This window comes from Trichechus manatus, unplaced genomic scaffold (genome assembly GCF_000243295.1).
Source record: "Trichechus manatus latirostris isolate Lorelei unplaced genomic scaffold, TriManLat1.0 scaffold00154, whole genome shotgun sequence".
In the NCBI taxonomy this organism is placed as follows: Eukaryota; Metazoa; Chordata; class Mammalia; order Sirenia; family Trichechidae; genus Trichechus; species Trichechus manatus.
In genome coordinates this window covers 5128514-5197973 of record NW_004444090.1, presented here as the reverse complement: position 1 = coordinate 5197973, position 69460 = coordinate 5128514, and the positions used below count along the sequence as shown (strand labels likewise).

The 69460-nt window shown below is 37.2% G+C and overlaps 1 protein-coding gene across 1 annotated transcript; it reads left to right on the top strand.

Annotated features, from left to right (window-relative positions):
* The first annotated feature begins 15909 nt into the window (after positions 1-15909).
* TTK (TTK protein kinase) lies at positions 15910-57601 on the top strand. The gene is made up of 22 exons (XM_004386060.3): positions 15910-15954; positions 17119-17259; positions 20519-20741; positions 21128-21234; positions 25030-25173; positions 25649-25763; positions 25933-26005; positions 26101-26195; positions 27916-28003; positions 28954-29074; positions 32230-32378; positions 34594-34730; positions 36076-36202; positions 46711-46803; positions 47881-48038; positions 48176-48327; positions 49620-49744; positions 51207-51287; positions 54538-54714; positions 55268-55352; positions 55690-55787; positions 57182-57601. Exons 1-22 carry the CDS (start codon positions 15912-15914, stop codon positions 57266-57268), a joined length of 2619 nt encoding a protein of 872 aa, XP_004386117.2. The 5' UTR covers positions 15910-15911; the 3' UTR covers positions 57269-57601.
* The last annotated feature ends 11859 nt before the right edge of the window (positions 57602-69460 follow it).

Sequence of the window (69460 nt, the reverse complement as noted above, 5' to 3'; positions counted from 1 at the left end):
ACTCAAAAGGTTTGATGGGAAGCCTAGGGGGCAGTGAGTTGAAGAAAATGGTGATGGAATAATTTGGAAAAGGGTAGTGCGAATAGCAGCACAACTGGAAGAATGTAATTGATGTCACTGAATTGTACATGTAAAAACTTTTGAAATGGTGTAACTTTGGCTATGTATATTTTCACCAAAAAAAAAAGGGTCCTCCAAGGTCGAGAAGGGAGAGTGTTGATGTGTGGTGGCGTTGTTAACCAATGTCTTAAAACAATATGTGTACTGACTTTTTAATGAGAAACTATTTATTCTGTAAACCATCATCTAAAGTACAATAAAAAATATATATATAAAAAAACCTTACACAATACCCTTCCATTTCTCCCCTCCCGGCCTTAATGCCATTGTTATCTTTATGTTTTACTTCTGCTTACGTTATAAACCTAACAATACATTGTTACTATTTTTTGCTTTATTTCTCTTTTAAAGAGATTTTATAATTTAAAAAAATATATTTTATGTGTACCTACATATTTACTATTTCAAGTGTTTTTACTGCAGTGTATAGATTCAGAGTTTTTCTACCTGAAGTATTTTCTTTAATATTGCTTGTAGTACAGGTCTGCTGGTGATGGATTCTTTAAGGTTTTGAACGTCTAACAATGTCTTTATTTTCCTTCATAGTGAAAAATACTTTTGCTGTTATAGAATTCTAGGTTGAGAGTCTTTTTTTTTTCTTTTAGTATTTTAAAAATATTGCTTCACTGTTTCCTGGTGTATACTCTTTCTGACAAGAAGTCTTCTGTCATCCTTATTTTTGTTTCTCTGTACTTAATGTGCCTTTTTTCTCTGGCTGCTTTTAAGATCTCTTTATTATTGGTTTTGAGAAATTTAATTATGATGTGCCTGGGTGTAGTTTTCTTAAGATTTCTTGTACTTGAGGTTTGTTGAATTTTTGTCATTTTCTTTTTTTTTTAATAGATTTCATCATATTTGGAAAATTTTTGGCCATCTTTTCTTCAAATATATTTTTAGTTCCCCTTTATCTTTGAGAACTCCAGTTTCACATACATGAGGCCGCTTTAAGTTTCCTCACAGCTCACTGATTCTGTATTCATTATATGTTGTCCTTTGTTTGTTTCTGTGTTTTATTTTCTATAGTTTTTATTGTTGTGTTTTCAAGTTCATTGATTTTTTTTTCTAAAGTACTGTGTCTAAACTGCTGTGAATCCGATCCAAGTAACTTTTATGAAAGACATTGTATTTTGCATCTCTAGAACTTTGACTTTGGCTTCTTATGTATTCCACATTTCTTAATATGTTCACACTTCCCATTACCTTCTATAGCTATAATTGCTATTTTAATGTCCTTGTCAACTAATTCTGTCATCTGAGTTTCAGTGGACTGATTTTTCTCCTCATTTTGAGTCACATTTTCCTGCTTCATTGAATGCCTGGAAATTTGTTTTACAGGATGCCAGACGTGTCTGTCAGTTTGTCGTACTGTGGCGGTTTGTATGTTGCTGTGATGCTAGAAGCTATGCCACTGGTATTCAGATACCAGCAGGGTCACCCATGGTGGACAGGTTTCAGCTGACCTTACAGACTAAAATAGACTAGGAAGAAGGACCCAGCAGTCTACTTCTGAAAAGAATTAGACAGTGAAAACCTTATGAATAGCAGTGGAACGTTGTCTGATATAGTGCCAGGAGATGAGCTTCTCAGGTCAGAAGGCACTCAAAAGACAACTGGGAAAGAGCTGCCTCCTCAAAGTAGAGTCGACCTTAATGACGTGGATGGAGTGAAACTTTCAGAATCTTCATTTGCTGATGTGGTATGACTCAAAATGAGAAGGAACAGCTGCAAACATCCATTAATAATCGAAACGTGTAATGTACAAAGTATGAATCTGGGAAAATTGGAAATCATCAAAAATGAAATGGAACACATAAACATCGATATCCTAGGCATTAGTGAGCTGAAGGGGACTGCTGTTGGCCGTTTTGAATCGGACAATAATATGGTCTACTATGCCGGGAATGACAACTAGAAAAGGAATGGCGTTGCATTGATCATCAAAAAGAACATTTCAAGATGTATCCTGAAGTACAATGCTGTCAGTGATAGGATATCTATATGCCTACAAGGAGGGCCAGTTAATACGACTATTATTCAAATTTACGCATCAACTGCTAAGGCCAAATATGAAGAAATTAAACATTTTTACCAGCTTCTGCAGACTGAAATTGATCGAACATGCAATCAGGATGCATTGATAATTACTGGTGATTGGAATGCAAAAGTTGGAAACAAGAAGGATCGGTAGTTGGAAAATATGGCCTTGGTGATAGAAACGATGCTGGAGATAGAATTCTGCAAGACCAACAACTTCTTCATTGCAAATACCTTTTCTCACCAACATAAATGGCAACTATACACGTGGACCTTGCCAGATGGAATACACAGAAATTAAATCAACTACATCTGTGGTAAGAGACAATGGAAAAGCTCAGTATCATCAGTCAGAACAAGGCCAGGGGCTGACTGTAGAAAATACCATTGTTCATCTGCAGATTCAAGCTGAAACTAAAGAAAATTAGAACAAGTCCACGAGAGCTATAGTACGACCTTGAGTATATCCCACCCGAATTCAAGGCCATCTCTAGAATAGATCTGACGCCCTGAAACACTAATGACCGAAGACCAGATGAGTTGTCGAATGATGTCAAGGACATCATATATGAAGAAAACAAGAGGTCATTAAAAAGACAGGAAAGAAAGAAAAGACCAAAATGGATGTCAGAGGAGACTCTGAAACTTGCTCTTGAATGTCGAGTAGCTAAAGTAAAAGGAAGAAATGATGAGGTAAAATAACTGAACAGAAGATTTCAAAGGACATCTTGAGAAGACAAAGTATTATAATGACATGTACAAAGACCTGGGGATAGAAAACCAACAGGAAGCCCACACTTGACATTTCTCTAGCTGAAAGAACTGAAGAAAAGTTTCAATCCTCGAATCACAAGGGTGAAGGATTCTATGGGAGAAATATTAAATGACGCAGGAAGCATCAAAAGAAGATGGAAGGAATACACAGAGTCATTATACCAAAAATAATTGGTCAATGTTCAGCCATTTCAAGAGGTAGCATATAATCAGGAACTGATGAGACTGAAGAAAGAAGTCCAAGCTGCCCTGAAGGCATTGTTGAAAAACAAGTCTCCAGGAATTGACAGAATATTAATTGAGATGTTTCAACAAACGGATGCAGTGCTGGAAATGCTCACTCATCTCTGCCAAGAAATTTGGAAGACAGCTGCCTGGCCAACCGACTGGAAAAAATCCATATTTATGCCTATTCCCAAGAAAGCTGATCCATCTGAATGCAGAAATTATCAAACAATATCATTAATATCACATGCAAGTAAAATTTTGCTGAAGAGCATTCAAAAGTGCCTGCAGCAGTATATTGACAGGGAACTTCAAGAAATTCAGGCTGGATTCAGAAGAGAATGTGGAACCAGGGATATCATTGCTGATGTCAGATGGATCATGGCTGAAAGCAGAGAATACCAGAAAAATGTTTACCTGTATTTTATTGACTATGCAAAGGCATTCCACTGTATGAATCATAACAAATTATGGATAACATTGTGAAGAATGAAATTCCAGAACACTTAATTGTGCTAATGAGGAACCTGTACATAGATCAAGAGGCAGTCGTTCGAACACAACAAGGGGATACTGTGTGGTTTAAAGTCAGGAAAGGTGTGCCTCAGGGTTGTATCCTTTCACTGTACCTATTCAATCTGTATGCCGAGCAAATAATCCGAGAAGCTGGACTCTATGAAGAAGAACAGGGGATCAGGATTGGAGGAAGACTCATTAACAACCTGGGTTATGCTGTGCTTGCTGAAAGTGAAGAGGACTTGAAGCACTTACTGATGAAGATCAAAGACCACAGCCTTCAGTATGCATTACACCTCAACCTAAAGAAAACAAAAATCCTCACAACTGGACCAGTAAGCAACATCATGATAAACGGAGAAAAGATTGAAGTTGTCAAGGATTTCATTTCATTTGAATCCACATTCAACACCCTCGGAAGCAGCAGTCAGGAAATCAAAAGACGCATTGCGTTGGCCAAATCTGCTGCAAAAGACCTCTTTAAAGTATTGAAAAGCAAAGATGTCACCTTAAAGACCAAGGTGTGCCTGAACCAACCCATGGTATTTTCAGTTGCATCATATGACGTGAAAGCTGGACAATGAATAAGGAAGACCAAAGAAGAATCGACGCCTTTGAATTGTGGTGTTGGCGAAGAATATTGAACATACCATGGACTGCCAAAAGAACGAACAAATCTGCCTTGGAAGAAGTACAACCGGAATGCTCCTTAGAAGCAAGGATGGTGGGACTACGTCTTACATACTTTGGCCACGTTATCAGGGATCAGTCCCTGGAGAAGGACATCATGCTTGGTAAAGTACAGGATCAGCGAAAAAGAGGAAGACCCTCAACGAGATGGATTGACACAGTGGCTATAGCAATGGACTCATGCATGACAACGATTGTGAGGATGGTGCAGGACCAGGCAGTGTTTCGTTCTGTAGTATATAGGGTAGTTATGAGTCGGAACCAACTCGATGACACCTAACAACAACAACAACAGACATTATGAATTTTTCCTGGTTGAATATTCTTTGTATTCTTATAAAAATTCTTTAACTTTATTCTGGGTTAGAGTTAAATTATGTGGAAACAGTTTGATCCATCTGCTTGTCTTCTATCTTTGTTAATATGATCTGTTGTCCAAATAACTAAATAATACCTGATCCTCCAAGCAGTGGTCTCAACCTGTCATTGCTGTTTTTCTTGGTCAGAACTTAGTCTATAAATTACATTGTTAGTTGTCCTCTACATATGTACAAGGTAAGTCCAAGTATGCGGACCAGCTTCAAAACCAAAGTTTGGGACTTAGTGAGCTGGTGTAACAGTCACTTCAATAATTAATTAAAAAGAAACATTGTGGTGATGGAAAATATTCAAAGAGTAGCATAAAAATGACAAGATATAACAAAATTACATGGCCTTTTATTTATGTGACAAAAACGTGAAATTTTCCATCTTAAAGTAGAGCCATAGTCTTTGGGTGATTTATATTGTTTTGTGAAAGACTTGATAGAAAATAAACAGATTTATTAACTGACAGATGAAGCTGGTTTTAAGCCAAATGAATAATTATGGTGCAATATTGTCTTGATTGGTTCAACTTCACTTCCTTATTCATCTTTGCAGGTGGCTCCTCATTGTTCTGTAATTGTTATGGCCTGGATGAACAGCAGTTGAAGATAAAAATATGTTTGGATAGACAAGTCATAGAAATTGTCCCAGTTTAAATAGGGGAGCCGTGGCCACTGCCTACTCCACCCCTATATGTAAATGCCTAAATACTGCTGTGGCAGTATGCTTCACAATATAGTACATGTATACAATCTCCCATGTATACAATCAAAATAGCATTGAGCAAAGAATGGTACCTACTTTTATGTCCTATCAACATATAATGATAAACTGTCTTGATACTGTCAATAAATAACTGCTTAGAATTGTGTAGGACATAGTACATAGGTTCTTTAAGTATTTGGAAAAAGGATTAGTGGTTCCCCCCTCGTGTGTGTCTGTCATACTGTGGGGGCATACGTGTTGCTGTGATGTTGGAAGCTATGTCGCCAGTATTCAAATACCAGCAGGGTCACCCAAGGTGAACAAGTTTCAGCTGAGCTTCCAGACTAAGAAAGATTAGGAAGAAGGACCTGGCAATCTACTTGTGAAAGCAATTAGCCAGTGAAAACCTTATGGATAGCAGTGGAACATTGTCTGATCTAGTGCTGAAAGATGAGCTCCTCAGGTCGGAAGACACTCAAAAGACAACTGGAGAAGAGCTGCCTCTTCAAAGTAGAGTCAACCTTAATGACATGGATGGAGTCAAGCTTTTGGGGCCTTCATTTGCTGATGTGGCATGACTCAAAATGAGAAGAAACAGCTGCAAACATCCGTTAATAATCGGAACCTGGAATGTGCAAAGTATGAATCTAGGAAAACTGGAAATCACCAAAAATGAAATGGAATGCATAAACATTGATATCCTAGGCATTAGTGAACTGAAGTAGACTGGTATTGGCCATTTTGAATCAGACAATCATATAGTCTACTATGCTAGGAATGACATCTTAAAGAGGAATGGCTTTGCATTTGTTGTCAAAAAGAACATTCCAAGATCTATTCTGAAGTACAACACTTTTTGTAATAGGATCATATCCATATGCCTACAAGGAAGACCAGTTAATATGACTATTATTCAAATTTGCGAACTAGCCACTAAGGCCAAAGATGAAGAAATTGAAGATTTTTACTAGCTTCTGCAGTCTGAAATAGATTAAACATGCAATCAGGATGCATTGATAATTACTGGTGATTGGAATGTGAAAGTTGGAAACAAAGAGGAAGGATTGGTAGTTAGAAAATATGGCCTTGTTGATAGAAATGATACCGGAGATAGCATGATACAATTCTGCGAGACCAACAACTTGTTCATTGCAAATACCTTTTTCCAACAACATAAACGGCTACTGTACACATGGACCTCGCTGGATAGAATATACAGGAATCAAATTGACTACCTCTGTGGAAAGAGACAGTGGAAAAGCTCAATATCATCAGTCAGAACAAGGCCAGGGGCTGACCGTGGAACAGACCATCAATTTTTCATATGCAAATTCAAGTTGAAGCTGAAGAAAATTAGAATGAGTCAACAAGAGCCAAAGTACCACCTTGAATCTATCCCACCTGAATTTAGAGACCATCTCACAAATAGATTTGACGCATTGAACACTAATGACTGAAGACCAGATAAGTTGTGGAATGACATCAAGGACATCATACATGAAGAAAGCAAAATGACATGAAAAAGACAAGAAAAGACTAAAATAGATGTCAGAAGTGACTCTGAAAACCTACTCTTGAACCTCAAGTAGCTAGAGTAAAAGGAAGAAATGGTGAAGTAAAAGAGCTGAACAGAAAATTTCAAAGGATGGCTGGAGAAGATAGAGTATTTAATAACATGTGCAAAGACCTGGAGTTAGAAAACCAAAAGGGAAGAACATGCTCGGCATTTCTCAAGCTGAAAGAACTGAAGAAAAAATTCCAGCCTCGAGTTCCAATATTGAAAGATTCTGCAGGGAAAATATTAAATGACACAGGAAGCATCAAAAGAAGATGGAAAGAATAGAGTCACTGTACCAAAAAGAATTGGTTGACATTCAGCCATTTCATGAGGTAGCTGTCTTAGGCTGGGTTCTCTAGAGAAGCAAAACTAGTGAAGTGTAGAGAGAGAGAGAAAGACATGTATCAAGAAAATGGCTCACGTGACTTTTAGAGGCTGTAATATCCCAAGTCCCTGGGGCAAGAGAGAGGATTCTCCTGACTCATGTAGCCACAGGGGCTGGCGAACCCAAGATTGGCAGGCCAGAGAGCAGGGCTGTTGCAGGCTATGAAGACTAACAAATCTCAAGATCAGTAGGCAAGACAGCATGGTAAACTGCTAGCTCAAGTCCCGAGAACTGGAGGTCAGATGAACAGGAGCCAGCTGTAGGATCCAGAACAAGCCAAAAGCCCCAGCGAGGAGAGCAAGAAGGACTAGGCAGCAGAGGGCAGAGAGATGAAGGATGAGGGGGCGGTGAGCCACCACAGGCCTTGCCCCCACCAGTACCGTTCACAGCAGATCCCTTCATGGGGATGATCACTTATCAAATCTCAACAGGGAAGTGATCACAACATGATACGACTGCCAAAACACTGAGAATCATGGCCCAGCCAAGTTGACACACAATCCTAATCATCACGGTAGCATATGATCAGGAACCGATGGTACTGAAGGAAGAGGTCCAGGCTGCACTGAAGACATTGGCAAAAAACAAAGCTCCAGGAATTGACAAAATATCAGTTGAGATGTTTCAACAAATGGATGCGGCACTAGAAGTGCTCACTTGTCTATTCCAAGAAATTTGGAAGACAGCTCCCTGGCCAACCAACTGGAAGAGATCCATATTTATGCCTATTCCCAAGTAAGGTGATCCAACCGAATGTGAAAATTATCAAACAATATCATTAGTGTCACACACAAGTAATATTTTGCTGAAAGTCATTCAAAAGCGACTGCAGCAGTATATCGACAGGGAACTGCCATAAATTCAGGCCAGATTTAGAAGAGGACGTGGAACCAGGGATGTTATTGTTGATGTCAGATGGATCCTGGCTGAAAGCAGAGAATAGCAGAAAGATGTTTCCTGTGTTTTATTGACTATGCAAAGGCATTAGAATGTATGAATCATAACAAATTATGGATAACATTGCAAAGAATGGGAATTCCAGAACACTTAATTGTGCTCATGAGGAACCTGTACACAGATCAAGAGGCAGTTGTTCGAACAGAACAAGGGGATACTCTATGGTTTAAAGTCAGGAAAGGTGTGCCTCAGGGTTATGTCCTTTCACCATACTTATTCAATCTGTATGCTGAGCAAATAATCTAAGAAGCTGGACTATATGAAGAACAGGGCATCAGGATTGGAGGAAGACTCATGAACAATCTGCAATATGCAGATGACACAACCTTGCTTGCTTAAAGTGAAGAGGACTTGAAGCACTTACTGATGAAGATCAAAGACCACAGCCTTCAGTAGGGATTACACCTCAACATAAAGAAAACAAAAATCCTCACAACTGGACCAATAAGCAACATCATGATAAATGGAGAAAAGATTAAAGTTGTCAAGGATTTCGTTTTACTTGGATCCACAATCAGCGCCCATGGAAGCAGCCGTCAGGAAATCAAATGACATATTGCATTGGGCAAGTCTGCTGCAAAAGACCTCTTTAAAGTGTTAAGAAGCAATGATGTCATCTTGAAGACTAAGGTGTTCCTGACCCAAACCATGGTATTTTCAGTCGTCTCATATGCATGCGAAAGCTGAGCAATGAATAAGGAAGACTGAAGAAGAATCGACACCTTTGAATTATGGTATTGGTGGAGAATATTGAATATACTATGGACTGCCAAAAGAATGAACAAATCTGTCTTGGAAGAAGTACAGCCAGAATGCTTCTTAGAAGCAAGGATGACAAGACTTTGTCTCACATACTTGGACATGTTATCAGGAGGGATCAGTCCCTGGAGAAGGACGTAATGCTTGGTAAAGTAAAGGGTCAGCAAGAATGGATTGACACAGTGGCTGCAACAATGGGCTCAAGCATAACAACGATTGTGAGAATGGTGCAGGACCAGGCAGTGTTTTGTTCTCTTGTACATAGGGTCACTATGAGTTGAAACTGACTTGATGGCACCTGACAACAACAACAACATAAGTGGTTACAGTTTCCTGTCCTCAAAAAGTATACAAATGCATTAGAAAAATAGGCTCCTCAATTCTCTAATAGTTGTAAATATGTTAGTAGTTATATATTTAGTAAAAGCACTAACATTTGAGTGCTTACCATCTGTAAAGAGTCAAGCTGTTTTACATACGTAACCTAGTATTCTCAGCAACCCAATGAAGTTGTTAACAGTATTCTCTTTAAATAAGGAAACTGAGGTAAAGAGGGAATAGTTATTTTGCTGAAAGTCATATAGCCAGAAGGAATCTGGATATGAAACCAGATAGATCAATCCCTGAGCCTGTGCTTCTCTCTATAAAAAATAAAATTCATTGAGAACTTTATGCTAGATACTGTGCCAAGTGTTTTACCTACATCATTTCACTTAATCCTTATAAAAGCAAATGTGTGAAGTAGGTTTACTCTGTTACTTCATTCAGATCACTCTCTGATATCATCCTGAGAGAAGTTCCCCTAACCACCTATTATGGATTGAAGTATGTCCTCCAAAAATATATGTTGTAAATACTAACCCCTATTCCTGTGATTATAATCCCATTTGGGAATGGATTTTCTTTGTTAAATTAATGAGGCAGGATTAGCGTAGGGTGTATCTTGAGTCAGTCTCCTTTGAGATATAAGATATTAAACAAGCCAGCACAAGAGATGGGGTAAGATAGATCCCAAGACACAGAGATCTCCAAGGAACCAGGAAGCAGAACCTGAAGAGACAAGGACCTTACTCCAAAGCTGAAAGAGAAAGCCTTCCCCTAGAGCCAGCACCCTGAATTTGGACTTCTAGCTTCTTAAACTGTGAGAAAATAAATTTCTGTTTGTTAAATCCATCTACTTGTGATATTTCTGTTATAGTAGCATTAGATAACTAAGACAGAATTTGTTACTAGAACTGGGATGCTGCTCTAACAGATACCTAAAATGTGGAAGTGGCTTTGGAATTTGGTGATGGGTATAGGCTGGAAGAGTTTTAAGGTGCCTAAGAGTAAAAGCCTAGATTGCCTTGAAGAGACGGTTGGTAGAATTATGGATGTCAAAGGCAATTCTGGTGCATGTTCAGAAAGAAGTGAGGAGTGCTATAGAGAAAGTCTCTATCATCTTAGAGAATACATATGGCACAAGCAACAGAATGTTGCTAGAAATATGGATGTTAAATGTGCTTCTAGTGAGGCTTTAAAAAAAATGATGGACATGTGATTGAACAATGGAGGAAAGGCGATGCTTTTTATGCAGTGGCAAAGATCATGTCTGAATTATGTTCAAATGTTTGGTGGAAGGTAGAACTTGTAAGTGATGAACTTGGATGGTTGATGAGATTTCTAAGCAAGATCTTAAAAGGGCCATGTGATTTCTCCCTGCCACTTATAACAAAATGTGATAGGAAAGAGATGGACTTAAAAATGAACTGGCAAAATGAAGACAGAACTTAAAGATTTGGAAAATTCACTTGTACAGACTAAGGACACTTGTCCTAGAATGTTCACCAAGGATGTAGCTACACAGTCTTGTGTTGAAGAAATTAAGCTTGTGACTGATGGGTCTAACTACCACAGCAAAAATCCCATCTGCTTAGACTGAAGGTGTCAGAGAAAGAACAAAGGAAAGAAGGCTGTCTACCTCTTGGAATTCTACAGGCAGGAGATAGACCAAAGGGGTTACATCTATTGTCCTTCAAGAAAAGAAAAGGACCATCCCTGGAGCAACTCGAATATCAGCAGAACTGTTGGAAGGAGCATGGGAAGCAAGGCCTTTTCATTTTCAAAGGTTGGGGCCACAACCTTCCAGGTTTCAAAAAATCGAATCTTTGCCTATTTGGTTCTGGAGTGTGGGGCTGCCGTTAAAGTGTGCCAGGTGGATGGGGCCACTGCCAGAAGCTGAGGGGGCAGGGCCACGATGCCCGAGGGGCAGAAGAACAGGGCTGCTGGGGTCAGGGGGTGGGGTTGCCACTCAGATGGACTAGAAGAATGGGGCTATCCAAAGCTGAGAGAGCTGAGTTACCATCTCAGTGGGCCTGGAAGGTAGAGCTGAAGCTCAGGGCTGAGGGGCCTCCACCCAGAATCCCATGGGCATGGCCAACACCCAGAGTCTGGAGGGCGGGGCCACTGCCCAGACGGTCTCACAGAACAGAGGATTATTTTAAAGTCTTGCAAGCTAATGAAAATTGTTCTGCTGGGTTTTGGACTTGCTTGGTGCCCGCTATCTCTTCTTTCCTTCCAGTTTCTCCCATTTGTAGTGGAAGTGTCTACCTTGTGCCTGTTCCACCATCATACTTTAGAAACAGATAACTTGTAATCTAGCTTTCACAGGTTCACAGAAGAAAAGGAATTTTGCCCCAGGATGGAATTCATCTAAAGTCTCACCCATATTTGATTTAGATGATTCAGAAGATGAGATTTTGGACTTGGAGTTGATTTAAGGCTTTTGGGATGATGTGATGAAGTGAATGTGTTTTGTATATGGCAAGGACATGAATTTGGGTGGCCAAAGGATGGAATGTTACGGATTATATCCCCCCAATAATGTGTTGTAAATTCTAACCCCTATGCCTGTGTTTATAATCCTATTTGGGGATGATTTTTCTTTGTGAAGTTAATGAGGCAGGGTTAGTGTAGTGTGGATCTTGGGTCAATCTCTTTTGAGTTATAAAAGAGATTAAACAAACCAGCAGAAGAGAGATGGGGTAAGATAGATGCCCAGACATGGAGGTCTTCAGGGAACCAGGAAGCAGAAGCTGAAGAGACAAGGACCTTCTTCCAGAACTGAAAGAGAGAGAAGGCCCTCCCCTAGAGCCAGAGCTCTGAATTTGGACTTTTATCCTCCTAAGCTGTGAGAAAATAAATTTCTGTTTGTTCAATTCACCCACTTGTGGTATTTCTGTTATACCAGCACTAGATAACTAAGATACCACCCTGCCTAAAATAGTACTTCCTAATATGTATTTCTAATAGAACTTTTCACTAAACAACATATACATGTTTATTACTTGTCTCCCCTCACTAGAATGGAAGTGCCACGAGGGCAATATGCAGAAAAGTACCTATCATATAGTAAACCCATTGCTGTCGAGTCAATTCCGATTCATAGCAACCCCATAGGACAGAGTAAAACTGCCCCATAGGGTTTCCAAGGAGTGGCTGACGGATTCAAACTGCCGACGTTTTCGTTAGCAGCCGTAGCTCTTAACCACTGTGTCACTAGGGCTGTATCATATAGTAGGCACTCAATAAATTCAAAGAAATGAACAAATGAATTGAAAAAATAGGGCATATACTGATTGCATGGATGCTGAGTTTATTCTTCAATCAATAATTATTTATCGAGTGCCTAGAATGTGCCAGGCACTTTTCTAATCTCTGAGGTTACAATAATGAACAAAGAAAAATTCCTGCACTTACAGAGCTTGCATTCTAATAGGATAGGGAGTCAGAAAATAAACATGACAAATAAATGGGTCAGACAGGTAAGACTATAGGACCTTATAGACCACAGCTGTCCAATGGAAATATAATGTGAGCCACATATGTAATTTTTAATTTTCTAAGTAGCCGCATTAAAAAAAGGTAGAAACAGGTTAAATTAATTTTTAATAAACTTTTTATTTTGGAATAGTTTTAGATTTACAGAAAGATTGCAAAGATAGTACAGATCTTTTCCATTTACCCCTCACTCAATTTCCCCTATTGTTAAGATCTTATGTTACCATGGTATATTTGTCAAAATGAAGAAACCAGCATTGGTGCATTACTATTAACTAAACTCCAGACTTTGTTTAGATTTCATCAGTTTTTCGATTAATGTCCTCTATTCTGTTCAAGGATCCAATCCAGGATACTACGTTGTATTTAATTGTCACGTCTTCTCTGGTCTGTTATAAGGTGAAATGAATTTTAATACTATATTTTAGTTAAACCAGTATATCCAAAATATCATTTCAACCTGTAATCAATATTTTTTAAATTATTGATAATGTATTTTACATTATTATTTTCATAGTTAAGTCTTAAAAATCCAGTATGTATTTTACACTTATATCAAATTTGGATGCTTTCGTGGAAAGTACTCTAAATCTACATTTAATTTCATAAAATTTACAATTCAGATAGTAGATTCACATACTCAGGTTGTTCCAAATATACTTAAGAGTTTTCTAATAACTGCACTGAGTATCCATTTTAAAATTTAAACTAATTCTTAATTAAGTTAAAAATTCAGTTCCTTAGACACATTTCAACTACTCATAGCCACATGGGTCTAATGGACCCATTAGCTCGACCATTCTAAGGACTTTGGGCTTTTATTCGGAGCGAAATGGGGAGAGCATTGAAGGGTTTTGAGCAAAGGAGTGACATGATCTAAGATTACTCTGCTGTGCTGAGAATAAATTGAGGTGAGGCAAGGGCAGAAGCTGGGAGACAAGTCAGGCAGAAACAGTAATCTAGGTAATGGTGCTTTGGACTAAAGTGGTAGCAGTGGAACTGGGCAGAAGAGGTAGGATTCCAGATATATCATGTTTTAGAGCTGATTCGATCCAGTGATGGATTGATACGTGGTCAGGGAGGGCACTAAGATTTTTTGGCCTGAAAAAATGATCCATAAAGTTGTATTTTACAGAGAAGGAGATTTTTTAAGAAGCGGGTTTGAGGGAAAAGCTCAGGGGCTCAGTTTTGGACATTTTGAGTTTAAGATGCTTAGTTTCCTAGTGCTGCTGTAACACATTTTCACCAGTGGGTGGCTTTGAAGAACAGAGTTTTATTTTCTCACAGTTCTAGAGGCAAAAAGTCCTAATCGGGGACTTGGCCATGTCGATTCTTTCCTTGTCAGTAGCCTTGGACATTCCTTGGTTCCTTGGCAATCCTCACATAGCACCTGTCTTCCCATGTTCGATTGTGTGTTCGCCCATACGTATATGCGTGTCTACTCTGCCTTTTTCATTACTCATAAGTGATTTAGAATTCATCGTACTGAGGTATCATCTAATTAACATAGCAAAGAAACCCCGAATTCCAAGACAGGATTACATCCACAGGATAGGATTGGAACACATATTTTGGGGGGACACAATTCAATCCATAACAAATGCTTATTAGACATTGAAGTGGAGATGTTACGTAGACAGTGGAGATATGAGTCTGGAGTTCAGGCGAGAGAGCTCAGCTGGAGTTAAAATTTTGGGAGACATCAACATAGAGATGGTATTTAAAGATGTAAGACTGGAGATCACCAAAACAGAGTACAGAAAGGAGTATTAAGGTAAGATTATTCAGCAGTAATATTTTCAGGAAAATGCGAATTTTTTAATCAAGCCCCAAAGAGATCAACAAGAATTGGTGGAATAATGAATTCCTTCCAAGTAAAAGCAGTGTTAGATGCAAAGGTACAGAGATGGGGATTAGCCAACCATGGAACAGCAAATCGTTTTGCTCCGGTGAAGCAAATACATAGCCTGCAGATATGGAAAGATGCGTGAAGTGATGGGTTCCCATGGGTTCCCACGCTGACCAGCTGAGAATGGTAAGATTGTAAGGACAGCTTGTGAATTAACAAGTGACAGCTGCAGTTTCCTACACATATACAAAACCAACCAACCTGTCCTATCATAGCGCATGTGTCATAATGCTGACACAAGAGAGGCGCCTCCTCTGTTCCGCAGATGAAGAGACCGGATCCAGAAACGAACATTGCTTAGCAGCAGTCCTGTACCAGTTTAGATTATTAGGAAGTGCTCTTTCCCTAAAGAAATCTGAGCCCTTATGTGGGGCACACTTAGAGGGGTTTGATAAGAGGAGTTCAGGCAAGGCAACCGTGATGGTTATGTGAATTTTGCAAATTTTTGACAAAGGATAGGGGCTTGGCTTGAAGACGAAGCAAGGAGTCATTTAAAGACAGGGAAAGAATTAACTTGAGAGCTTAAGAACAAAAAGCCTTAAGATTTTTGAGCGGGCAGCAGGGCTGAATGTAGCGCTGTCTGTGAAAGATCCTTTTCTGCCACATCCTCCTTAAGGCCCGGCAGTGAGGAGCCTAAGGACAAAGATGTAAGGTGTCAGTGGGGATGAAGGGTCGAGTCACGGTGCATCTTTTAGTTCTTCGTGCTAGAAGACCACCATCATCATTAGGAGCAGCCGTCCCCGCCCCATTTCCTCTCGCCAGATAGCTCTCCCCGGGAGTGGCTCTCTCCTTAGCAAAATCAGGCCTGGTTAAACTGGAACGTGCGGGAAAACAGGCCGACTGGCGCTTTGGGAACGCCCAAAAACACTGCGCCACGCCAGGCCCCACCCGGGCAGTTCACTGCCCTGAGCGGGGATCTCCAACCGCAGAGGAAGGGGTGGGCTGACGTACACGCGCCAATCGAGACTGACGCTTTCACGTGTCTTGCTCCAGCCAATAGGAGGCCGTAGCGACAACAGCAGGGAAATTCAAACGTGTTTGTGGGTGAGGGCTTGGGTTCCATCTTTTATTCTCCTTAACTCTGCTTGCTGGCCATGAGTTCTGCCTCGCGGACGCACGGAGGAACGGCGGCGGCCGGTGTGTGGGCGCTTTATCGGCGCGGGTCGGTGAGGGATGGGTGCGAGGCAGGGGCGGTTCGGAGCCGGGTAGGCCGCGCCAAGACCAGCTGGAGGGGCAAGGGAGGTCTGGCTGCCTCCTCCCTTCCGTTGGTCGGTGCAAGAGATTTTGTTGAGGACCCAGGAAGCAAGAGGTGGGTGTGAACCCCGCTGGGGAGAGGGCCTCGGCGGGGCACCTGGAGAGAAGCTAGGGACACGGGATCCTCTCCCAAAAGACACTATATCTCATGTTCGGTAGAGTTAGAACGGGGAAAGGAAGTGGTGGGCGTGTTCTGACAGTTACCTTTCGAACCCGACTTCTGAGGTGGGATGATACTTTGTTGCCCAGCTTTATCGCCGTTTTCTCATTGGGCGATCGAGGAAATCAGTGACTGGATTCATGTTTGAGAATCGCAATGATGAGATTGAGAGGAAGGAAGACTAGAGACGTTTGGGTGACCAAACATCACGATATGCAGATGAGCAAGTGCACAGTACTATACGAGTACAGTAGATTCTTAGTATTAGAATGATTAGAATAATAAATCATGATTCTCCCAGATATGCACACGAACAAACCTGCTGAAACACTATTTATCAACAAGGTGCTTTGATGGTGTGTTATGCTCTACTTTGAAAGCGCTTACAATGTGAAGATTTACTCACATAAAGCAGATGAATAAAAGAATGGTTATTCTAACTACCAAAAGGATTCTTTATTTCTCTGTGATACTGCTGAATCCAAGCAAACACTCTATCACGTTTTTAAAAATATGAATGAATTTGCAGATAGATGAGCCGAGAAAATAATTACAGAAAAAGAATAAAGAGAAAGCATTCAGTGAGTAGAAGAAAATTTAAAGGGGGCCAGCAGTTTCTGTGTTGTACAATGGCCGAAATTTAATTGAGAAGAAAAACATATACATGGTCTATCTGGAACCTTGCTGTATCAGTTACAAAGACGTATACTTTTTTGTGTACATAGCTCCACAAATACTACCCAGATAATATATGAGTTTACATGTGTTCACAAAAATAATACTTTAGAGCCATCTGCATTCTAAAAGGCTAGTTTTGACATTTCTCTCCTCCTTTTGGTGCTAGTGTAAATGAGAATGATGACTAAGTTTGATGTTTTTTTCCTTAGAAATGGAGGCTGAAGATTTAAGTAGCAGAGAATTGACAATTGATTCTATAATGAACAAAGTGAGAGATATTAAAAATAAATTTAAAAATGAAGACCTTACTGATGAACTAAGCTTGAGTAAAATCTCTACTGATACGACAGGTGAGATTTTCTTTTAAAGTAATAACATTATTGAGTGCCCTCTAAGGTAAAGGAATGGCATATTAACCACTGTCACATAATGTAATTTTCTCAATAATTGATAGTTATCTATTACAGTACCAGCTTTATATTTTAACCATTTATGTGGAAACAGTCCACAATTTTCTGCTATCTTACAAAAGGAAATTTTAACATCATTTATTGCAGTGTGCTCAGATGGCGTTTTCTTAACTCTTCCATTATTGTCAGCTGTCATTTCTGGTAGTGTGCCTGCCATCAATAGATATACCTTTTTCCCTCCGTTTTTTGCTGTAAACTGAGAAAACCTCACAAATCTTAATAAAACTGTGTATAAATGTCACATGCTCAATTTTTTATTTGGAGAATCTTCCTTTTACTCCCGTGGTCTTTTTTCCTATTGTCCCTTTCTCACTCTGCTGCAGCCACAGTGACTTTCCTGATGTCTTCTTATATTCCAAACCAGCTCCTACCCCAAGGCCTTTGCCCTTGCCCTTTGCTGGAACACTGTTCCCCAGATTATCTGCCCACTCTCTCAACCCCTGCAGGTCTTTGTTCAAATGTCATCTCAGTTAGGCCTTCTCTCACCTACCTATTTAAAATAGCAGCCTGCAGGAATAGGGATGGGTTCCCTATCTTCCCTCTCTGTATTTTTCTCCATAGCACTAATCACCTTATATATAGTTTACTCATGTGTTTTCATGTTTTCTGTCGCCTCTGCTAGAATGTGAGCGCCGTGAGGGCAGGGTTGTTAACCTGTTTTGTTCACTGTTATAGCCACAGAGCTTAGAATGGTGCCTGGCACTGAAGTATTTATTGACTGATGAGTGAATAGAAGTGCCCAAAGTTTAAAACCCTTGCTTTGTAGAAGATATTAGCTCAGAAGCCTAATTCTTTACTATATTTCAAATTGTTGCGGTCATTTGAAAAGTGACCTTTGGATAAATAAATACTAACCATCGAATGGACAAGGGATTAAAAATAAATGGAAGAACCTGTAATCCAGTCAGATTTGCAGACCACTTTCCCTTGAAACAACCTAGAAACTGATACTTTGGTGTTAAGCAAAGTCTTCATACTCTAATGTGTGTATTCAAATAGCTCTAACAAAGCATGTACACCAAGGTAGATGAGTCCTTATTTATATCCCATTTATCCTTAACCAGCTGCTGTCAAGTTGATTCTGACTCATGGCAGCCCAACGTGTGTCAGAGTGGAACTGTGCTTCATAGGGTTTTTAATGTTTGATTTTTTGGAGATAGATCACCAGGCCTTTCTTCTGAGGGGTCTCTGGGTGGACGCAAAGCACCAACCTTTCATTTAGCAGCCAAGGGTGTTAACCATTTGCACTACCCAGGGCCTCCTATTGATCCTTGTTATTGTTGGGTGCCATTGAGTCAGTTTTGACTCACAGCAACCCCAAAACTGTATACACTTACAATATATTGATAATTGCAATTTAAGACATTGTATTAAGTATTGAGGAAGATTCAAAGATGGTTTTCTTTCTAAATAAGGAGAATTTATGTATGTTGTATGCTACATTGCTGGGCATCATGTGAATACTAACCCAATAAAGACAAATGCTGTACATGTTGAATAGAGGAAGAATAGAATTTGAGGCGTAAGGAATATATCTGCAAAGACACAGATGGGAAAATGTGTTTTGTAGACATTTTACAGGCTAATTTGTTAGGAAAGCAGTAGGAGCAAAACTGGAAAATGAAGCTAATATCAGACCAGATTAAATTTAAAATGAAAGAGCAAAGTTGTGAATGTACTATGTTTTGGTAGAAAGCAGAGATGGTAATTTTGTTTGCTAAAGGTTTAGCCTTTGTTAAAAGTAACTGAAACTGATACAATGATAGTTTCTCTGAGAAATCTTGAGTTTAGTAATGTTTCCTGAACCGACTCAATGGCACCTAACAACAGCAATGATGTTTACTAATAACTAAAATATCCTGAATAGGAGACTAACAATTTGTATTATCTTTTTAAAACCACTACAGGAAATAAGAAGTACATTACAATGTGAAAATTATGTCTGGAGATGATTGTTATTTCTGTCGGTGGGGGTTCCACAGAGAGAAAATAGACAGGGACATAGGTCCTATAAAATTCTGCATGGCAGACCACAGTGGTAAAGATGTGGGTTGGATTAGAAGTGAATGCAAGTCAAATAGTTTGGTGATGGATGAATGTGGGTAGTAGGAGGGGCATAAAGAAATGGCTGTGAGTTTGTGGGACCGTGCATTTGGCAGAGCCTCTAAGAGAAATGAAAGAGCCCTGGTAGCACAGTGGTTAAGCACTTGACTGCTAACTAAAAGGTTGGTGGTTCGAACTCACATGCCACTCTGCAGGAGGAAGATGTGGCAGTCTGCTTCCGTGAAGATTACAGCCTTGGAAACCCTTTGGGATAGTTCCACTCTGTCCTATAGGGTCACTATGAGTTAGAATCAACTTGATGGCAGTGGGGTTTGATCTAAGAGAAATATAACTTGGAGAGAGAAGAAAATGATCATATGAGCTGCTTATATTTGTAAAACTTTTTTTTTTATTGTTCTTAAAACAAGTTTGAGGTATATGGAGATACTGTTCCATGGATGAGGTTGTACAGAAGGTTATGTTGGGTCTGGAGTAACAAGTTTCTAAAATTTTAATTAATAAGTCATAAATCAAGAATTTTCCAGGAAAATTGGTACAGGTGATGAGAAAGTCTCAGATTTTCTTTGGATAGTTAGGGTGAAAAAATACTATAATTATGCTGTCACAGCATGAAATTTTCTTAAATTTTTATGTATAAAATTTAAGTATAATCTCTTTATCCAGGCTTTTAAGATCCTCTATCTCACCTTCATTCTACTTTTTAAAAATTTGAGGTATTACTGTCTATCAACACCACTGCACATTTTTTACATCTTTAGAACACATAAATATTGAAAATCTCAAATTGCATATGGCTTTTTTTAAAACTACTTGTAAAAAAATCTCTTTCCAAATTTTTTCTTTCCTTCAAAAAACATAGCTCTTTGGAGTAAAATATGCCCTCATAAAAATATATTTGCAGTAAATAAGTTGTTTATATTTATATGAATTGTTAAGGTTTTAAAAAAAGTATTTCCAGGAGTTTACATTGATACTGAGAGTACAAATACTTAACTTTAATTTGAGGGAAAAGTGTGATTTGGCATTTTGTTTTACATCTTGCTTCTGTTGTGATATATTTTTTCTCATTATTCAGATAACTCGGGAACTGAACACCAAATTATGATGATGGCAAATAACCCAGAGGACTGGTTGAATTTGTTGCTCAAACTAGAAAAAAACAGTGTCCCCCTAAATGATGCGCTTTTAAATAAATTGATTGGTCGTTACAGTCAAGCAATTGAATCACTTCCTCCAGATAAATACGGCCAAAATGAGAGTTTTGCTCGAATCCAAGTGAGATTTGCTGAATTGAAAGCGTGAGTATTGGTATTTTAACTACATTTAACCAATTATATTGCATAATGCATAACTATAAAGAGGTAGATTGAAAACATGTTGTCAAGATTGCTTGTAAGAAAACATATACGTGTTTATTTATCTATATAACCAAATCCTTTGCTTATAATTAACAAGAGATTAATGTAAACTCTCTTTACTATGTACATGGTTCCACAAAAGTTACATATTCTGGACTCTGCCTAGGAAGAGTTTAAAAAATAACTTTTTGACATTTAATTTTACACACAAAGAAAAGCAACATCCTATGTCTTTTGGAAAATAGAACAAGGAGTTATCAAACTTAGATAGCTCTGTCCTTTTTCTTAAAATTTGACTTTGAAATTTTTGTTACAATATTTTACAGTATTCAAGAGCCAGATGATGCACGTGACTACTTTCAGATGGCCAGAGCAAACTGCAAGAAATTTGCCTTTGTGCATATATCTTTTGCACAGTTTGAACTATCACAAGGTAATCTGAAAATGTCAAGTCTAAATTTTAAATAAAAGATAGTTTCCTATGTAACTAAATTCTAATATTAAATATATGAAGTGGAAATTTGAGGCAAAGGCATTAAAGTTGATCAGATAAGAATATGGCGGAAGAACGCCATCTAAGGATAAATGTAGAGGATATTCATTACACTAGCTCTTCCACTTGTTAGGTGTGATAAAGGGAAATAAAGCATGCTCATCGTGTTTGTGCTGTTAGTTAGATTCAGGAAGTGGCTAAAGGAAAGTAGCTTCTTCCCTGAGTATTTGTGGGATGAAGGACATAAGTCATCTAAGCTAGAACTTAGATAAGCTTATTGTATGTTTTGGTTTCATAGCACCAAAATATACATTAAAATATACTTGTAGCATTCATTAATTGGTAGTCGTCCTTTAAAGAAAAGTAAACCACTGTAGAAGCTTATATTTCTTATCACTTCGTTCTTAGTAATGTGAAGCTTTTGGGTAAGACCAGAGCAATCTGTTCCTCAGACGTTTTTAGCCAGTTTGGCCATTCCTTACTCTCTTCTCTTTTTTTCGTTTTATTTACTAAGGCATCTGGCTTCACCCTCAGTCTGCCTTCTGACTGTGTGTTTCTGTTTTCCCTCTGCCTTGTTCTGCCCCAACCCTGATCCCATTTACCACCAGCAGTATATACATTGTCAGTATCGCTCTGGCTCAGCCAGAACCCCCATGATAGTGGCCAAAGCAAGCCTCAGTTACTGGAGAGTAGTCCCCAGGATTAAAGTTAGAGAAAAGCACTGGGCACGCTTTGAGAACCCTGAACTTCTACCTATTCAGATAACGTCCTGTCTTAGTCATCTGGTGCTGCTATAACAGAAATACCATAAGTGGATGGCTTTAACAAAGAGAAGTTTATTCTTTCATATTCTAGTAGGCTAGAAGTCCAAATTCAGGGCATTAGCTCCAGGGGGAGGCTTTCTCTGTCTGTCAGCTCTAGAGGAAGGTCCTTGTCATCAGTCTTCCCTTGGACTAGGAGCTTCTCCACACAGGAACCCTGGGTCCAAAGGACATGCTCTACTTCCGGTTCTGCTTTCTTGTTGGTATGAGATTCCCCTGTCTCTCTGCTTGCTTCTTTTATACCTCGAAAGAGATTGGCTCAAGACACAGTCCAATCTTGTAAATTGAGTCCTGACTCATTAACATAACTGCCTCTAAGCTTGCTTCATTAACATCATACAGATAGAATTTACAACACATAGGAAAATCACATCAGATGACAAAATGGTGGACAGTCACACAGTACTGGGAATCATGGCCTAGCCAAATTGAGACACATATTTTTGGGAGACACAATTCAATCTATGACATATCCTAATTCTAGTAAGCTAAATTATCTTCTCCGATCTATCCTGTGTACCATCAGTTAACTAAGTTTTAAAAATCATCCCTTTCCTACCTAGAAAAAAAAATTCCTCCTTCTTGCTTCTTATGTTGTTGTTAGTTGCTGTCGAGTCAATTCCAACTCATGGTGACCCCATGTGTACAGAATAGAACTGCTCCATAGGGGTTTCAAGGCTGTGATCTTTCAGAACCAGATCGCCAAGCCTGTCTTCCGAGGTGCCTTTGAGTGGGTTCAAACTGCCAACCTTATTTGGCTGGTAGTTGAGTGATTATCAGAAATTGTTTGCACCACCCGGGGACTCCTTCTAAGTATAATCTCTCTGTCCAGGCCTTTTAAGACCCTCTACTCACCTTCATTCTACTTTTAAAAAATTTGATGTATTACTGTCTACTGTATATCTTGTAGAATACATAAATATTGAAAATTTCAAATTGCATTATCCTTTTTTTTTTTTTTTTTAACCTATATACCAAAAGGTAGTGGTGGCCTCAAGGTTAAAATTGTGATTTTGAGCAGGATTAATAGATAGGCTTCCATGAAATTTATAACATCCCTGAAGTCCTAGGCACAGTTTTGTGCATATGTGTATTTTTTAGGGGTGTGTAAAAATGGTGTGGCGTCAGACCTCCTTGTCTAATTTCAGGAGCAGGGAGAAGAATCAAGATCAGCAGTCGCAGCCCAAAGCTGACTCCTATGAGGTGGTGGTCAGACATAGCTCCACCCTCCAACCCTTTTTACCAATTCTGACACCAGTCAACCCTCCTGTGGCACTCTCTACTTCTCTGCTGGGTTCGATAATTCATCACAATGGCCACACAGAACTCACAAACCAGTAATACTCAACAATTATGGGGTTTATTAGGGAAGTAGCAGGTTACAATTCAGGATCAGGATCGACTTGGAAGTAACAGGAACAACTGAGGATACAGTTCTTCGATCAGGACAGCTTCTCAGCTGTGCCAGCAGGCTGGCCTCTCAGTCCTTGCCCCTCGGTCCTCAGCCTGGCGTCTGCCCTCCTTGGGCAACTGTTACAAAGCCTTAGTTCGGCCAATAAGTGCCTGGAGGTACCCTACTCCTCCAGGAAGCCTCCTGCCCAAAGGCAGTCAGCTCTTTTGCTCCTTGGGTTGGCAAGCCAGCCTTCTGATCCTGTGCCACTATTGTCTCACTACGATCTTAAGTGTTACGGCTCTCTGTCTGTCTGCTGGGTCTAGGAGGTTCTTGGCACAGGGACATCAGGTCTAAAGAATGTACTCTGTTCCCAGCTCTTCTTCATGGTAGTAAGGTCCCCTACAAGGGTTACATGACCTTATTTGCATGGTCCCATTCCCACAAGGGTTCCATCCACCTTGTTTGCATAATTCAACCCAATCATTTTGTGGGAGTTAGAAGACCATGACTAGAAGGGCATGTAGTAATTTATTGCACTGGAGGACATTTCATAATTCTTATTAGATTCTCAAAGCTGTCTATGACCTTAACTGATAAGCCCCCAATTGCTAGTTCTTATCTTAAGACTTTCTCCCTTCCTTTGTTGTCCTAAAATACTCAGTATATGCAGTTTTACCAATATTCAATGAATGTGAACTTAATCACTATCAAATGTATACATATATAGTCTCAAAATGTCTAAACTGTCAGAAGCCAGAGGCCATATCATAATCATCTGTCTACCTCCAGTGTATAGCATAGTCAGTGGTTCCAGTAAAGGTTGATATGTATTCCCATCAGATATATGATGTATACATTTAATACTTGTAAATCAAATATTAGATAAATATACTGGATAAGTTTGCTGCTGAAAGAAAATTTCTTTGGTAGTCTATCTGTAGTCAGAAAGGTAATTTTGTTATTTTGGGAGTGGTGTGACTAAGTCGTAGCTAAAGATTAATCTTTATCATTACTGTTTTGTTTACACGAATGCTTTTGATGGAGAATTCCTGTTAGCAAAAGGTTTCTGACTTTGGTTGATGATCTAAAGTCATTATGAATGACGATATTATTCTGTGTTGTGACAGATTGATGCTCTTAGGACTATTGTAACATCTAGGGCTTAGACCTCCCTTTCACTAAATTCCTCAGGTTTCTACTGTTCTAGTTGGCCTTTGCTGTGTCTTCTGTAACTAAGTGTAGCAAAAGTTACACTTCTGTCACTTCTGAAATGGGCAGTAGTAACAAACTAATGCAGAATTACATATTGCACAAGGAAATCATTTGATGTGAACTGTTATCAGAAGAGTTGATTTACGGAAGTGAGAAATTTCTTATTTGCTTATGGAATAAAGTGCTTGAACTTTGGGATAAATTTTGTTGCCTAAACCTTTTTAATTTTTCTCCCAGGTTCTGATGAATAAGTGACTGGGTGGGTAAAGATTGCTGCATTAGAATGACATTTTCTTTTCACTTTGTTAGGTAATTTTAAAAAAAGTAAACAACTTCTTCATAAAGCGATAGGATGTGGAGCAATACCAACAGAAATGTTGGAAATTGCCATAAAGAATTTAAACCTCCAAAAAAAGGAGCTGCTTTCAGAGGAAGAAAAGAAGAATTTATCAGGTAAACATATTAATGTGCATTGATATTTTTCTGTGATAGATAGTGCTGCAAATAAGGATTCAGGGTAATATTTTACAGGAAAATATCATTTATGTAAAATGCTCAATACTTTAGCTTAAATTCTAGTTGTAACAGAAAAAAGTCTTTTAGAAGTAACTTACTACTCTATTGAAATTTAACATTTTTTTCTTGCTAATCAAACTCCTGTTGATAGCACATTAAAAACAACTCAAGTGAGAGAGTGACATTTTGCTTTTAGAAATAGAGAATTGCCAATTACTGTAGGGAAACTTTTCCGTAATTAAAGAGAATTTGAAGTGATAGTGAATTATCTTAACATCTTTATGTCTGCATATTTTATTTGGGAACAAATATTTACTTTGAATTGACTTTTTAAATATTCCTATTTGTGAGATTTTTTAAAAATATATTCCTTATATCCTTACACATTTGACTGATTTAAAAATTTTTACAGTATCCACAGTTTTAACTGCCCAAGAATCATTCTCCACTTCACATGGACATTTACAGAATAGGAACATCAATTGTGATTCTAGAGGACTGGCTACTAAGCCCAGGTTTTTATATGGGTAAGGAAATGGAATCAGTTTTTTAAATGCACATTATACATTTATATTTATATGTATGCATAGATATATGTTTTCATGTAACAGTGATAATAATGTTTCGCAATAGAGTGGAAATACATATGTTAATATTATTCTTTGAAAAATTGGGGATTTTTTTTTTTCTGTTTAGAGAGAACATGCCCCCTCAAGATGCAGAAATAGCTCATTTCAATCCTTTGAAACAAATAAACAAAGCCAAACAGGCAAGTTATTTTCAATCTACTCTGATTAAGCTGGTGGTGGTGAGGTCTTTGTTTATTTTCTAGTTGGTTACCTAATTTTTTCAAAACATTTTTAGTCATGCCCGTTTGGAAGAGTCCCAGTTAACCTTCTAAATAGCCCAGATTGTCATGTGAAGGTGAATGGTTCAGTTGTACCAAGTTTTACAAAAAGGTATGTATGAGTTTTGATTTTTTAATTGTTTTCACTACTTGAAGATTGATGGCAGAATGGTCTTAAAATCTTTTACTGGGTAATAGTAATTATTAAATTTTCATTCAGTAGGAAAAGCTACAGAGTCTAAATGCTGTCAGGAACAAAGGAATGAGTGATGAGTGAAGAAAATGATTTTATTTTGCTTTTTTACTTATTTAAAATACTCACTAAAGGAACTATCTTAAAAATTAGGAAACATGGAGGAAAAATAACTAAGTCAATATGAAGCTTAGAAAACTATGCAGACATCCCTGGGGTAAAAACGCCTGATGTTGGAGTATTTCTTACTTATGGGTAGCCTCACTGGTAGAGTTTCTCCCTGCTCTGTATGTGAGTCTCCATAGCAGAGGTCAAGGGAGCGCTGGTAACAATTTCTTTTTTTCAGCTAGTTCAAGGAGAAAAGCAGCTATCAGTGGGAAAGATAATTCATTCATTCATTTGCTTCGGGAGCCTAGAGCTTCAAGAAGTAAGGCAGGGTGGGTATAGATGAATTATTGTTCATCACACATAATGTGATCACCTTCCCCCAATTTGGGTGTTTTTTACCTTAAAAGAAATGGGAATGTAGTATTTTAGTTCAGCTTAGGGAGAGAGCTTTTCTGGTCTAGTCTTAACCCTGATCACTATAACATGATTTTTATTGGAAAAGGCTCCTTTGATTCCAGAGAATCATTTTGCAAGTAAACTTTAGAAACACAACTGAATTTTTTTTTTTAAGTTGGTATCTTCTATAATTAAATTCCTGTTTTACTTAGGGTTTGACTAAATATCACTCTTACAAGAGCATTTTGGTTGTCAAAGTTAAGCCCAAAAACCTTATGAGGTAACTATTATCTCATCTTGTTTATCTCTATTTTAAGAACTTAGCTGAAGAATAACAGTGTCTCCCACTGCAAACAAAAAACAAAAACCGGTCATTTTCCTGGTGCCTGTTGTGATAGACATTATGATAGGCACTGTGAGGCCCACAAAAGACTTCATACCCTAGATATCATTCAGCTACTTATAGTCTGAAATGTAGTTTCACCTACATATTGCTTTTCCTTTCCCACATCATACCTTAACTCTAGGTGTTACTTACGTAATGAAGAAGTAGGCTGTCGCAGTGGCGACGGTTGTCGGGGCGGCGGAGACAATAACCAATGCCACAACTCTTACAGAGAAGTGGGGCCAGGAGGGTCGCTCTGAGGAGTCGAACCCCAGCTTCAGTCCCAGGAGTTTATTTATAGTCAATACAGCAAGCAGTGAAGCAAATAACAGAACGATGGGCTTTGGGTGAATAACAATAAGTTTCGGGCAAGGGAGAATGGACTTCAGGTAAACAAGCCAATCAGTAACGGATTTGGAAAAAGAAGTCGTGACAAGTCTCAACATGTTGAGGACAAGTCTCGACATGCTGTGCAGCATAGACGCCTTTATACATCCATATTTTAATGGCACATGTCCCCACCGTAGGCAATCACTAATCCCTTTATTTCATCACTTTTCTCATCATCCATTATCTAATTTTTTAGCATAGTCGCATTTGTACTAAAATCATGCCATTTTTTAAAATGTAGCCTTAAGAAGTTTTTTCAGTTAAAGTGTGTATTGTTAAAATTCCAATTTTCAAAATGAAAAAAATTAATTCATTGGAAGGGTTAATTTTAAATTAGGTACTTTGTTTTGTGGGTAATAGACAGATCTCTGGATCAGAATGCCGAGATTTGAGTGTACCTGGATCTAAATCAAGTGGAAATGATTCCTGTGAATTGAGAAATTTAAAGGTATTTCAATTTTTAAACCATTATATGCAGCAAAGGTTTCTGATGCAGGCTCCATGAAGCTTTTCTGGGTAAAGGGTCAACAGTTTATATGATATCTACAACAGTGTTCCTGATGCCGCAAGAGGTACAGGACCACCAATGGGAAATGGTGTAAAAGTGCTAAATGATTTCTCTAAGACTAAGGTGGTAGAGAAGTTATTATGTATATTTGTAAACAAGTTAGTTGACCTAGGTTTGGTGATAATTGGGGGAGCCCTTCCCCTAGGTTTTGTTTGCTTGTCTGTTAAACCATCTAATTATGGGCAAGGCATCTTAGACAAAAGTATGAGAGTAAACTGGTGAAGGGCAGAGGTCAGGGCTTAGATAATCAACCCTGACCTCCTGATAATGGCAGAGCAACTTTGTATGAACTCCAAGACGAGAAACAATTATAGTCCCTGGAGCACTTTGATTTTGTATTGTACTTGAGTTCATCCCTTGGCATCATGATGTGAATCTTTTCGTTTTTATATTCTTTGTAATGTCTATCTCTTTGATGGTTTATGCTTTAAAATACTACTACAAATACTCATTTTGACTAATACTTTTTTTGATGGATAAAATTACAATCATAGTAAAAAATATACTTAAATTATTCTCGTGTCATAAGGCACATGCTATGTTTGAGTCAAACTTTCTCTCTTTTTAAGTGAATATAATTTAGTACTTGATTAATAGTCCATTGAAAGCACACTGGCCAAATTTATGGTTATGGCCCTTCTTATTGTGGTAATCAGTAATTCAGGAAGTTAATCTTTGCTGTGGGTTTGTGAATCTACATATGATTATACTATATAATTTTCCTAGCAATCTTTTCACACTGATGAGGCTTCAGTATATTGAATAGTAAGACAAATTAGTACTGCTACTGTTTATGGGACTTTATTTGTTATCTTGTTCTTTTCATGGAGTCTCTTCAGAGTATCCATTCCAAGGAGCATCTGCTGTCAGATGAGAAAAGTTCTGAGCTTACTGCAAATTCAGTAACCCTGAAGAATAAAACTGAATCAAGTCTTCTAACTAAATTAGAAGGTAAGAGCGATAAAATAAGTGGGCTTCTTTAATTAAGAAAACCACTTTTTTTGCTTGAGAAAGCAGATAAGCCACCTAAGAATTGCATTGTAAGAATGTGTCTGTGTACCTTTATCTTTGTATTCCAGTTGAATTATACAGAATGTATGAAAAGTATTATATCCTGTAGCAAAGAAAGTTTATTTGCCTAAAACTTGCATAAAGTTGCATAGAGAAGGGAGAGTGCAATGGAGCTGAATTATTTTTCTTAGTTAGCTTGACAAATATTCTTTCTGGAAAGGACACCGAAGCTCTATTTATATAACAACCCTCCGTTTCCTCTTTTACCAAACATTTGATTTTCCAGTGTGTGAGTACTATGATAAATGCTCTTAAAAAAAACTGAACCCATTGCCGTCAAGTCGATTATGACTTATAGCGACCCTATAGGACATAGCAGAACTGCCCCATAGAGTTTCCAAGGCTGTACTTTTTATGGAAGCCGACTGCCATTTCCTTTTCCCGCGGAATTGCTGGTGAGTTTAAACTGCCAACCTTTCAGTCAGCAGCCGAGTGCTTAACCACTGTGCCACCAGGGCTTCTTTATAAATCCTCTTTTGTTGTTAGGTGCTGTCGAGTCAGTTTCGACTCATAGTGACCCATAGGGTTTCCAAGGAGCAACTGGTGGATTTGCACTGCTGACCTTTTGGTTAGCAGCTGACCTCTTAACCACTATGCCACCAGGGCTTCAATATAAACTATATATATATATATATAATAAATACATATGCTCTAGGGATATGTAAATGAATGGGACAGGATCCCAAGGAGGTGCGAGTGTGGGAGATAGGCTAATAAATATAATGCTGGATAGAGCGTAGAGAGTATAATGAAAAGCACATAAATAAAATGCTATGAGAATTCAAAGGAAGGAGAAATTTAAGGATCTAGTTTGGTTTAGGGAAAATAAGGAAATATTTTGTGGAAGAAACGAGATTCGAAGAAGTGTTAGGACTTAAATAGGGAGAAATAGCAGTAATAAGAATATTTCCAGTGGAGAGACTGGCATAAACAAAAGAATAAAATGTTTTAGGAATGAGATGGTCCAGTAACACTGAAACCTGTATAGAAGTGAGAAATAATACTAGGTTGACTTTGAATGTGAAACTTGAATTTTTATTTTTTAGATGACAGAATACCATTAAAGATATTTAAACACAATCATGAATAGGATGATCATTGTTCAGACAGGTTGCCAGATGGGATGTAATTTTTTTTTTTTTTTCCGTTAGGACTGAAGACGAATTTAGGGACAAGGTTAGGTTTGCCCCGAATTTGTTATGATGTGCCCGGTACTTTCCCAGTTTTTGCCCTGAAAGTTGTGAATCCCAGGGAAGTCTTCAGTCCTGAGCAAATTGGGACAATTGGTCACCCTAGAATAGTCTTTTTGCTTTTATTTTGATTGGAAACAAATTCCTATTCCTAGTATTAGGAGAAACTATTTATATTTTAATGGTGTCTTATTATAAACTGATATGATTGAGAAATCATTATCAAATGTGCTGGTTAATAGTACTCATCCAACACCTAATTTGTTTTTAATTGAATGCTTGTTGAGTACCTAAAGTATGCCAATAATACTTTTTTATATAGTAAACATACAGTCAGAAAAGTGCCCAAATCATAAAAATATAGCCCGATGAAATATCACAAGTGAATACATACTTGTAACCAATACCCAGATTAAAAAAATAGAACATTACCAGCACTCTAAAACCTCCTCAAACCCTCCCAATAAATACCCTCTCTCTCTTCTCAAACATAATCACTATTCTGACTTCTAACACCATACATTAATTTTGCCTGTTTTTTAAACTTCATAGAAATGAAATAACAGTACGTGCTCTTTTGTGTGCTTTTTTTGCTCACTCATACACACACACACACACACACACACGCATATATATTCTACCTAAATTTAACATTCGTATATGTTTAAGATCAAGGATCAAGATTCTTTTTTTTTCCCCCATGTGGATATCCAGTTGACCCAGCAGCATTTATTGAAAAAAATTTTCTTTTCCCCCCACTATTGGAAATTAGGTGATTCTATATGTGGTGTCTGGTTTTGGATTCTTCATTCCATAGTTCTTTTTGTCTTTGTGCTAATACTGTCTTAATTACTGCAGCTTCATAAGTGTCAATATCTAGTAGTGTAAATCTTTCAACTTGTTTGCCTTCAAGCCTATTTTGGCTACTCTAGGCCTTTTGAATATCTATAGAAGTATTAGAATCCATTTGTCAAGTTTTCACTAAAAAAATGGAATCTTGATTCAGATCTAGTTGAATCTATAAAGCAATAGGTGGCATTATTGTCTCCTTATTTTAAGGGGAAAGCTTGTAATATTTTACCCTTGCTATGATGATTGCTATAGATTTTTGTAGCTAGTCTTTATCAAGTGAGTTCTATTTTATACCTAGATTACTAATTGTTTGTTTTTGGTGACTGGATGTTAAGTTTATCAAATGCTTTTTCTGCATTTATTGAGTTGATCATATACCTTTCTTTATTCTGTTATTATGATTAAAAACATTGATTTTCAAATGTTAAGCCAATTTGTATTTAGGAATAAATCCAAATTAATTGTAATTTATTTTTTCCTTTTTTATATTACTAGCTAATATTTTCTTTAGGATGTTTGCATCCATGATCAAAATAGATAAGCAGAATAGAATTTTAATGTTCATTGAATAGTAAATATATTATTGAGACTCTTTTGTTCATAGATACTTAGGAGTAAATTACAGGCTGGTATAGGGTAAAATTTTTTATGTTGAAACACTAGTCTATGAAAATGGTACATTAGCTTCTCTTTATTATTAAGATTTATAACATATAAAATATATTATAAAATTTTTACTTTTGTGCTTGTTTACTAGTAAAGACTAGAGGGATTTAAATCCAGACTGGTCTCTGACAAAATTCTAGGTCAGAACTCAGGAAGGTGGCTATGTTGCAAATTTATAAAACACGTGTTAAGGGCGGATTGTCAGCATGTGGCCTAAGGCTTTTAGTTTTTATTTTTTAGAGCAGTTTGTAACATGTTCTGTTGTTAGGTTTCACTTTGTTATCAAATATTATTCTTCCCTTTTAATAACAACAAATACAATTTCAGAAACTGAAAGACCTCAAGAACCAAAGGTTTCAGAAAGTAACCAGAAACAATGGCAATCTAAGAGAAAGTCAGAATGTGTAAACCAAAATCCTGCTGCATCTTCAAATCAGTGGCAGATTCCAGAGATAATCCAAATGGTTGAGACAGAGGTAACTTTTCTCCCCTCGAGTATAACATTACCATTGTTTGTAGTGTGTTGCCGAAGTGTGATGGTCATATTAAGTATGTTTTCCTCTTTTATTAAATGCTTGTGCACCATATTTAGGAGAATAGTTTATTTAAAGGAGGTTTTTTACCTTTCACAAAATGATGATCAGTGGCATTCATAGGTTAAGTAAGAGTATATGTCAAGCCAGTTTCTTTTCTATTTTTGATAGTGTTTCTAGATTACTGATAAATTATTGCCGGGGTCAGCAAACTACAGCCAGTGGGCCGAATCTAGCCCACCGCCTTTTTCTGTAAAGTTTACTTGGAACACAGCCCTGCTCATTTGTTTACTTATTATCTGTTACTGCTTTTGCACTGTCACAGTAGAGTAGTTGCATTAGAGATCATATGTCTGGCAGAGCCTAAAGTGTTTATTCTCACCTACAGAAAAAAAATAAGCTAACCGATGAACTAGTGCAATTCTATATAAAAGCATTTGACAATTTATTGTGATCATCCTCATGGTTAAAATAGGAAAATATAGGCTAGACAGTGTGTGTGTTTGTTAACAGTCTGAATGGTCATGCACAGACATTTCAGAAGGAATGATGTGGTAGACCACTGAAGAGCCATACCTACAGTCCATTGCCAACCCCTCCTCACCATTTCTTATCAGTGACTTGTTAAGAAGACAGTAAAAGCGTTATATTTTAACCCGGTGATTTTCAAACAACGGGCCCTGGTGGTGCAGTGGTTAAAGTGCTTGACTGCTAACCAAAAGGTCTGTGGTTTGTACCTCTCAGCCACCTCCATGGGAGAAAGATGTGGCAGTCTGCTTCTGTAAAGGTTTACAACCTTGGAAAACCCTATAGGGCAGTTCTACTCTGTCGTCAAGGGTTGCTATGTGTCGGAATTGACTCAATGGTAGTGGGTTTTGGAGTTCTCAAACATTTTCATCTGTCAGCGCCTTTAAACTCTTAAATGCTACAGAGGCACCTTAACAGCTGTTGTTTATGTGCATTGTATTTATCTGTATTTACTGTATTTGAAAATAAAATGAGACATTTAAAGCATTTATTAAAAAATGACAATAAACCCATTACTTGTGAATTTATGAAAAGTAACTTTTTTGAAAGTTACTTTTTCAAAACAAAGAAAATGTAGTGAGAAGAGTAACACTGTGTTACATTTTTTGCAAATCTCCTTAATGGTTGGCTTAACAGAAAACTAGATTCTTGTACCTGCTTTTGCATTCAGTCTATTGCATTATCATTGTCATATAGCCTCAAGAAAACTCCACTGTATACTCATGAGAGAATGAAAATGAAAAAGGTAAATAATGTCTTAGTATTACTCTGAAAAATACTTCTAACCATCCAGATTCCCTGAAAGACCCCCTACCCTGGGGTTGCTGGACCACACTTTGAGAACTTGATCTAAGTAATGAAGTATATAACAAATGTTAGATGATAAAGATCCTTACATGTTGAATTATGAATGATATTAAACAAGCATCTTCTCTTTTTTATTTTTTAAACTTATAAGTAAGGGGGCTCAAAACCATTTATGTGTCGTTAAAACCCGTTGCCATCAAGCCAATTTCCAACTCATAGTGACCCTACAGGACAGAGTAGAACTGCTCCATAAGGTTTCCAAGGAGCAGCTGGTGGATTTGAACTGCCAACCTTTTGGTAAGCAGCCATAGCTCTTAATCACTGTGCCACCAGGGCTCCTAGGTGTCATTAGGAAATGCAAATGAAAACTGCAATGAGATACCACATTATATCCACTAGGAAGGCTGTGATTAAAAAGAAAAATAATAAAAGTGTTGGTGAAGATGTGAATAAATTAGAACCCTCATATGCTGCTGATGGGAATGTAAAAAGGCGCAGTCACTTTACAAAAAAACTGACTGGCAGTTCCTCAAAAGGTTAAACAGGGTATCATCCTATTTTATTAAACAGTGTCATGTACCTTTCCTCTCCACATGTAATCAGTTTGAGCAGAATGTAATAGACTTCAGAATTTGGAGTGAAAGAGCTCTACTAAAAGGTTATTGGAAGTCTGGAATACATATGCCTACTTGTTTTAGCATGGTTTTATATTTCCTATTTTTATTTCTTATTTGCTTTTAAAAGTTATACTGTTTGTAAAACTATTGTACCAAGTGAGTAATTAAAAAATCTAAATCTTAGTATTTTTTTTTTTTTGGTTTAGCAGAAACATACCACTTTTGAGCAACCTACCTTTTCAGTTTCAAAACAGTCACCACCAATATCAACACCTAAATGGATTGATCCCAAATCTGTTTGTAAGACACCAAGCAGCAATACCTTGGATGATTACATGAGCTGGTAATTACTTTTGTTACTTAGCTTGGGAGGTAGGGTGGTACAGTAGAAATAAAATGGGATTTGGAGCCAAATACATCTGTGGTTGAATCCTGCAGTTACTTGAAAAGTTTTTCAAATTCATGTTTTTCTGTGTCAGTTTCCTCATCTGTAAAAATAGGTGAGGGAAAAGTGAATACAATAATATATATTTTAAGATTGCAAAACTTATTTATAATCATGCATTGCAAGATGGATACCTCTCTGTAACTGAGATATTTTAAAGGTTAGCTTTCTTAGAGCAGATAAAGGGTGGAGAAATTTCATAGCAAAGGAGATACTAACTGGAATGTGATGGTTCCTGGAAGAGGTTGGTTGTATAGTTCACATAGTTCTGGGAGTGTTGGAAGATACAAGATTTGAATGAACGGGAATGAGGGATGAGTAAAGAAATTTGATAGTCTGTGCTGACTGCCAAACAGAAAACACAAGGGGAATATTGCAAAAGCAAACTGATGCCATTTCAAAGAAAGGAAATAAAGGGATATGGCACATCATAACCTTCAACTAGTGGCTATATTTTTAATGTATTTTCAATGTGTTTGAAGATAACTTAGGTCTATGATGGCTTTTTTTTTTTTTTTCACTTTCACAGTATACTTTTTTAGTCTTAATTACAATGGGCCTCAGAAGTTATATAACCCCGCTGTTAACCTGTTTAATATGATTTTGCTATATATTGCTTCATTTTATTATACTTAGAAAATTTTAAAGCATGATTGCTAACTAACATAGTAATATAGTTATTTCTTGTGATATTAGAGTATTTATTTTCAACAGATATTTGTAGAGCTCCTTTGTGCCACGCATACAAGTATGCTCCTTTGTGTCGAGCATACAGTAGTGAACAAGATAAAGCACAGATGTGAACTGGAGAGATGTAAGCACAGCAGCCAAACTCCTTGGATGTAATTGGCACTCAGATATTTCTAACAGACTGTTATAGAACATCATGGTAAAAAGGCCCTCATAAAATCTTTGATCATCCATGTGCTGACCTTTGCCTTGGCTAAATCCTTATTAAAGAAAAACTCCAACTCCATATTTTTAAATGCTGCCCATTTTACTAACAAGGATTTCTTGTCTGGGGACAAAAAATTTACTTTCAGAAAGAATTTTCCAAAATAAAATTTTGAGTGATGATGTATGTAGAATAAGTAAATATTAGCTATATGATAAAAACTGACTTGGCTTCTGTTTGATGTGACACGATTGAATCTACATGGACCTTTTCAAATCACATGTAATCTGAATCAGTGTCTTGTTTTCTAAACTTTAATGTTTTAAATTAAAATAATTTCTTTCCTAGTTTTAGAACTCCAGTTGTAAAGAATGACTTTCTATCAGCTTGTCAGTTGTCAACACCTTATAGCCAACCTGCCTATTTCCAGCAGCAACAGCAGCAAATACCAGCTACATCACTTCAGACTTTGCAGGTTCGATAAACTTTTATTATGTTTAGGTATAATTAATTTCATAGATTTTTTTTTTTTTAATAGTACCTAGTTGTCAGGAAAAGCCTTAAGGACTTGTCTATTCTTATTCCCATTAGGCAAAACTCTTTTCTGATATCCTTATAAGGGTATGCCTTGTGACTTTGAGAGGTTGCAGCTGTTGAACAAGCTAGCGAAGCTTTTCTCATTAATTAGACCAGAAGATCCAGTTTGAGTAGTTGAATAATTTTTCTCTTGTGATCTTGGTATTCGATTTTAACTAATCCAGCTGTTAGTAAATTTCATTGGTTGGTGAATATATATTTGGAAAAATAAATGTTTAAAAATATCAGAATAACAATATGAGATATCTTAGTTTCTCAGTGTTGCTATATCAGAAACACCACAAGTGGGTGGCTTTAATGAACAGAAATTTGTTTCCTCAAAGTATAGGAGGCTAGAAGTTCGAATTCAGGGCACCAGCTCTAGGGGGAGGCTTTCTGTCTCTTTTGGCTCTGAGGTTGGGTTCTTATCTCTTTTCAGCTTCTGTTCCTTGGTTCCTTGGCAATCTCCTGTGGTGTGGCTGTGCTTTCTTGCTCTTGTATCTAATCTGCTGTTTTATATCTCAAAAGTGATTGGCTTAAGACATACTCTACACTGATATGGCCTCATTACCATAACAAAAAAACTTTCTAAATTATATCTATAGATATATGGGTTAGTCTTCCAACCCATATTTTGAGGGGACACAATTCAATCCATAACAAGGTGCTACTAGAGTATATTATAAACTAATTATTCTAAACTAAAAGAAAAAATTATATGTTGATGCCATATGGAGAAGAATTTATGCAGATACTCTCCTAACACCAGTAACTAAATTTAGTTTCTAATATCTATCTGAGAGGCAGCTTAATACTGTTAGAAAGCATGGGTTTTGGAATCAGACTTCCTGGGCATGAATCTTGGCCCTACTACTTAACATCTGGTGTCACCCTTTGCAAGTTACTTAAACTGTCTGTGCTCATTTAGTCTGTGAAATGGGGGTAATAAAAATACTTACCTCATTAAAAGACAAAACAAAAAAAATAAACTTGTTGCCATCAAGTCGATTCCGACTCATAGCGACCCTGTAGGACAGAGTAGAACTGCCACATAGGGTTTCCAAGGAGCCGCTGGTGCATTTGAACTGCCAACCTTTTGGTTAGCAGCCAAATGCTTAACCACTTACCTCATAGGGTTGTTGTAAAGATTAAATTAGTTAATATATGTTTAACTCTTAAAACAGAGTTTAGTAAATAAATAATAAATGTTAGCAGCAATTGTTATTTAAATAAAACCTATGAATAATTAACAATCAAGTGATAAAAAAATTACTTGACAATACATTATACTAAATACAAAAAGAGGTGTTGTTTTTGAGGATTGAAACAGTATAATAAATTACAAAGGAGAAAGATGGTCAGATTTGCCCTACATTCCTACAAAAAAATTTATAAATTATTACTAGTATCAGGTCCTGTTTGAGTTGAAATTTAAAAAGTGAGTCAGAGATGACCAAGTGAAGGAGCTGAGGGAAGCCTAGAAAAGGCCAGTGTTGGGGGAGAACTTAGAAGAGGCCAGAATGTGGCAGGAATAGAAGGACTGGTCTTCAGGGTTCTGCTGGGCCCTTACATTGTACCCTAAGTAAGATGAGAATCTGTGAAAGGGGTTGGAGTATGGAAGTGATGTGACCTGATTTGCATTTTGAAAAGATAATTGGCCATAATGAGGAGGATGGACTAATAGGGGCTGTGGGGTATCTTGTGTAGAAAACTGAACTTCATGGTTTTTTTTAATTGGAAATAAGCCACACTTACTCCTTAAACCATCAGCAGCCAGAGGAAAAGGACACTGAACTGTTTTCTTCCTTCTCAGAAATTTTCAGTTTAAATAGGAAAGGAAGAACAAAGGGAGGGAGCCAGAAAAGGAAGAGTTGGGGGGCACTGATGAAATTACAACTTGAATGAAAAATAGAAAGAGCATATTTAAAGCCTAATGCTTTCTTAAAGAACACATTTTATGACTCAACAGTGCCTCACAACCCTGCAGGTTAAGGATAGTAAGAGCCTTTATGTTTTTATAATAAATGGAAAATTCTATGAGAGGGATTCTGCCATTTGGGCTCTAAAGCAGGACTTAGTTAAACTGAGGGTTTATTCAGACCTTGTTTCAACTTGGTAAATCAGCTAATCAGGAGCTCATTTTGTTTCAGCTTCCTTATCAGCTCAGAATAAGTCCTGTCAACAGCACTCCGTCTGTTCAGAGCATCTATAGGTCCTTGAGAGGTCCTTCACTTTGCAAGATTCTTGGACTGAGTTGGGTTTTTTTTTTTTTTTTTTTTTCATTCGATATTGGGCAAAAGAATCACTGACTTTTCTTAATTACTTAAAATTACACAATTATTTTAAATTTCATATTTGCTCTTTGCAAAAGATTTACATAATTCCACAGTATTGGGAAGCTCTTGAGATAATCCAGGTGAAATAAGATGCTGGTTTAAGACTAGGGGAGTGGTGGTGGAGATGGAAAGAAGTAAATTGGATTGGAGAGGTATGGAAAGTAAAGTAGAAGCAGTAAACAATGAGAAATTCTACTAAAATGTATAACAGGTTTAATAGCTATGCTACTTAACAGAACTTTTTCAAATATAAAAAAAGCTCAAACCATAAATAGCCAAGCTCTTAGAAAAAGAAATATAAGTAGTAAATATATGAGAAAATATTCCATTTTGCTAGTAGTTGGAGAAAGAAGTATCATTAAAAAATATTAGTTTGCCTCCCAAAAACCTTTTTAAAGCTAAAACCCAAGACTGAGCAATCTCTTGGTACTATTCTCTTGGCAATCCAAATTGCTAAATGTGGAACTTTAAATGCGATCCTACACTTTGACCTGGTATACTCACTTTTGGGAATTTATATTAAGGAAATAATTCAAAAGAAAAAAAAATTTTTTGTCGATACACAAAGGTGTTCATTAAACTTTTTCTTAGTCTTGACTCATCCCATACACAATGACACTAATGAGTGAAGAAAAAGAAAAGAAGGCATCTGCTCAAGTCTTTTGTTAGCATCTTTTAAGGTCAGTGTGGAAAAAAGGTAATGGAATTCTGATATATAATCAAGGAAAAAGCAACCTAAACATGCTTTCATTCAAGTTTATTCAGTCTATACTATGTGGTAATCAGTGAAAATACAATAAAAGTGGATGGATGACTCCTGTTTCAAGGAGCTCAGTTATGTAAATGACAGACATGAAAATATAATTACAGTGTGTCTTAGTTATCTTGTGCTGGTATAACAAATATCACAAGTGGGTAGCATTAACAAGCAGAAATTTATTTTCTCACTGTTTAGGAGGCTAGAAGTCTGAATTCAGGGCGCCATCTCTAGGGGAAGGCTTTCTGTCTCTGTCCACTCTGGGGGAAGATCCTTGTCTATTTTCAGCTTCTCTTTTTTGGTTCCTTGGTGATCTTCATTTAGCATGGCATCTATCTTCCCCCATCTCTGCTGATCTTCATTTAGCATGGTATCTATCTTCCCCCATCTCTGCTTTTTTGCTGCTTACTTAATCTATTCTTTTATATCTCAAGAGATTGGTTTAAGGCATACCCTACACTGATACTGCCTCATTAATATTAAAAAAAAATTCCCAAATGGGATTATAACCACAAGTGTAGGGGTTATGCTTTATAATACATATTTTGAGGGGACACAGTTACAGTCCATAGCACAGTGTGTATTGGAAAGGCAATAAAACATTTATATAAGGTGCAATGAAAAACAGGCAAAAGCAATCAAACTGTTCATTAGGATAAGAAAAGTTTCAGGAGGTTTTGAAAGATAGCAGTTGTCTACAAGCTCAAGTCAAAAAAGAAGGTCATTTTAGGAATAACAGTAGGAATCCCTCAAAACTGGTGTTCACAGAAGATGATTTTATGTTGTAGATCATATTTTTAAAATCTGAAGTCTTTTTGTGAATGCACAGTTTAGCTCAGCACTCACCCTTAAACACAAAGATGCAATAACAGTTTTCATTCCTCCCTAAACCTAACAGAGGTAATTGCTGAGAGAATAGTTTATATGCCAACATCTCAATATGTAGATAGAGAGCCAGGCCCTAAAAAGGTGTTTTGTTTTGGAAGTAGACACTTTTTACATATATACAGCTTTTTATATGTTTTCAATGAAACCCCACATTTTTTTAGACCTTGATATTGCCAACTGATTTTGTCTACTGGCTGTGTTTTTTCCTTCCTGCACAGAATCTGTTTTTTTTTTTTTTTTTGGTGCTTTAAGTGAAAGTTTACAATTCAAGTCAGTCTCATACAAAAATTTATTCATACACACTTTACCAAAGAATGCATTCAAATGGCCAACAGACACATGAGGAAATGCTCACGATCACTAGCCATTAGAGAAATGCAAATTAAAACCACAATGAGATACCAGTTCACCCCGGCATTACTGGCACGAATCAAAAACACTGGAAATAACAAATGTTGGAGGGGCTGCGGGGAGATCGGAACTCTTATGCACTGCTGGTGGGAATGCAAAATGATACAACCATTTTGGAAAATGATATGGTGCTCCTCCGAAAGCTAGAAATAGACATACCATTCGATCCAGCAATCCCACTCCTAGGAATATATCCTAGAGAAATAAGAGTCGTCACTCGAATAGACATGCACACATACGTTCATGGCAGCATTGTTCACAATAGCAAAATGATGGAAACAACCTAGATGCCCATCAACAGATGAATGGATAAACAAACTATGGTACATACACACAATGGAGTACTATGCAATGAGAAAGAACAACAATGAATCTGTGAAGCATCTCATAACATGGATGAAACTGGAGGACAAAGAAAAAAAACATTTATACATACATTGTTATGTGACCCTAGTTATTTTCCCTATACTATGACAGCACACTCCTCCTTTCCACCCCGGATTTCCTGTGTCCATTCAACCAGCTCCTGACCCTCTCTGCCTTTTCATCTCACCCCTGGACAGGAGCTGCCCATTTACTCTCATGTATCTACTTGAGCTAAGAAGCACACTCTTCATGAGTATCATTTTATGTCCCATAAAACCAAAACCAAACCCATTGCCTTCGAGTCGATTCTGACTCATAGCGACCCTATATGATAGAGTAGAACTGCCCCATAGAGTTTCCAAGGAGTGCCTGGTGGATTCAAACTGCCAGCCTTTTGGATAGCAGCCGTAGCACTTACCCAGTATGCCACCAGGGTTTCCTTGTGTCCCATAGTCCAGTCTAATCTTTGTCTGAAGAGTTGGCCTCGGGAATGGTTTTAGTTTTGGGCTAACAGAGAGTCCCTGGGCCATGTCTTCCAGCGTCCCTCCAGTCTCAATCAAACCATTAAGTCTGGTCTTTTTACTAGAATTTGAGTTCTGCACCCTACTTTACTCCTGCTCCATCAGGGACTCTCTTGTGTTCCCTGTCAGGGCGGTCATTGGTGGTAGCTGGGCACCATCTAGTTCTTCTGATCTTAGGCTGATGGAGTCTCTGGTTTAGGTGGCCCTTTCTGTCTCTTGGGCTAATACATTCCTTGTGTCTTTGATGTTATTCATTCTCCTTTCCTCCAGGTGGGCTGGGACCAATTGATGTGTCTTAGATGGCCGCTCGCTAGCTTTTAAGACCCCAGACGCCACTCACCAAAGTAGGATGCAGAACATATTCTTAATAAACTTTGCTATGCCAGTGGACCTAGATGTCCCCTGAAACCATGGTCCCCAGACCCCTGCCCCTGCTTCTCTGTCCCTCGAAGTGTTTGGTTGTATTCAGGAAACTTCTTAGCTTTGGATTAGTCCAGTTGTGCTGACTTCCCCTGTAGTGTGTATTGTCCTTCCCTTCACCTAAGATAATTCTTACCTACTATCTAGCTAGTGAATACCCCTTTCCCTCTCTCCCTACCCTCGTAACCATCGAATAATGTTTTCTTCTGTGTTTGAACCTTTTCTTGAGTTCTTATAATAGTGGTCTTATACAATGTTCGTCAGTTTGTGACTGACTAAATTCACTCAGCATAATGCCTTCCAGATTCCTCCATGTTATGTTTCACAGCTTCATCATTGTTCTTTATTGTTCTGTAGTATTCCATTGTGTGTATGTACCATAATTTGTTTATCCATTCGTCCGTTGATGGGCATCTAGTGTTGTTTCCATCTTTTTGCTATCGTGAACAGTGTTTCAGTGAACATGGGTGTGCATATATCTATTCGTGTGATGGCTCTTATTTCTCTAGGATATATTCCAAGGAGTGAGATTGCTGGATTATATGGTAATTCTATTTCTAGCTTTTTCAGGAAGTGCCAAATTGATTTCCAAAGTGGTTGTACCATTTTACATTCCCACCAACAGTGTATAAGTGTTCCAGTCTCTCCACAACCTCTCGAACATTTATTATTTTGTGTTTTTTGGATTAATGCTAACCTTGTTGGGGTGAGATGGTATCTCATTGTAGTTTTGATTTGCATTTCTCTAACGGCGAATGATCCTGAGCATTTCCTCAGGATGTGTCTGTTAGCCACCTGAATGTCTTCTTTGGTGAAGTGCCTATTCATATCTTTTGCCCATTTTTTAATTGGGTTGTTTGTCTTTTTGTTGTTGAGGTTTTGCAGTATCTTGTAGATTTTAGAGACTGGATGCTGATGGGATTTGTTGTAGCCAAAAATTTTTTCCCAGTCTGTAGGTTGTCTGTTTACTCTTTTGGTGAAGTCTTTTGATGAGCATAAGTGTTTGATTTTTAGGAGCTCCCATTTATATAGTTTCTTTCTCTTCTGGTGTTTGTGCACCGTTAGTAATGTTTTGTATTCTGTTTATGCCAAGAATTAGGGCTCCTAGTATTGTCCCTATTTTTTTCTTCCATGATCTTTATCGTTTTAGATTTAATATTTATGTCTTTGATCCATTTGGAGTTGGTTTTTGTGCATGATGTGAGGTATGGGACTTGTTTCATTTTTTTGCAGATGGATATCCAGTTATACCAGCACTATTTGTTAAAGAGACTGTCTTTTCCCCAATTAACAGACTTTGGGCCTTTGTCAAATATCAGCTGCTCATAGGTGGATAAATTTATGTCTGGATTCTCAGTTCTGTTCCATTGGTCTATGTATCTGTTGTTGTACCAGTGCCAGGCTGTTTTGACTACTGTAGCTGTATAACAGGTTCTAAAATTAGGTAATATGAGGCCTCCCACCTTGTTTTTCTTCTTGAGTAATGCTTTACTTATCTGGGTCCTCTTCCCTTTCCATCTGAAGTTGGTGATTTGTTTCTCCATCTCAATAAAAAATGCCGTTGGAATTTGGGTTGAGATTGCATTATATCTGTAGACTGCTTTGGGTAGAACTGACATTTTCACAATGTTGAGTCTTCCTGTCCATGAGCAAGGTATGTTTTCCCACTTATGCAGGTCTCTTTTGGTTTCTTGCAGTAGTGTCTTGTAGTTTTCATCGTATAGGTCTTTTACATGTCTGGTTAGATTTATTCCTAAGTATTTTATCTTCTTGGGGGCTATTGTAAATGGTATTGATTTGGTGATTTCCTCTTCGAAGTTCTCTTTGTTAGTGTAAAGGAATCCAACTGATTTTTGTATGTTATCTTGTATCCCAATACTTTGCTGAAACCTTCTATTAGTTCCGGTAGTTTTCTTATAGATTCTTTGGGGTTTTCTGTGTATAAGATCATATCATCTGCAAATAGAAATACTTTTGCTTCTTCTTTACTAATTTGTATACCCTTCATTTCTTTTTCTAGCCTAATTTCTCTGGCTAGGACCTTCAGCATGGTGTTGAATAAGAGTGGTGATAAAGGGCATCCTTGTCTGGGTCCTGTTCTCATGGGGAATGCTTTCAAACTCTCTCCATTTAAGATGATGTTGGCTGTTGGCTTTGTATAAATGCCCTGAATTATGTTTACGAATTTCCCTTCTATTCCTGTTTTATGCACAAAATCTTTGAGTTAAGGCAGGGATTACAGCATGTGCAAAGGCCCAGCTGCCTATTCAAGGAACTACCAATTTTCAGAATTGCTGGAACACCAAGCATAAGGGAAGGGAGGAATGAGGGATCCAGTTGTATAGTACATCAGTTGAAAGTTATACCAAGGAAGATGCTGAAGTTCAGGGAATTTAAGTAACTCGTAGAACATCACCCAGCAAAAAAGGGACATTATTGAATTTGGACTTATAGCCTACTAGACTGTGAGAGAATAAATTTCTCTTTGTTGAAGCCATCCACTTGTGGTATTCCTGTTATAGCAGCACTAGATAGCTAACACAGGTGACTTGAGAAGACAAAAGTATTATAATGAAATATGCAAAGACCTGAAGTTAGAAAACCAAAAGGGAAGAACACACTCAGCATTTCTTAAGCTGAAAGAACTGAAGAAGAAATTCAAGCCTCGAGTTGTAATACTGAAGGATTCTACAGGCAAAATATTGAACAATGCAGGAAGTATCAAAGGAAGATGGAAGAAATACACAGTCACTGTACAAAAAAGAATTGGTCGACATTCAACTATTTTGCGAGGTAGCATATGATTAAGAACCAGTGGTATTGAAGGAAGAAATTCAAGCTATACTGAAGGTGTTGGCAAAAAACAAGGCTCCAGGAATTGACGCAGTACAAGTCGAGATGGTTCAACAAATGGACGCAATACTTGGAAGCACTCACCTGTCTATGCCAAGAAATTTGGAAGACAGCTTCCTGGCCAACCAACTGGACGAGATCCATGTTTGTGCCCATTCCAAGGAAAGGTGAGCCAACAAAATGGAGAAATTATCAAACAATATCATTAACATCACACACAAGTAAAATTTTGCTGAAGATAATTCAAAAACAGTTGCATTAGTACGTTGATAGGAAACTGCCGGAAATTCAAGCTGGATTCAAAAGAGGAATAAGGGATGTCACTGCTGATGTCAGACAGATCTTGGGTGAAAGCAGAGAATACCAGAAGAACGCAGCATCAGGGTTGGAGGAAGGCTCATTAACAAATTGCATTATGCAGATGACACAACCTTGCTTGCTGAAAGTGAAGAGGACTTGAAGCACTTACTGATGAAGATCAAAGACCACAGCTTTCAGTTTGGATTACTCCTTAACATAAAGAAAACAAAAATCCTTACAGCAGGGAAAATATTGAAGTTGTCAAAGATTTCATTTCCTTAGATCCACAATCAAAGCCCATGGAAATAGCAGTCAAGAAATCAAACGATGACCCCGAGAGTATGGCCCCCGGACACCCTTTTAGCTCAGTAATGAGTTCACTCCTGAAATTCACCCTTCAGCCAAAGATTAGATAGGCCCGTAAAACAAATGAGGCTAAAGGGGCATACTAGCCCAGGGGCAAGGACTAGAAGGCAGGAGGGGACAGGAAAGCTGGTAATAGGGATCCCCAGGTCGAGAAGGGAGACTATTGACATGTCGTGAGGTTGGTAACCAATGTCACAAAACAATATGTGTACTAATTGTTTGATGAGAAGCTAGTTCTGTAAACCTTCATCTAAAGTACAATAATAATAGAAATTAAAAATAAAAAGAAATCAAACAATGTATTGCATTGGGCAAATCTGTTGCAAAAGTCCTCTTTAAAATCTTAAAAAGCCAAGATGTCACTTTGATGACTAAGGTGCGTCTGATCCAAGCCATGTTATTTTCAATCACCTCATATTCATGCGAAAGCTGAACAATGGATAAGGAAAATATGAGAAGAACTGATACATTTAAATTATGGTGTCGCTGAAGAATATTGAATATACCATGGACTGCCAGAAGAGCAAACAAATCTGTCTTGGAAGAAGTACAACCAGAATGCTCCTTAGAGGCGAGGATTACGAGACTTCATCTCAAGTACTTTGAACATGTTATCAGGAGGGACCAGTCCCTAGAGAAGGATATCATGCTTGTTAAAGTAGAGGGTTAGCGAAAGAGAGAAAAACACTTAACAAGATGGACTGACACAGTAGCTGCAACAATGGGCTTAAACATTAACAATGATTGTGAGAATGGTGCAGGACCAGGCAGTGTTTTGTTCTTTTGTTTATAGGGCCACTATGAATCGGAAGTGACTCGGCAGCACCTAACAACATACATGTTTGTATATAAGTAAACAGGCGTATATAATGAAAAAGAGTAGAAGGGAAAAATAAAAAATGATAACTTATGAGTTTGTATGTTGGATGTTAAATTTTTTTTTCCCTTCAAGGCTTATGTGTCCATGTTAAGTAAAAACAAATTATTGAGGGACACATTGGAAGTTTGTCTGTATGTTCATTTAATAATTTTATTTCTTTGACTAAGCATGTAGAATAAGTTCCTTTTTAAAATATTTTAACGAATACCTAAGTACTTAAGATTATTTCACAAATGGAAGTATTTTGAATACTGGCTAGTTTTTTGAGCATAGTCTTTGAAATTTTATTTACATATTTTTATTATTTAGATTTCAGCATCTTCTTCAACAAATGAATGCATTACCATTAAAGGAAGAATTTATTCCGTATTGAAGCAGATAGGAAGTGGAGGTTCAAGTAAGGTAAGTATTTTAAATTCTTAAGAAATGCATAAAAATATTCCAAACTTTCCTTTCTTTGTCTTTTTACCTTTCGAGGCTCTTCTTTGTAAACTTCTAGAGACCCGTATTACCTTTTCTCCAAAGCACCTTCTCATCCCCTGCCCTCAACTCTTCCATTCAACTGACCTTTCTTAGTTTTCCTCCTCTTAAACTGGCCATTCCTTTTCAGTCTTCCTCACATCCCTGACCTCATTGGTGGAGTACCCCAGTGCCCAGTCCTTGACCTCTTCTTTTTTTTCTCTAAACTCACTACTGTGGTGCTCTCATCCCAGCTCATGGTTTTAAATACCATGTATGCTGACAATTCCCACACTTATATTTCCAGCTCAGACCTCTTCCTTGAATTCCAGACTTGTATATACAACTGAGGGAGCCCTGGTGACACATTGGTTAAGCGCTCAGCTACTTACTAAAAGGTTGGTGATTCGAACCCACCAGCTGCTCTGCGGGAGAAAGATGTGGCAGTCTGCTTCCATAAAGGTTACAGCCTCGGAAACCCTATAGGGCAGTTCTGCCTTGTCCTATATGTTCGCTATGAGTTAGAATTGACTCGATAGCAATGGGTATATCCAGCTGTCTGCTCAGTATCTCTTCTTGAGTGTCTCATAGGCATTTAAGACTTTGTGTCCCAAAGACAACTCTTGTGAACTGACTCTTGTTGCAGCTCCTAGTCTTCCTTATCATTTTTGAATGTCTTTTTCTTTAGATTATTTCCCTGGTTCAGGCATCCAACAGTGTTATGAACATATATGGAATTTAAATTACCTTTCTTACATGTTAATATAGAAACCTTGAAGTTTACATCTTTGAGTTTTTGAATGCCCATTGTCATAGCTGGTTGGGAATGGACTATTACTCTCCTATCCTGATTAATTTTTTTCCTTCTATATTCAATAGGCCAAGAAACTTTTAATTGCTCATCAATATTTCAGTATTTCCTTCAGAATTTTCTCAACCTAAAATTCTAATAAATTTAGAAGTATTGTGATAGTATGTAAATAATGTATTCTAAATGCTTTTCTTTGTCCTATTATATAGGTATTTCAGGTGTTGAATGAAAAGAAACAGATACACGCTATAAAATATGTGAACTTAGAAGAAGCAGATAACCAAACTATTGATAGTTACCGGAATGAAATAGCTTATTTGAATAAACTACAACAACACAGTGATAAGATCATTCGACTTTATGATTAGTAAGAAGTTTTAAAAATATTTAAAAAGAAAACTCAATTTTTTTGGCTATAATTTTTCAGGTAAATACTTACTAAAAATTAATATAACCCAACCATTTATTGTTTTGTTGCTTTTATTTCTTTGCTTCTAACTACAGTGAAATCACAGACCAGTATATCTACATGGTAATGGAGTGTGGAAATATTGATCTTAATAGTTGGCTTAAAAAGAAAAAATCTATCAATCCTTGGGAACGCAAGAGTTACTGGAAAAATATGTTGGAGGCAGTTCACACAATTCATCAACATGGTATTTTAAAATCTCTTCAAATATGTAAAGTTAAAATATTTGTGTCATGTTAGTATACAAACCCACTGCCGTCAAGTCAGTTCCAACTCATGGTGACCCTATAGGACAGGGTAGAATTGCCCCATAGGATTTCCAACGCTGTGAATCTTTCTGGAAGCAGACTGCCACATCTTTCTCCCACAGAGTGGCTGGTGGATTCAAACTGCAGACCTTTGCATTTGCAGCCGGCACTTAACCGCTGTGCCACCAGGCTCCATCATCTTAGAATAATGACTCTTAAAAGTATCATCTTAGAGAAATACAACTATCTTTTCAAAGTATTGGTTATTGGCAGCTTTAGATAAACTAAATAATTGGAAGTTTATTTAAAGATGAAGGAACAAAACATTTCTTAAAACACTGTTAATCCAGGAAATATAGAACAGAAGCTCAAGTCCCCATGTCCATTATGCAAAATGTATCTTTCTCAATATTAGCATAGTCTATGATCATCTGCAACTACTTGGAGTATAGCACATCACAGGTTTTGGGAGTCAGATATCCTTAAAGTGTGAGATGTTTATTTCACTCATTCTCCTGATCATTTTGTATTGTGTGCCCTGTTTGGGAGTTTGGTTTTATTCTTTTTTTATTTTTAGCCCTACCTTCTTAGTTGGTTTTCATTTATATTTGACCTAGTTCTTTTTAGGGTTTCTGTGCCTTTGCCTTTTTCATTTCTTTTTTCTAACTGTCAACCTCGATAATTGTAATTTATCTCTTCCTTAGATCTACCTACCTCCCTATAAGTTAGAAGATAATCTGCCAGTGATGAAGATCAGGGCCATAACGATGGAGGTGCCAAGAGCAGTAGGGTCTTAACCATATGGTAGTGTAACTTAAGGATACTCCTGGTGGGCAGTGAATCACAGTGGTGAAGAGCATAGACTCTGGAGCCAGACTGCCTGGGTTCAACTCATGATTCTGTCACTTAAGCCATGTGATCTTGAGCAAATGATTTAAACTATTTGCCTTAGTTTCTGAATTTGAAAATGGGAATAATAATAGTACGTACCCCCCTAAAAGTTAGGATAATAATAGTACTGAAATATTATGAGGATTAAATGATAAAGAACCAGCAAAGTAGTTAGAACAGTGTCTGGCACAAAGCAGGTGGTACATAAGTGTAGAATATATAAGAAATAAATAATTGGTTTGACCGACTGAAGGTATCAACTCGACCTGTAGATGGTGAAATATCTTACTTTTAAAATGTTTTACATTGTCTAATATTATAATGGGTTTTTATTTTGAAGGCATTGTTCACAGTGATTTGAAACCTGCTAACTTTCTGATAGTTGATGGAATGCTAAAGCTAATTGATTTTGGGATTGCAAACCAAATGCAACCAGATACAACAAGTATTGTGAAAGATTCTCAGGTAAGATTTTTAATGAGTATTATTGGTTACCACGCTAGAGTTCAATTCCTTTTCACAGTAAAGTATTATTTTGCTAAAAAAAAAAAACAAACCTTTTGGTGTCAAATCAATTCCGACTCCTAGCAACACTGTAGGACAAAGTAGAACTGCCCCATAGGGTTTTCAAGGAGTGACTGGTGGATTTAGATTGCCGACCTTCCAGTTTGCAGCCGAATGCTTAACCATTGCTCCACCAGGGCTCCGTTTTGCTAATAGGGTTTATTTTTACCTATCTCATTCCTCAAAGGATTTGAAGCCTTTTTATAAGAAATGCATACTGTAACTAAAATAAAAATCAAAACCGTGATTAACATAATTTACAGTAGAAAGTTAAGATCACGTAGAAATATAGTATCCAGCCATTTTGAATGATCTTCCTATAGCTAAGGTAGAGAACTATTAATAACTGCCTTGGAAATCATCTTGGTCATGATCTAAAATTGACCTGAAAATCTGGCTTAGAGTTTCCTGGTAGCAAGCAAAGAGGGAACTGCAGTTATTTGTTTTTCCTTGTCCATGAGGTAATGAATTTCTGTTCACTCAGAGAAGCAAAGCTTTTCATATCAATTAAATTTGAAATAAATTTCTTAAGTGGGCTGTCATATTGAAAGTATCATAATAAATATTGTTCTCAACAGCATTTTAATAAAGTTTTTTGAAATTGTTCTCATAAAAACTAAAGCAATCACAGAGAAGTATAACTAAGAAGTAGTCCTGCTTGGAACCAAGGTAATATGTTTTGTGTATACAAATTTCTGATGTGGATCTGCCTTAATCCTAGAAGTAAACCTAAAATTTTTTAGGAGGAATAGATGGACAGCATGCCCTTCAAAGAATTCTATTTAACTATTACTTCTCTTTATATCAAAAGTATGGCAGAACATTTAATTGTAAATCAGCTCAAAAATATATTCTATGGCAAGACCCTAAGTATTATGTGTTGTTTGAAAGCAGAATCATGTATTTTAGAAATAAAATTAGAGCATTATAAAGTGACATAATTCTATTATAGGAAAGTGCCAGATTTATTTATTTATTTTTGTATATTGGTTCGTTGGCTGGTCTATTAAAAATTGTGGGTCTATTCTGACACAGAAATGACTGATCAGGTCCCTCAAATTTTAGAGCCATTAATATAACCTTAGACCAGACAGATTTTAAGGCAGATATTATTAGTTGCCCTCTATAACAATATACAAACTCAGCATTCTAAAAGGAATCAACTTTCTAACCAATTTATTTCACTGACGTGAAGAAATTTGACATATATCTTAACATCGTTGGAAAGTATTTTAATTTTTCAGGTAAAATAATGAGATCTGTAATCATACAAGTTTCCAAGACTCTCAGATTTCTGTTTCTAAAAAATCCAAAACAGAATGAAACATTTTTATTAATTTGTTTTCTGTGACTTTTCAAATAGGTTGGCACAGTTAATTATATGCCTCCAGAAGCGATCAAAGATATGTCCTCCTCAAGAGAGAATGGAAAATTAAAATCAAAGGTACTGTAAAGATTGGTTACATTCCGTTCATCTGGCATCAATAGGGAATGGACTGTTCTCTGAATAAGCTTGCCTGATAGCTGAAGGTTACTGATTTAAAATAGTTCTAAAACTTCAGCCCATTGCAGAAACCTTGCCTTCTTAAGCAGATTGTTACGGGATTCATTTTCACCCTTTTTTATTGACTTGAGATTGTTCTATAATACTGTGCTTTTAGTATGGGGATACCTCACAATATGCTCCCACAAGAATTAGCCTTAGAATAATTTTTGAGTTTTAAAATTAAAGAAAAAGTTAAAAATAATTTAGCTCTGATTTGGATACCTAAAACTAACATCGAATTGATATCCTTTGAAGTCCTTTTTGTTTCCTCTCTGATTCTTACATTTTAATTTGCTTTGTTTATTTATTTGTGAATTCTATATTTTCAAGTACAATTGGTGTATATAATTTTTCCAAGCCAGGTCCTGCCACTGGCTACTTTCCCACTTACCTTATTTCAGCCACCACCTCGGTGAGCTTTGTGATCTGTGTCAGGGGCCCATTTTGCCTTCCGTAATGCCTAAAGCTCCCAAGCTTTAACTTTCTCTCCCTGCAGCAATGTAACCAAGTGAATACAAGCACACATTATTGTCCCAGGGACCTGCATTCAAGACATAGCTCTGCCTCTTTGTTAACAACTGTCTTTGGGCAAGTGACTTACCTTGCCTAATTTTCCTCATCTGTAAATTGGGCTTGTAAACAGTACTTATTTTAAAAGAAATTAAGGACCAAATAAAAAAGAATATAAAGCACTTAGTGCATTGTCCAGCTCAAAATAATTACTTGATAAATGTGCTTTTATTTGCTGAATTATATTTTCCTTCCTAGAAAGTTGTGACTTTTAAATATCCTTTCGAAAAACAGAGATAAAGTTATACCAAATATTCTCTCTTTTAGCTTCCCTTTTTTTGGTAATACTTGAATTTGTTCTGTCTTTTTTTCTTTTTCTTCGTTAGTATTAATTAATAAGGGATTGTTGATCATGAACACCAGGCCTTGGTTTCATTTATCAGTTCTAATTTTATTTGTTTTCTAATTGATTTCTGCTTTTATCTTTGTTAACTTCTTCTTTGCGTTTTCTTTAGGTTAATTATTTTCCTAGCATCTAGATTTAAATAATTGCTAATTTAATTTTAGTATTCTTGCTTTTAATTTAAAACTAGGAATTTTATTCCGAATTTGATGTTAGCTGCTGGCCACAGGTTTTACTGTGGTGTTATTTTTATTAATTTCTAAAATTTGTAATTTTCAGCTTTAAAATTGTTTCTTTTTCTGTTTTTGGTTTTTTTTTTTTTTGCTTCAAAATAAGATTTATTTTGAGTTGTAACAATAGAGTTCAGATTTTATCAGTTGTCAACTCAGTGATTTAATATGTAATAGTAAATCTCAACTCATTTGAACCACCTGTTACCAGTGGCCTTTTTGATTAGGAATAGAAAACAGGTTTTTATCACAACATGTAAAATAGTCTCTGCTACTAAAGAGAACAAAGCCCTTCCCAGTTTAGCTCTGTTCTCAAATTGGTCCACCACAGCAATGAATATCTGTTGACTACTTTGGACTTCTGTTCTTAGTTCCATCCAGTGCCTACATTGCTTCTGCCTGCTTTCTGCCTCAAGTGCACTACCAACAGGTCTTGTGGTGTATGGCTTCTGACCCTACTTACATTTTGGGGTTTGCGGGTATACTTTTTACCTGACTTTGTTTTAGATATTTTCCATATGTTTTTTGGTTTTGTTCTCAGTCTACTCTCTTTGCTTTTATCTAGGAATTTGGAGAAATAAAAAAACTGTACTGCCATTGCCATTTTCCCACAATCTGAAATTCTTTTCAATCCATGTTTTATTTAGAAATGAGTTTAATTTCCAGGTAGTTAAATCGGGGTAAGAGGAAGTCATTTTTATTAATTTTCAGGTTTTTTTTTTTTTTTTTTTACATCGTGTTCAGATAATGAGATCTGAACAATTTTTTCTTTGTCATTTAACAAAATATTCTTTGTAAATTAATTTTTTATGTCCTGTGGTATTTCAATAACATCTTCTCTATGGAGTATAAATTTCTTTATATTTCATATATCTTTCATATTGACATTAATCTTTAGTCAAAATCTCTGTATTTTTAAAAATCTATTTCATTTGTCATATTCTGAAAGGCATTATAAAATCACCCCCCAAAATAATATAGTTTTTGCTTAATATAGTCATATTAAGTGTGATTTCAGAGCATAGACATTCATAACTATCATATCTCTTGGTTGATTTTTACCTTTTATCACTATAAAATAGCTTTATCTCTCCTGTTAACATTTGTTCATTTCTTTTTTTCTCCCAACTTTCTATGTCTTTTTTTTTTTAAGATTTATTTCTTGTGGAGAGGATATTACAAGATTTTCTTGTGTTTTAATGTGTATTTGAGTATCTTTTAAAAGAGGAAGTTAGCTGTTCTCATTTATTACACCTACTCCTGTGTTTGGTCGTATTCATGTTCTTTTTAAAGTCAGAAAGGTAATATGTTATAATACTGCTTTGGTTATTTCTAATAGCACTTTAATACGATGAACATTTAATAAGGTTATATTTATTGAGTACTTACTATAACCAAAAACTATTCCCTATCCTTAACGACATTTCATGATTATATCATTTAATACTCATGATAACCTACTTTTACTATTTCTGTTTTAGAAGTGATGAAACAGGGACAGATAGAATTATCAGCTAGTGATAAAACCAGGATGCAAGACAAGACAGCTTGGTTCTACAGTTTGTGCTTTTGGGTTTAAATAACCTTTTGAAAATCTATACATTGAATTTATATAAAACTCATTCAATTATATTCTAATAATTCTGGGAGTAACAACTAAACTTAAGTTTTGCAACTTTTTTAGTTTGGTATTTTTATAAGTTGACAAGAATTCAATATTTTTTTTCAGTAGAAAATTTTTAATTATGAGTTTGTTGAAACATTTAAAGTGAAATACATCGTCTTTGAAATAACCAAACTAGAAAAAGATGTTTTGTCATGTAAATGTAGCCTAGTACTTAATTTCATTGCCACGCACTGGTATATTCATTGAGATCTAATTACGATTTTAAATATTAGGGCGTATGTATGTATATATGTGTGTATATATACATACACGTGTTTGACTATAAAAAGTTCTTACTTTACATTTTATATTAAAATAACAGCACCTTTTTTTTTTTAGATAAGTCCTAAAAGTGACGTTTGGTCCTTAGGATGCATTCTGTATTATATGACTTATGGGAAAACACCATTCCAGCACATAATTAATCAAATTTCTAAATTACATGCCATAATTGACCCTAATCATGAAATTGCATTTCCTGATATTCCAGAGAAAGATCTTCAAGATGTGTTAAAGGTAATCTTAATAATTACCCTTTAGTATATAAGTATGGAGGAGCCTTGGTGACACAGTGGTTGAGAGCTTGGCTGCAAACCAAGAGGTCAGCAGTTCGAATCCACCAGCTGCTTCTTGAAAATCCTGTCGGACAATTCTTCTCTGTCCTATAGCATCGCTATAAGTCGGAATCAACTCGACAGCAATGGGTTTGGTTATGGGTTTTAGTTTTATATGGATATGGAAAAATATTTCATATAATTAATTGATTAAAAGAAAGGCATTAAATGATTGGAATCATGTAACTGACTTAGATATAACTAGTCTAATGAAAGGAATTGCGTACTCAATTAGCTTTTTAAGGCATGTTAATTTCACTTTGAAGGTGCTTAAAACTTCTGAATACTTGGGGATCTTGTAAGAGTGATTTAGGGGGAATAATCTTGTCATTGCCATATGAGTGGGATATCTAGAAAGCAACTTCTGTAATATGGTACAATCTGGAAAAATACTGTATCGATATCACATAAGAAAACCTACTTTGTCCTAAAAAAATTGATCTTTATTTTTATAGTGTTGTTTGATAAGGGACCCTAAAAAGAGAATATCCATTCCTGAGCTCTTGGTGCATCCGTATGTTCAAATTCAAACTCATCCAGGTATGTCTTTTTTTTTTAAAAAAAAACTGTGTTTGTTATCAGAATACTAATGTAAACAGCCTTCAAACTTGATAAAAACAGAATCTGAATTGGCTACTCTTGTCCAGCCTGCCTCCTCCCTTAAAGGAATTCCTATTATGCTAAATAGTAAAGTAAATGAAATTGCCTTTCTTTACTTGCTAGCATTTATTTTTACTTGTCCTAGGTAAGGGGCTATCATCAGTAATAAATTACAAGAATGCCGATTATTATGCTGTTAATCGGAATGTGTATTTACATGTGGCCTTATTTTTTTCTTATTGGTACTGGTGTGCTATTTATTATCTTTATTTTATAGGTAACCAGATGAGTAAGGGAACTACTGAAGAAATGAAATATGTTCTGGGCCAACTCGTTGGTCTGAATTCTCCTAACTCCATTTTGAAAGCTGCTAGAGTAAGTATGCTTATGTTGTATCTGCGTTAATTTTAGCTGTTTTATATAGTTTAGTGCATTAGACACTTAAAGAAATAGGTAATCCAAAGAAAAGTTGGTCCATTCATCTGATACATTATGAGATATGTTTCTACATTTAAATACTTAGCATATGCTTTTTTTAACAAATAGATTTAATTGATTTACATTCTTATTCTGTGAACAGCACAGTTCCGACTGTATTGTCATATAAAGTATATTCAAAAGATTGCTGTCTTTTGAATTTATTCTCAACTGGAATAAATTCAATAAAGGAATGTCTTTTAAAACCACTCTTAACACAGCTTTTGAATTCATTCCCTCTAGCCAATTTTTTTTCTTAATCCATCTTAGAGAAATTACAATATTTGTTATATGTAATGACTTCTGTGACGCTGCAGGTAACAATTAATATATTTTCAAAGCAAATGTCTCAAGCCTTTCAGCCTTCCAATGCTTGTTTGTATCTATACCATAATTTTCAGACATCATTGTTATCAAACATCCAGTCATTTCTAGAACCCTATGAATACAAACTGGTTTACCTAACTAAGTTGTTACTAATTATAATTCAGTTATACCATTATTATAAAATTATGGGAGCTCAAACTAAAAAATTCTTAGCTTTCTATATAGGGGTAAAGCTAGTCTAAGTTGTCAGAACTTGGACACATTTCTGGAGGAATTTACTATAGGTTCACTATTATATTTGCATTCATATGAGAAAAAGAAAAAATTTCCTTAAATTTTCTCAGTTGCTGACAGATAAGTCAATGGATTTAGAAATTAAAATTGGGCAGTATTTGTGTTATAAATTTGCTCTGTATTTAATATCTTCATGTTTTAAATTTCTACCAATGTATTGTTTAAACCCTTTTATAAATAAAATTCAGGTGGATTAGTTACCTTTGAGGGCAAAGATGTTTGTCATCTTCATAAATTAGATGTGGGCTGAACCTTAGAACATTTTTTAAGTGCATAGATTTTAATATGCTTAATTATGCTTATTTGTATAACAATTTGCATGTTTTTAATGTCTCCCGTTCATTAGTTTAAATATCATCTGAAAGTATATATCAAGTTTCCTAACGAGTTTGTTTTATACCCTAGGAATTTATATAAGACAGACTTTATTTAAGAAAAAGTAAAGGGGATCCATTTGGAGGTTCATATACATGTTTACTAATAGCTGTGTTACATTTCTCTTATAGAAAAGCCAAGCTAGGTGTTTAAAAATTGTCTCTTATTGCTCAGTTTCAATTATAATAACAGGAGAGAAAAAAATGTACTTAGAATATGTAGAGTTACCTTTACTAATCTGATAAAACATTGAATTTAAAAAATTACAGAACAGGTCTATGTATTTTTAATTTCAGACTTTATATGAGCAGTACAGTAGTGGTGAAAGTCATGGTTCCTCTTCATCATCCAATCCTTTTGAAAAAAAATGGGGTAAAAAATGATTTGCAGCTACTCATGGACTGTGAAATAACACTTGTAAAATATATTGGACTGGTGGACTCTTGATTCTCTTTGGAAATCTACTCTTGAAGACTGCTTCACTCTGAAACGTTATCAGCAGAAAAATTCAGTAGATTATCCCCAAAAGAAGACTATAAAAATAACAACCACTAATAGCACTGTATATATTATATTGTAGAATTGTTTTCCTCTGTTCTGTGTTTTCCTATAAATGTTATCTATTTGTCATTTTACATTTGCAGTAGTGGGGACAACTGAAATATATTCTAAAGAACTATGTAAATAAAGCTTTGTAGCATAAAATGACACTAAAATTTCAAAGTTGTAAAATTATTTTCTAAAGACAAATATATTGTTGACATGGCTTCTTCAATTCACCCTTTGATAGTATCTATTGTTTTTTGTGTTTAAAGTATCATACTGGATTTTGTGGTGGAAGTTGTTAGGGCATGCCCCCATTGTATGATGTGCAAGGTTAACACCATATAGTATTGTTTCCCCTAAATTTTAACCTTGGTTATTGGTTTTCAGGATTATTGGTTTTAAGTTAATGCCATGTAATACATAACCAACCTTCTGTTCAAGTTAAAGCTGTAGTTCTGCAAACCTGCTCATGGAGAAGACATAGTTCCAAATCCAGTCTGGAAGTCAAAAATTTGTCCCACATGTGCCCCTTGAAAAATGCCTTTTTTTTTTCTTTTTAAAATAATCTTGAAATTTACTTTATATAAACCCATTTTTTGAATGCTTGTCATGTTAAGAGTTAGAAGAAAACATTCAAAAGGTGTATCTGTCACCTCAAAATAGTACTTGTGGACCTAGAGTAAATAACTCAATCTTTAAATCTCATTCTGAAAATGCAATTATTTCCTTTGAAATTGAGCAACTGAGAACTCTTACCGGGATTCACACATTTCCTGGAACATCTTATCCAGACTGAATCAGCTACTTCCTGACCTTGAATAAGTTATAAAAGGCATCTGAGATATCAAATCAAATTTAAGAGTGTCATCAGTATTCTACTAGTTTGATAATCTTTATAGTAAATAATCTTATATTCACACTGAATTTCAGGGGCTAGTATTTGCTGGTATTTAATAAAAAATTTCATTGGCAGCTTTATGTTCCTGTCTACTGTGATGTTTAACCTTTTTTTTTCCTCTGAATAAAATACATATATTAGTGAGTCTTTAAATATTGTGGCTAGGTGGAAGGAACACTGAAAAGGACTCAGCTCTATTCTTAGCCTTTTCTCTGGCAAGCTTTGTGGAGCTTGGTAAGCCGCTAAATATCTTTGGGACCTGTTTTCCTTTATTACTAAAATTTGAAGAATGGACTGAACGATCTCCTGGTCTTCTTTCAGTCTTAAGTCTATGAAATCCTACATGAAATATAAACTTAGATGAGGAATAGTTACTAACATAGGAAGAAAAGGAAAAAAATCCTCATTATCATACAAGTTTCCTGCATGTGTCCAAATCTAGGAAGCTGAAGTTTCCTTGTTTGAGAAATCCTGGAAGAGTACAGAAGGAAGAGGCCCTCTTTCCTCTCAGTTGTAGATAAATCCTATGCCCAGCATCTTTCCCACCATTTCTAAATTGACTGCTTTTCTGCACCTCTCAGGAGAAAACCGTACAAGTACTTGAGTGCTTTCTCGCCTTTTCATCTTGAACTTTGGGTTTTGTGGTTTTCTTTTTTTTTTTTTCTCTCTATTTAGTGGGATGAACTTGTAGGTGAAAAATCCCAATATGGAGCTTCTATTGGGTCAAGTGGTTAGAATACTATTTTCCAAGAGATTTCTGCCTAATAGGAGAGAGATCACCATCTATACTCATTACCTTGGGATCTCATCCTGTCTCATGACTTTAAAGATCATGTACTTGTTAGTAATTCCCCTATTTATGTCACTAGCCTAGATTTAATCTCATTCTTGAGCTCCAGACACATATATTGAATTGGCTACTCCACGTCTTCACTTGGATGTCTGATAAACCTAAAAAAAAAAAAACAGTTACCGTACAGTCAATTCCAACTCATAGTGACCCTATGTGTTTCGAATACAATTGTGCTCTGTAATGTTTTCAGTGGATGTGACCTTTTGGAAGTTGGTTGCCAGAACTTTCTTCCAAGTTACTTCTGGGTGCATTTGAATCACCAACCTTTTGGTTAGTAGCTGATCACTTAACTGTTTGTATCTTCTAGGGGTTTGGATGTTTGAGCGATATCTCAAACTCAACATTTGCAAAATAAAATTGACTCCTGTCAAAACCTGCTACTCACAACCTGCACCATTTCAGCTGATGGCAGTTCCATCCTTCCTGTTGCTCAGGCCGAAAACCTTGGAATCCTTCTTACAGCTCACATCCGTCCTTCAGGAAATGGATTACTCTTTTCAAAATAAATCCAGAATCTGACCACTTGCCATTTCACTTCTACCAACCTGTTCTGAGCATCATCTTTCAGGTGGATTACTGTAACGGCCTCCTAACCAGTCTCCCTGCTTCTACCGTTTTCTTATAATCTGTTCTCAACATGAGAGCCAAACTGATCATTTTAAAACAAGTCAGTGTTCTCACAACCCTACAATGGCTCTCGATTTCACTCTGACTAAAAGCCAACTTTTTTATACGGTAGTACAAAGTCCTACATGATTTGGTCTCCTGCTATCTCCCTGACCTCATCACCTACTCCAGCCCTGGTTCTCTCTGCTCAAGCCACACCAGCCTCCTTGCTTTTCCTCAAATGTATCAGGCAACTACCAGCTTAGATCCTTTATTTTTGGTTGTTCTCTCCGTGTGGTATGCTCTTCCCTCATCTCCTTCAAGTCTGCTCAAACACTGAGCTGAATTTCAAAGAATTCATGAGAACAAGGTGAAAAAAAGGAGAAGGAGTGCCATTGCAGGAAGAAGAAATGCATGCATTTGTGAGTTTTGAGGGATGAGTAGTGCAGGAGCAGTTGTGAGAAGTGAGCCCAAGAGGATAAGGATCAGATCATGAAGCCTGCTGTGTACCACATCAGGGAGCTTGGAACTTATCCTTAGAGGCAGGTCTTCATATGGAATCATTGAAGGGTTTGTTGTAGTTGTGTGACATAGAGTTAATTCTGACCCATAACAACCCTATAGGACAGAGTAGAACTGCCCCATGGGGCTTCCTAGGCTGTAATCTTTACAGGAGCAGCTGATGGGTTCAAGCCTCAGACCTTTCTGTTAACAGTTAAGTGCTTAACCATTGTGCCACCCAGCTGGCTGCAATGTGGAAGATATTTGGAAGTAGGAATCACAGTTAAAAACTATTGCAGTGATCCAGGTGAGAGGCCAGGTGGGCTTGCACTGAGCAGTGTCTATGGGATAGAGGTGAGGACAAGTTCCAAAAATATTTAGAAGGTGTTATAAACAAGTGCAGGTGGCCCACTGGTTGTATTGGGGAAAAGAAAAAGAAGATTCAAGTTCTGGGTTGAGTGACTAGAGAATGATGGTGCCCATAAATGAGATGGATTGACACAGTGGCTGCAACAATGGGCTCAAGCATAACAACTGAGGATGGTGCAGGAGTGGGCAGTGTTTCATTCTGTTGTACATTGGGTCACTGTTAGTTGGAACCTCCTCAATGGCACCTAATAACTACACTGATCATGTCTCATTAACATAACAAAGGCAGCCCATTCCCAAATGGAATTATAACCACAAGCACAGATGTTAGAATTTACAGCACATTTTCGTGAGACACAATTCTATCCGTAACACATGACATGTAGAGGTTGAAAGATTAGAAAAGATAAATGACTTAATATTTTATATCCACTTGGGGGTACAACCAAGCTGCTTATAATTTTAGGGGCAAATAAACTTAGTTTAGTTCATTCCCAGGGGGTGTAGAGATTGCAGTCTTGATCTTTTCTGATTAAAAGTTGTTTGGTTCATTCCTGAGAAAATCAATATGTATTTGAGAAAGCATTAGATTAAATCAGAAAAGAACAGATTAAATCAGAAAAATAAAAAGCTGCTACTATAACAGTGCCATCCTATACAGTAGTCACTAGCCACATGTGGCTATTTAAATTGTGTGATTACACCACATCCCTGAGCCCATCCAGAACGACAGTATTCCAAGTTCAAACTTTAAGTACGGAGGCCCACCAAAAAAAAAAAAAAACTCGTTGCCACCGAGTCAATTCTGACTCACAGCGACCCTGTTGCACAGAGTAGAACTGCCCCATAGGGTTTCTAAGGAGTGGATGATGAATTCAAACTGCCACCCTTTTTGTTAGCAACCGTAGCTCTTAATGACTGTGTCACCAGGGTCCCCCAGGCCCACCTAGATGATGTGAAACCAGACGTTTTATTTCTGGCTCACACCTTCCCGACGTACGAGCCCTTCTGTGCTAGCTTAAAGGAAAATCAGGAAGACTCTCCTCACTGGGCAGTTCTTGGGATTTGAATCTTGTCTATCATACTTTTCTTAGTTATCTAGTGCTGCTATAACAGAAATACCACAAGTGGATGGTTTTAACAAACAGAAGCTTATTCTCTCACAGTTTAGGAGGCTAGAAGTCCAAATTCTCGGTACCAGCTCCAGGGGAAGCCTTTCTCTGTCAGCTCTGGGGAAGGTCCATGTCATCAATCTTCCCCTAGTCTAGGAGCTTCTCAGTGCAGGAACCCTGGGTCCAAAGGACACACTACCCTCCTGGTTCTTCATTCTTGGTGGTAGGAGATCCCTTTCCTCTCTGCTCTATACTCTCTTTTATATTTCAAAAGAGGTTGACTCAAGGTACAACCTAGTCCTGTAGATTGAGTCCTACCTTGTTAACATAACTGCCTCTGATCCTGCCCTATTAACATCATAAAGATTAGAATTTACTATGCGCAAGATAATCACATCAGATCACAAAATGGTGTACAACCACACAATACTGGGAATCATGGCCTAGCCAAGTTGACACACATTTTTTGGGGACACAATTCAATCTGTAACAATACTCCACCAAGTTCCAAACCTATAGCTCTATTTCAGAGATGTTTCTACTAGATTTGCAAATGCCCAGCTGTGCTTACCTTACTTGGTTCTCATCTTCATTAATATTTTGACCAAATCATTTCTCACTAATTGATTATTAGTTACCTGTTGCTGCATAACAATTTATCCCAAAACTTAGTGGCTTAAGGCAACAAACATTTATTATCTTACTGTTTCTGCAAACCAAGAATATTGGTACAGCTTACTAGGTATCTCTGGCTCAAGGACTCTTATCAGTTGCAATCAAACTGTCTGCTGGTGCTGCAGTCTCATCTGAAGGCTCAGTTAGGGAAGAATCTGCTCCAAGCTCATGTAGTGGTTTTTGGCAGGGTTCAGTTCCTTGTGAGTTGTTGAAGTGATGGCTTCATTTCCTCCTTGGCTGTTGGCCAGAGTTCTCCATCAGTCTTTGTCTCATGGGCCTCTCCATAAACTCACAATTCATAATATGGTAGCTGACTTTACTCAGAGCAAGCAAGCTAGTGGATGAGAGAAGTCTCCCAAGATAGGAGGCACAATCTTTTTATAACCTCATCTTGGAAGTAACATCACCTCACTTTTGCCATGTTCTACTTGTTAACAGTGAGTCACTAGGCGCAGCCCACAAGAGGAGGGGACTACACAAGGCTGTGAAAGCCAGGAGGCAGAGATCATTGTGGACAATTTTAGAGGCTCCCTACTACAAATTGTTAGCTCTTTCATGCCTTTGTGATTTTGTTTTGTCCTATTTCATACAAAGTTTTAAGTTTGTCCTCTGGAGTAATGGTTTAAATTATCTCTTCCCTTGCTTTTTAAAAATAGTTTTATCACATATGTATATATTCTTAAACCATATACAGGCATCTCCTCATAATCTGTTCCGGAAAAATAGAAAATACTGTGCAAAGAAAAAACAAGTTAAAAAACACTAACCAGAAGCCTCGGAGTCACTTAAGACACGTGTGTTGTGACAACACATGTGAAATGTTGTCTACCAGGGAAGCTCATCACAGACTAACAGCCCAGGGTTTTTATCAGGGGCTGGTTATGTAGGCACCCTTTGCCTAGCGTGTACCAAAATTTTTGACTCCCAGAAGGAAAGCAAGTATTTAGCATAAACTTCACTGTGTGTACAAACAGTCTTGGCACAGTAAACTACTCTTATCATTTAGACAATGGTGGGAATCTTCCTGAAATCTAAGTTCACAGACACCATTAAGGGTCAACTTTGCGAGCAGACCTTTTTAAGGATAGCCATCTCAGATTTGTTAACCCTTTTCTGTACACACACCCTGTTGTGAGTTTGTTGATCTTTGTTTATGATTTCCTATTTGATTGATCTCAATCCTTGGGAATCCCAGAGGTCTAAATTAGAAATGCTTTATTTCAGAAAAGACTGTCTACTTCTGCTTGGGAGTCAGGGTTTGTTACTAACTTAAATCAGTATCAGTATCAGTCAGGATGGGTTAGGTTTTGCCATGGTAACTAATTACCCCAAAATATATCAATAGCTTATGACAACAAAATTTTATTTCTCACTAATGTCCGTTGGGAGGCCATGAAGAACTCTGCTCTGTGTTGCCTTCTCCGCACTCTTGAACCCAGACTAGCTGGTATACCACTATCTGGTTGTTATGCAAGCAGAAAAAGAAAGCATGGTCAGTTATACACTGGCTCCTAAAATTACCACTTGAAAGTGACACACTTCACTTCTGTTCACAATTCACAGGCCAAAGCAAGTTATATGGGTTTATGTAATGATAATGTGTTGAGAAAGTGGAGCCCTAAAACTATATAGTGAGCAGTACTAATTAAAATATTTAAAAAGATACAGCAAACTCTTTGCTAATTTCCTTAAATCACTGCTTTCTTATCTATGGTTCATTGTCCCATAGGACTTTGGGTATTGAGTGACATAGAGAGAATAAAAATTCTATTTTTTCTTGCTATGTCATTTTGAAGTTTTTATTTGATTCTACTTTCCCAACACAGTTATAACTTCGGAATTTTCTCCGTGGTTCTCCAAGTTCCTTCTTCTTTTACCTCCAGAAAGTTTATTGAAAGAGGGAAATGTATTAGTAATTACATTAATTAACTATTTAATAGTTTAAGTAATAAATAAAGTTTATTGTATGACAGTGTTTGTAAGGCATAATATACCTATATATGTAATAATTTGTAGGCTTTGTTTTTAGAAATATTCTAAATTAGTGCCTTTAAGAGAACAAGGTCAGAAAGGTATCTGCAAACACAGGTGAGATAAGGAGGCAACTACAAAGGGTTTGTTTATATTCTTACTAATACAAGAGTGAGATGAGGCAAGAACACAGTTGGCATTAAGCCAAGTGGAGTAGAGACTCCAGCTCAAACACTGCTGGCCCCAGTTACACGGATTCCACTTAGTTTAAGGATATTATAAATATCATTTTGATGCCTATGGAAGGGTTGACCACAGACCATGGGCCAGCAGTGTACCTGTGTGTGCCTATTGCTCTTGGGAGGCTGGTGAGGCTGGGGTACAGAGAGTGCTTTTCTCCCTCTTCACTCTGTTGCCATCTCTAAGGGGCATTCTTGGCTCCTATACTGGTGAGGATTCCCCAAGGGCTGCCTCTTTGTCATACCAGATATTCCCTCCATCTCAGAGTGGAGGCTTTTTCCCCTCCAAACTCTTGTTGTTGTTGTTGGGTGCCATCAGGTTGGCTATGACTCACAGTGACCCCGTGTATAACAAACAGAATGAAATGTTGCCCGGTCCCGCACTATCCTCACAAGAGTAGGTAAGTTTGAGCCCATTGTTATAGCCACTGTGTCAGTCCATCTCATTGAGGGTCTTCCTTTTTCACTGACCCTCTACCAAGCATGATGTCCTTCTCCAGGGATTGGTTCCTCCTGAGAACATGTCCAAAACAAGCAAGATGAAGTCTCCCCATCCGCACCCTAAGGAGCATTCTGGCACAAATTTGTTCATTCTTCTGGAGGTCCATAGTATATTCAATATTCTTCACCAACACCATAATTCAAATGCATCAACTCTTCTTTGGTCTTCCTTTTTCATTGTCCAGCTTTTGCATGCATATGAGGCTATTGAAAAGATCATGGCTTGGGTCAGGCACACCTTAGTCACCAAAGTGACATCTTGGCTTTTTAGATTTTAAAGAGGTCTATTGCAGTAGATTTTCCCAATGCAATACATCGTTTGATTTCTTGACTGCTGCTTCCATGGGCATTGATTGTGGTTCCAAATAAAATGAAGTCCTTGACAACTACAATATTTTCTCTATTTATCATGATGTTGCTTATTGGTCCAGTTGTGAGGATTTTTGTTTTCATTATGTTGAGGTTTAATCCATACTAATGTCTGTGTTCTTTGATCTTCATCAGTAAGTGCTTCAAGTCCTCTTCACTTTCAGCAAGTAAGGTTGTATCGTATGTATATCACAGGTTGTTAATGGGTCTTCCTCCAATCCTGATGCTGCATTCTTCTTCGTATAGTAGCTTCTCAGATTATTTACTCTGCATACAGGTTGAATAAGTATGGTGAATTTAAGGATACAACCCTAACATACACCTTTCCTGATTTTAAATCACACAGTATCCCCTTTTTCTGTTTGAACAACTGCCTCTTGGTCTATGTACAGGTTCCGCATGAGCACAATTAAGTGTTCTGGAATTCCCATTCTTCACAACGTTATCCGTAATTTGTTATGATCCACACAGTCAAAAGCCTTTGTGTAGTCAGTAAAACACAAACTAAAGACAGACTAGGACGATCTACTTCTGAAAAAAATTAGCCAGTGAAAACTATATGAATAACAGCAGAACATTTTCGATATAGTGATGGAAGATGAGCCCCTCAGGTTGGAAGGCACTCAAAATGTGACTGGGGAAGAGCTGCCTCCTCAAAGTAGAGTTGGCCTTAATGATGTGGGTGGAGTAAAGCTTCCAGGACCTTCATTTTCTGATGTGGCAAGACTCCAAATGAGAAGTAACAGCTATAAACATTCATTTAGTAATCAGAACTATATGAAGTATGAATCAAGGAAAATTGAAAATCATTAAAAATGAAATGGAATCCTTGAAGATTGATAAACTAGGCATTAGTGAGCTGAAATAGACTGGTACTGGCCATTTTGAATCAGAGAATCATAAGGTCTACTATGCCGGGAATGACAAATTGAAGAGGAACAGTGCTGCATTCATCATCAAAAAGAACATTTCAAGATCTGTCCTGAAGTACAATGCTGTCAGTGATAGGCTAATACCCATACACCTGCAAGTAGGACCAGTTAATATGACGATGATTCAAATTTACGTACCAACCGCTAATGCCAAAGACCAAGAAATTGAACTGCTGTGATCTGAAATTGATCAAACATGTAATCAAGATGCATTGATAGTGACTGGTGATTGTAATGCAAAAGTTGGAAACAAACAAGGATCAGTAGTTGGTAAACAAAGCCTTGGTGATAGAAATGACACCAGAGATCGCATGATAGAACTCTGCAAAACCAATGACTTATTCACTGGAAATACCTTTTTTCAACAACACAAATGATGATAAAACACATGGACCTCCCCAGATTGAATACACAGGAATCAAATTGACTACATCTGGGGAAATAAATGATGGTGAAGCTCAATATCATCAGTTAGGACAAGGCCAAGGGCCAACTGCAGAACAGATCATCAATTGCTCCAATGCAAGTTCAAGTTGAAGCTGAAGAATATTAGAACAAGTCCGTGAGAGCCAAAGCATGACCTTGAGTGTATCCTACCTGAATTTAGAGTCCATCTCAAGAATAGATTTGATGCATGAACACTAGTGACCAAAGACCAGACCAGTCATGGGATGACATCAAGGACATCATACATGAAGAAAGCAAAAGGTCATTAAAAAGGTAGGAAAGAAAGAAAAGACCAAAATGGATGTCAAAAGAGACTCTGAAACTTGCTCTTGAATGTACAGTAGCTAAAGCAAATGGAAGAAATGATGAAGTAAAGAGCTGAACAACTATTATAATGAAATGTGCAAAGACCTGGAGTGAGAAAACCAAAAGGGAAGAACATGCTTAGCATTGTTCAAGTTGAAAGAACAAGAAAAAATTCAAGCCTGAAGTTGTAATATTGAATGCCTTTATGGGCAAAAAAAAAAATTGAATGACATAGGAAGCATCAAAAGAAGATGGAAGGAATACACTGAGTCACTGTACCAAAAAGAATTGGTCATTGTTCAACCATTTCAGAAGGTAGCATATGATCAAGAATTGATGGAACTGAAGGAAGAAATCCAACCTACACTGAAGGCATTGATGAAAAGCAAGGCTCCATGAATTGATGGAATACCAATTGAGATGCTTCAACAAATGGATGCAACACTCACGTTCACACGTCAATGCCAAGAAATTTGGAAGACAGCTAGCTGGCCAATCGAATGGAAGAGATTTATATTTGTACTCATTCCATAGAAAGATGGTCCAATAGAATGAGAATATTATCGAACAATATGATTAATATCATATGCAAGCAAAATTTTGCTGAAGATAATTCAGCTGTAGCCATACATCAACAGGGAACTGCCAGAAATTCAAGCAGGATTCAGAACAGGACTTGGAACCAAGAGATGTCATTGTGGAGGCCAGATAGATCTTGGCTGAAAGCAGAGAATACCAAAAAGATGTTTACCTGTGTTTTATTGACTACACAAAGGCATTCCACTGTGTGAATCCATGCTCTTAGACTTACCTAAATTCTCCACAGGGCTTGAAGGGCCCCCTTGTGGTAAGGACAAGAGGTACTGATGGTGCTGCCCATCCCAAAAGTCTGGAAGCTGGGAGGCCTACTAAGTTAGGGTTCACAGGTCCAGCCCCTGGGTGGATGTGGGTTTGCAATGACAATAGCTGTGCTTCTGGTCCTAAGCAGGAATTTCTGGTTTGGGTGTGACTGTGGGTAAATGATGGATTTGAAATAACGCCAACGGGCTCAGCCTGGACAGGCATAATAAGTGGGTCAGATCAGTTTAGAGGACATTGTCAATCACAAGTTACCAAATCCATCCCGTGAAGGCACACTCCTTACTCTCCTGCAAATCTCTGCTTTCATTTTGTCCTCATTGGCTGCTCCTTGCTGCTTAGTCTTCTATGACCAGAAGCAACATGGAGCAAGGCTGGACGTATTCAATTCAAGCAGCAACTCACCATGATGAAGACTGAGTTTTTCATTTTCCTCCAAAATCAAGATGGGTCTGCATCCAATCTTCTTCCTTTTTTTTTTTTTTTTTTTTACTTGCTGCTCCTCTTGTTCTTAACTTCTCTCTTACCTATCCAACCACACACCAATTTCTTTCAGCTATTCCATCTTATTCCTTCATGTCCATTTCAAAACCACCGCCTTTGTCCTAGCATTCAGCCATCTCCACCTCACTTCTTGTAATGCTCTCCAATCCATTGTGTACACCAATAATTCTCAAAGTATGGTTGCTGGACCAGTGACATTAGTATCAGTAGGGAGCCTGCTAGGAGTGCAAACTTCCAGGCTCCATCCCAGATTCCCTGAATCAGAAACTCGGGGTGGAGCCCAGCAAGCTACTGTTTAACAAGGCCTCCAGGTGACAGCCTCTGAGCCATTGATGGACATCACAGCCAGATTCAGCTGTGAAAGACATTTTTTTTTTCTTATTTTTATCAGTTACCTCTTCAGCTCTGAAATCATAAATGACTCCCCATTCCTTACAGGCTTAAATCTGAACTTAATCCTGGACCAGGCCGACCTGTATCACTTTGAAACAGAGCCGAGAAAGATTGAAAATTTGCCCAAGAACACATTGCTAGTTATTGTCAGAACTGAGCCTAGAATCCAGGTCTCCTGACTCAACAGCCTGATGATTCTTTTTTTTTTTTTTAAATTTTATTGTGCTTTAGGTGAAAGTTTACAGGGCAAATTAGTTTCTCATTCAAAAATTTATACACAAATTGTTTTGTGACTTTGGTTGCATTCCCCACATTGTGTTAGCACTCTCTCCCTTTCCCTTATCCAACCCAGTTTCCCTGTTTCGATTCATCCAGTTTTCCTGTCCCTTCCTGCCTTCTCATCTTTGCTTTTGGGCAGGTGTTGCCCATTTGGTCCCATATACTTGATTGAATGAAGAAGCATGTTCCCCACTTGTGTTATTGTTTGTTTTATAG

Excerpts from the sequence above, each read along its gene's own strand:
- TTK (XM_004386060.3), top strand. The coding sequence starts at position 15,912 with ATGAGTTCTGCCTCGCGGACGCACGGAGGAACGGCGGCGGCCG. Across the intron at positions 26,006-26,100 it reads AAATAAACAAAGCCAAACAG|TCATGCCCGTTTGGAAGAGT; the intron begins GCAAGTTATTTT and ends AAACATTTTTAG. Across the intron at positions 32,379-34,593 it reads TCCAAATGGTTGAGACAGAG|CAGAAACATACCACTTTTGA; the intron begins GTAACTTTTCTC and ends TTTTTGGTTTAG.